We start from the raw sequence: 72,089 nt of genomic DNA, 5'->3' as shown, positions 1-72,089 counted from the left end.
GCCGTCAACGGGTTATGTGGATAAGAAGAAGTGGTGTGAGTATCATAGGATTTCGGGACATAATACTGACGATTGTTTCACGCTGAAGAAAGAGATAGATAAATTGGTGAAGGCTAGATGTGTGAAACAGCTTGAAGGACGAAGCAATTCTGATTAGGCAGGCACTTCAGTAAGGAGAACTGAAGATGGAAAAGAAATTGCGAGCGATGGTCAAGATAGGCAATCGGATGGAAAAGCAAAGGGGCGGATTCATTCTATTTTCGGTGGATTTCGCGGTGGAGGAATGACTAACTCAGCTCGTAAGAGGTACGTCCATTCCATTAATGCTGTTTATTCTAACGATTGGGGAAGTTGGGCAACCAATCAACCCGATATAACGTTTACTGTGCGAGATTTTGAGGGAGTACAACCTCACGAAGACGATCCAATTGTTGTAATGCTGAGGATTGCTGATTATGAAATTGAGAGGGTACTTCTGGATCAAGGAAGCTCGGCGGATTTGATTTATGGTGACGCTTTTGAAAAGTTGGGGCTAAATGAATCTGATTTGTTGCCTTATGATGGTTCTTTGGTGGGTTTTTCTGGAGAAAAAGTATTTGTTCGAGAGTATGTGGAATTGAAGACTGTCTTTGGAGAAGGGAAGAATGCGGAGACATTTGCTATTAAGTTTTTGGTAGTAAAATGTACTTCGCTGTACAATGTACTCATTGGGAGGCCATCACTAAACAGATTGGGAGCGATCATTTCTACAAGACACTTAACAGCGAAGTATCCATTGAGCAAAGGAGGAGTTGGAGTTTTAAAGGCTGATCAAATGGTTGCTCGAAAGTGTTATTCAGAAAGCTTCAAGCAGTATGGGCACATGGGAAAGAAGGCAGTGAAAGAGGGGCATCGAGTTTATGAGGTGGATATAGAACAGTCAGATATTATTTTGGATCCTCGAGAAGGATTCATTGAGCACAAGATGAAATCAGAAGAGGAAACTAAGGCGATCCATATTGGTGAGCGAAATTTGAAAGTTGGTGTCAATTTAACTACAAGTCAGGAAAACAGGTTAGTAAAGTTGTTATCTGAGAATATGGATTTATTTGCATGGAGTGCAAAGGATCTACCAGGAATCGATCCGGAATTTATATGTCACAAATTGGCTTTAAATCCCGGGGCGAAACCTATTGTTCAGTTCAAAAGAAAGATGGGCGAAGAAAAGGAAGAGGCAGTAAAGGTGGAAACAAATAAGTTACTGGAAGTTGGATTCATAAGGGAGGTTAAGTATCCAACATGGTTGGCGAATGTTGTAATGGTGAAGAAGGCTAATGGAAAGTGGCGAATGTGCACGGATTATACAGATTTGAACAAGCATTGTCCTAAGGATTCTTATCCTTTACCGAATATTGATAAGCTTGTTGATAGGGCGTCGGGATTTGGAATGCTTAGCCTCATGGATGCATATTCAGGGTATCATCAGATAAGAATGTACCAGCCCGATGAAGAGAAGACAGCTTTTATGACAAATCAGGCGAACTATTGTTATCAGACTATGCCATTTGGGCTGAAGAATGCGGGAGCAACATACCAAAGGCTGATGGATAAGGTGTTTGACAAGCAGGTGGGGCGGAACATGGAGATTTATGTAGATGACATGGTGGTCAAATCAGAGGAAATGATGGCACACTGTTCTGATCTCGAAGAGGCGTTTGGCGAGCTAAGAAAGCATAACATGAGACTTAATCCAGAAAAGTGTTCGTTTGGAATTCAAAGTGGAAAGTTTTTGGGTTTCATGATCACAAGGAGAGGAATTGAGGCGAATCCTGATAAGTGTAAGGCGATACTTGATATGCAGAGTCCAACCTCAGTTAAAGATGTGCAGAAATTAACAGGAAGGATAGCAGCTTTATCTAGGTTTCTTCCGTGTTCTGGGGAAAAATCAGCACCATTCTTTCAATGCTTAAGGAAGAACAAAACTTTTCAGTGGTCTGAAGAATGTGAAAGGGCGTTCCAAAGTTTGAAGGATCATTTATCCAGGCCACCAATTTTAGCCAAACCAATTCCAGGTATTTCATTATCAATGTTTATTTCCATATCTGATAATGCAGTTAGTTCAGTCTTGTTGCAAGAGAATAAAGATGATATGAGGATCATATATTTTGTGAGTCATGCTCTTCAAGGAGCCGAAGTTAGATACCAGAAAATTGAAAAGGCTGCATTAGCTTTAATTATATCCGCCAGGAAATTAAGACCTTATTTTCAAGGCTTTCCAATTGTGGTAAAAACTGATTTGCCACTTCGCCAAGTTTTGCAAAAGCCTGACCTGGCTGGAAGAATGGTTTCCTGGGCTGTTGAGTTGTCAGAATTTGAAATCACTTTTGACAGGAAAGGTCTGGTTAAAGCACAGGTATTGGTGGATTTTGTCAATGAAATGTCTTCCAGTGAGAAAACTATGGAAGTTGGCGAATGGAGTTTGTCTGTAGATGGTTCATCTAATGTTAAGGGAAGTGGAGCCGGAATAATCCTAGAAGGACCAGGTGGCGTGACAGTTGAGCATTCACTCAAGTTTGACTTCAAAGCAAGCAATAATCAGGCAGAATATGAAGCTATAATTGCAGGTTTGAAGTTGGCGATCGAGATGGGGGTTAAGAGCATGATGATTAAAACAAACTCTCAAATAGTTTCCAGGCAAATTCAGGGTGAATATCAGGCGAGGGATGCACAGCTGGCTAAGTATTTATTGAAAGCTCAGGGATTGATAAAGCAGATAGGCACGGTGCAGGTCAATTATGTTCCGCGGGAGGAAAATACAAGGGCGGATATTCTGTCAAACTTAGCAAGCACCAAGAAGCCGGGAAACAATAAGTCAGTCATCCAGGAAGTTTTAAGCAGCCCGAGTATCGAAGAGGATGAGACAATGATGGTGTTAACTTTAGCAGATTCAGATTGGATGGGGCGTATCAAAAAGTGTTTGGAGGCAGAGGGCTCAGATGTGTTGACATTTTCTAAGGATCAAATTCGCGAGGCAAGTCGTTACACATTGCTGGGAGATCAATTGTACAGAAGAGGGATTGGAGTGCCTTTATTGAGATGTGTCTCTAAAGATGAGGCGGAAAGAATCATGTTTGAGGTTCATGAAGGTGTGTGTGCAAGTCATGTGGGGGGCAGATCTTTGGCGGTGAAAGTGCTCAGAGCAGGGTTCTATTGGCCAACTTTACAAGGGGACTGTATGGAATATGTGAAGAAGTGTGATAAATGTCAAATTTATGCAGATTTACATAAGGCGCCGCCTGAAACTCTTAGCTCAATGAGTTCATCGTGGCCATTTGCAATGTGGGGAGTGGATATTCTGGGACCGTTCACTCCAGCAGGTTCTCAGATCAGATTTATTTTGGTTGCGGTAGACTATTTTACTAAGTGGATTGAGGCGGAATCAATGGCGAAAATAACAGCAGAAAAAGTGAAAAAGTTTTATTGGAGAAAATTGGTTTGCAGATTTGGCGTTCCAGCAACTATCGTCTCAGACAAAGGAACACAGTTCACTAGCAGGAGTGTGAAGGATTTTTGTGCAGAAATGGGAATTGAGATGCGCTTCGCCTCAGTTGAGCATCCTCAGACAAATGGTCAAGTAGAGTCAGCAAATAAAGTCATTCTCAATGGAATTAGAAAGCGTCTAGGCGAAGCTAAAGGATTGTGGGCAGAAGAGTTAATCACGGTCATCTGGGCGTACAATACTACTCCTCAATCAACTACTGGCGAATCGCCTTTTAAGTTGGCTTACGGGGTAGATGCTATGATCCCAGCAGAATTGCAAGATGTAACTTTCAGGGTGGCAACTTATAATGAAGAGCAGAACGACTTGAATAGATTGGTTGATCTCAATTTAGCAGAGGAAACGCAAGCAGAAGTTCGTTTGAGGCAAGCAATGGTAAAACAGAGGTCGGAAAGGCGATACAATTCTAGAGTGGTTCCGAGGCAAATGAAAGTTGGAGATTTGGTTCTGCGTAGGAAGGCGAAGGGGCCTGATGATTCGAAGTTATCACCTAATTGGGAAGGACCTTACAGGATTCTGCGAGAGCTTGGTCAAGGGGCGTATCATTTGGAGGAGTTATCGGGGCGAAGGGTCCCAAGGGCTTGGAATGCACAGCATCTCCGTTACTACTACAGTTGAAGTGCAGGGTGGTTCGTTCAGTTTGTTTTGTGTTGTTCAGTTTGGTTCAGTGTATGTTTCTCCAAGACCATGTTTCGTTGTTTCAGTTTGTGTGTGTTGAAGTCTATGTTTGTTGGTTGTATCGTTTAAGACTATGTTTGTTGTGTAAGACTAAATTTGATGCACTCTTTTCTCTACCCCAAGCGGGAGAGTTTTTAACGAGGCATCAATTATTAATGAATAACAGGTATGCACTCTTTTCTCTACCCCAGGCGGGAGAGTTTTTAACGAGGCATAACCTTTTTTAAAATGATCAAGGGCGTATCATTTTACTTATTTCTTTTACCCATAGCGGAAACTTATCAACTAAGGTCTATCAATTGGGCGACGTCAGACAATTGAGAAAAAAGTAAGTGTCTTAAAACAAGAGCATTCGACCACGAATTCATAAGCACAGTCTTAAATTGGATTTAAGCATGTCCAAACTAAGCACAAGTCTCCACGCGAGCATACTAATGAAATCAAACATTTTGACTTTGATTTCCATGAATAATAACTATGTCAAAAATGAAAATTTGACTAAGTTATGTACACAAAGGCCTTATGATTCCAAAGTAGTTGATTAAGTTTAAATTTTACAACATTTAAAGAGATTCACTCAAGAGTATTTTACTATGTACGGTAAAATGTGAGAGTAACGAATTCAACTAAATGACGAATCTAAATGACGAAGGCGGACCGATTCTGGTGAAAGGTTAGTAAACGTTATTTATGTTAAGTTATATTTTGAAGTTATATGATAACTTGAATAACTAAGTAAAGTTATGCTTATATTTTTAAGTTATATGATAACCTAGATGACTAAGTAAAGATATGCTTAGTTATAGAATTAGTTATTGTGATAGTTGTTTGGGTGAGTAAGGGATAGTGTTATTATAGAAGTTATGACAATTTCAGATTTTAGGCGAAGTAATTTTGATATGTAGGTTTTGGGCGAAACAATTAGATAGAAGGCACTCATGTGAATACTGAAGAAAATTTCATTATGATAAAGGAAATTTGTTACATAAGGCAAGGAACATTGAGTAATTTAAAGCAAAAGAGGCCCGTAGCCTTTTACATTGTCAGTTGAAAGAAAAGGGGCTAACGAACTCAGAGCCTAGATCATTCAGATAGTTTCGCCACCTCCTTCCTTGTTGTTGACATTTCCTTCCTCATCTTCTTTGTTTTCTTCTTCCTCTTTTTCTTCTTCTTCATCAACTCTTTCCTCATCCGCGTTATCCGGGCTGATCAATTTGCCATTAACAATGCGGGCATAAGGGTCTGTTCCCGTCAAGTTGACCGCCAGGTCAGGATTAAGGAAAGTGACTTGAGTAATTGCTTTAGAAAATCCAGCTTCAAACTGATCCATAACAGAAATTTTCAAGTCAGCGATTTCGGTTTTCATCTGGGAATTTTCTTCAAGCACTTGATTATGCACAGTAGTCAATTGAGCGCAGTCAGCCTTAATTTTTTCATTTTCCTCATTCAATGCTTGGATGGTAGCATTGTTTTCGTCAGAGGTTTTCTTCATTTTCTCTAACTCTAAAGCCAAATCCGCGGCTTTCTTTTCATTCGCCTTGTTCGACTTGTCCAGCAACTTGAGTGTAGCTTTCATTTTTCCAATTTCTTTTTCCTTCTCTTCAACAAGCTTGGCTGAAGCAAGACCATCGAATCCGGCCGATTCAAGGTCGATCATCTTGGAGATAGCAGCAATCTCCAAGCCCTTTGCCATCATGGCCTGACAAGCTTCCTTCAAACCTAGTTTCCTCATCTTATCACGGTCCGCCTCGAACACCAGATTTGTTTCCACCAGGGAGTTGAAATCAATCTTGGAGTCCCAAATTGAAGTTACATCATCAGAGGATAATTCCTCAAACTCTTTCAGCAAGTTTTTCCAGCAAACGGGTGGGGTGCTTGATGAACAGCCTTTGTTCGCCAAAGTAGATTCGCCTTTGCTCATGAACTTTTCCAGCGAGGTTTGGTTCGAGGCTTTGCTTTTGTCAGAGGCAGGATCTTCATTCTTCTTTTTCTTTTTTGCGGGGCGGCCTGACTCAGTACCAGAGTGGTTGGTGGCATGTTCGTCCGCCGATTTCGCGGGGTTCCTTTTTTCCCGAGCAGCCTGTTGTTCGTGGCGAAATCGAAGGATGTCTTCTTCAGTTAGGTGGGCCATTGTTCCTGCAAAAGAGTGAACAAGAGTTAGAACTTGGTAAAGTTTTCTTATGCAATTTAAGGAAGGGGCGAAACATGTTAGAATGCCTTACCAACGTATTTATCAACTGCATTTTTAGAGAGAGCAACCATAAAATCTTTAAGGTTTAAGCCTAGGCCAGATAGAAGTTTGCAATCTACTAATTCCTCGGGTGTAAGAGCATCATCGGGAATTTTGATGACGCTCTCGTATTGGTTCGTCCAATAGAAAGGAAATTTTGGGCTTCCATCGGCAAAGTAAAATATGTCTTTGCAAGCATCAGATTCGCGAAGTTTGAAAAATTTACCTTTGAAGTGTTTGTAATGGCTTTTATACAGGGTGAACAATCCTAGACCCCTAACGGTGGCGAGTGAGACATATTCGCCCCTCACATTTCGTCCACATGTTTCAAAGAAGTAAAAAAATTTGTTGCTGGTGGGTATAATGTGTAAGGTTTGACACAGGACTTCAAAAGCTTTTAAGTAAGCCCAGGCGTTGCCATGGAGCTGAGTGGGGGCAACGTTCAAAAGGGTTAGAACGGAGCAGGTAAAGTCAGAGAATGGCAAGTCGTATTTTAGATCGGAGAACAAACTTTCGAATAAGTAGGTGAAGTTTCGCCCTTGACCATCTGTTTTCCCAAAACAACATGGTTCATCAGGGGCGCAGGGAATTATGTCCAGGTGGGCATCTAGGCCATCTTTCCTAAAATTATATTTAGTGACTAAGTCGATGACAGCTTTTGGGGTGCAGATCTTAGAAAATTGTTTTTTGATTTTACTAGAAACCCATAGAGAATCAGCAGGAGATGGAGTGGTGGAGGCAGAAGCTTCCCTACGAGTACGTTTGGTAGTCATTTTCAAAGGATTCCTGAAAGGAAGAGTTTCAAAGTGTGAGAAGAAGAGAAAAAGTAGTTTGAATTTCTGGGTGGAAATGCAAAACTTTGATTTTCTGGGTAGAAAGGTAGAACATTGTGTTGAGTTTCTGGGTTTAGTAGAGTAAGTTGTTCATGTGAGGCTAAAGTTTCAAAAGCAAAATAAGAAATGTAGAAGTTAGAAAAGAAAAGAGGATGAGGTTTACCTGTGAAGGAGAGAAGTTTGAGCGATTTCTGGGATTTTGGTGATGAATGCAGTGGGGAGCGTCGAACGTTAAGCAAACTCGGTGGAGAAAATAGAAACATTTCTACCGTTTTGGCTGATTAGAGAGGATGATGAGAGTAAGAAAAGTGAAAATGAGAGTGTGAGAGAAGGGTAAGAATTTCGGATCTTATATAGAAAAGGGGAGGGAAGATGAAAAGGTGAATTAAATGGTGAGTAAAGGGACGCGTGTCCTCGCGTGTGGGTTGGGTTCGAGGTATGAACTCTGACGTTTGGACCGAAGGGACACGTTGGTCTGAAAATTTTGAATTGGAAGGGGTGTGATTTGGTAAGGGAAAAATGGTAAGGGGTATTACAGTCTAAGAGACGTGACGTTTCGAGGCTAGTCAGGTTGCAGGAGGGGGTATGACTTTACGTTTAACATTTATAGCACTTTATTACATTAATTGCAGCTTTGATAATTATGATAGTGGAATTTTTAAATATATAATAGTATTGTAGCCCCAAGTTCCCAAAAATATGCAGAAGATCCACTTGATGAATTTAAAGCAGGTAAAGCAATAATGATTTCGAAATCTGCCACGGTAAGGGCATATGAAGTGACAGCTGAGTGGATGTGACAAGTTTGATTCAACACACAAAGATGATGTTCATTAGGTGTTTTGTTAAGGTTTATAAGTATTTGAATTTACACGCCTTTATTGACATTTTATGTGGTGTAAATAGCTGAGGGCTTAACAAAGACATTTTCGCCTTATACTAAGCCTTAGTGTCTTGAGGGCTTGTGGTCTGGTATGGGCTGATCAATATTTATAGCAATTAGGCTGACCGAATCATGTATTAAATGGGCCGGATAACCCATGATCCAACCGGATTAAAACCCAAACTATAAATAAAAGAGGACCGCCCAAGCGGCGGGGGGCTATCATTTCACGTATTTTTACTCACTTTGTTTACTTTTGCTTGCTCTCTAAATTGGTTAGCCTTAGTTTGTGGTTCTATACTGGAACAGCTTTCATTTGAACTCTGTAATATAAGTGCAATGAAAATGGATTTTGAGAGGGAGGGAGGGAGGGAAGAAGTAAATTTTAATTTTTTTTTTGATAAAGAAATATAGAGAAAAGAAAAGTGAAATTTCTACATAGTTGCTTACTCATGTCATTTGGGTTTATGAGTATGCCTAACTTTCCAATTCACTATGAATAATTGAAGTCATTATTTGTTCTTGTATTTTTTTATGACATTCTAGTGTATAGTTCTACTAGGAGTCAACATATAGCCCATTTAGCAAATGTTTTGAATCTGATGCAGTTGAACTTTGTTGAGATTTGGCTCATTATATTTTGGGCTAAAATCTTTAGTTTATTAGGATTTGATTTAATGTGGATTGTAAAAGGTTTTAAGGGATTGTTATAGGATTTATTAGGATTTTATTGTAAAATAGAGATCAATAGAATCCACCTCTGATGCATGGGTACGCACTTTTGGGCCGCGTACCCGTACCGGGTACGTACCCGGTACGCATACGCTCCCGGTACGCGTACGGTACGTACCCGTTACAAAAAAAAAGGGTTCCGGGCCAAAACGACGTCGTTTTGGCCTTTTTTTTTCCTGGCTCAAAACGACGTCGTTTTGACCATTAAAAAAAAAGAACCCTAAATCGCGTGAAAACACAGAAAAAAGAACCAGAACCGCTGAGAAGAGGAAGAAGAGGTTCAAGGGTTCACGAACCAGAGGAGGAAACCAGCGCCGCGCGTCCTCTCCTCCGCCGTCCTCTCCACCGCCGGCCACCACCGCAGGTACCCGCGCTCCTCCACATCATTTTTATGTTGCTTTTTTCCTTTCATTTGTTCTTCCTCTGCTTTGTTGAATTTGGTTGAATGGTTGATGCCCTGGTCAATTTTGATTCTGTGTATTGCTTGCATAGTGGTTGAAGCTTGTCAATTTTTTGGTGGGTCTTGCATACAAGCATTTTTCTGTTTAGAAAGTTCCATTTTGTGCAAGTTTTTAAAGCTTGATTGGATAAATTGGATTCCCTTGTTCTTTGTTAGGTTGATAATTTGATAAATGTCTTCTCAAAGTTCAAGCGGCAATGCTTCAACTGCGTCTAGTAAATTTTGCGGTGGAGTTGTTCCGAGTAAAAACCCCCTTTGGGGTTATGTCACTGTAAAATCAAGTAAGGCTGGTGGACGTGGGAATACATCTTGGACTTGCCACTACTGTGATACTACATTTAATGGTTCCTATTCTAGAGTGAGGGGTCACTTAATTAGGGTACCACAGCAAGGGGTTAGCTTTTGTAAGAAAGTCTCAGATGATTGCTTTGAAGAGATGAAACAAATTGAAAGGGAGGCCGTTGAGAAAGCAAAACTTGTTCAAGTTCCTTTACCGACGGGAACTACAAGTTTGAGACCACCCTTGGATGATGGGAGCAAGAAACGGAAAGGAGGAGCATTAGAAAAGGCATGGAACAATGAGGCTAGAGATCAATTGACTAGTGAAATTGCTAGATTCTTCTACTCAGCTGGTTTGCCCTTCAATGTTGCTAGAAATCCATATTTTGTGAAAATGCTCAACTTTGCTGCAAACAATACTATATCGGGCTTTGTTCCACCTGGATACAATTCTATTAGGACTACATTGTTGCAAAAAGAGAAGGCCAACATAATGAAACTACTTCAGCCTATCAAAGATACTTGGCCAGAGAAAGGGGTGAGCATAGTGATCGATGGATGGACAGATGTGCAGAGAAGACCTTTGATAAATTTTATGGCAGTTTGTGATTCAGGACCTATGTTCTTGAAGTCTGTTGATGGATCTGGTGAATTTAAGGACAAACATTATATTGCACGGAAGATTTTGGAGACCATTCGTGATGTTGGGCCACTAGATGTGGTCCAAGTAATTACTGATAATGCGCCGGTGTGTAAGGCTGCTGGTTCTATTGTTGAAAGTGAGTATCCGCATATCTTTTGGACTCCATGTGTTGTTCACACATTGAACCTTGCACTCAAAAGTATTTGTGCTCCAAAAAATACTTATGCTAATCAAGTTGCCTACAAAGAGTGTAGCTGGATATTTGAAATTGCTGATGCTGCTCGTTTAATTAAGAACTTCATCATGAATCATTCTAAGCGGCTATTTATGTTTAATCAATTTGTGCGCTTGAGGTTGCTTGCAGTTGCTAATACTAGGTTTGCTTCAACCCTCATCATGCTTAAAAGGTTGAGAGATGTTAAGCATGGTTTGCAATCTATGGTTAATGATGAACAATGGTCTAGCTACCAAGAGGATGATCCTGTGAGGGCTACATTTGTGAAAGAAACAATTCTAAAGGATAGTTGGTGGAAGGAGGTTGATTATATTCTAAGCTTTACTAATCCCATATATGACATGCTTCGTGCTTGTGATACCGATGAATCAACACTTCATTTGGTTTATGAAAAATGGGATTGCATGATTGAGCAAGTGAAGGTTGCAATATTTAAGCATGAGGGAAAGGGGCTAGATGAGTATTCGGGTTTTTATGAAGTGGTGCATGGCATCCTAGTTGATAGATGGACTAAAACTAGCACACCACTTCATTGCTTAGCTCATTCACTTAATCCAAGGTAAATTTAACTCAATTTTTACTTACATTTTGCATTCTACTCTTTCTTTGATGAACCAACTAACTTTGACTTGTTCATCATACTTTCTATCATAGGTATTATTGTAGGCAATTGTAACACCCCGATTTCGGTGGCGTCACTTTAGTAACCAAAAAGAAACTTAAAGCGGAAAAACGTGAATATTTTTTTTTGATAATACAATCAAAGACTGAAAGAAATGAAACTCAACAACAAAAGATAACATAACTAATATACAATAATATTTACAGCCCCCGCTGTAAGTAACAAACTACGTCACGAGTATCCTCCAGTGACAAGAAGTAGTAGAAAGTGGCGCCCGTAGGCAATATGTACAATCCAAAGGAAAAGTTAGGTGTCCGCAACACCATCCCTCAAAATGAGAATAAGTTAGCCCAAACGGCCTAAAACAAGACCCCCTAGTCCAACCAACTCTCTGTGATTTCCGTAGAGAAACCACACAAAAAGCTATCGGCAGGAAGCTACCCTGTCCCCAACTAGAAACATGACGGTCAGAGCTAAGACTCTACTCCTACACTAATCCTATCTCGAGGAGCTCACACCAGCACTTACTCAATCCTACATGCTAGCGTGATCGTCGTCCGAATCTGAATCCAGAACGACCAAGTCTATGTACACCATCCTACCTCCTCTCGCTACCCCGATGCGCTCCGGTGCTAGCCTCACGGGCTTAGGGCCCGAGCCAAAATCATCGATGACAGCGATAGTGGGTGAGCTAGACTCCGCAGAAGTCCCTCCCACAGGCTCCTCCTCTGAGGGGTCCTCTTCATCAGAAGATGACGGTGGTGGTGGTGCTCCCACTCCTGGTCTGTAGTGCACGCCAGGTGGCAAGTTGAAGCTCACAGTGTACCTCCTTAGCACTCCCTCTGTCAGGTGTCCCAGTCGGTCGACGCGGTCCTCCATAATCCTCCCCGAATAGGTCGCACGGTGGCCAGCGGGGTCGACCACCCACGAACCGAGGTCATCCTGGTCCAGCATCTCAAACCGCCCCCCCCCCCGAAGGGTGGACCATCGTAAACCAGTCCGCCATAGACATCTGACAATGGGCGTAGTCCGCCAAAGCACACACAAAAGACTCGAGGGTCAACTCCAAAGAATTATGTAAATAATAAAACCAATAGGTAAAGATAAGGAGTAGCCACTTAGGCTTATAAGTTAGAGATAACATCCTAGGGTTGAATATTTCACAATGAATATAAAAGACGATAATAACAATTAGCATGCATCAAATAGGTTTAACAAGTATCAATCACACTCAGCAACTAAGTTAGTATGCATGTTGCGTGAAATGCAATGCTGGTTGACAAGATGCATTCCGGAAAGATGGGCATCAATGAGTTAGCCCTAACACCAGCCACGGTGGGACCATTTCTGCTCGCGTGTCTCTTATACCACACAAAGCGTAGTCAGATCAGCAGTGAACCCGAAGGTCTGCCATTTCCGTCTGCTACTAAGAATCACCGCAGTGTTCTTATATGGAAATCCGGGTCTTATGACCATTTTGGAATCCACCGAGGTCCGGTATCCCGCCGTGTATTAACCTCAAAATGAGTGCATGAATGCAAAATGATTAGCCAAACAACGTCTCCGACCTCACTCGACACGTCGCCACGTGTTCTAACTAACTTACTGTCTCTATAAGGAATACCCTAAGGTAAATGTCGATTCTGCGACAAAATACAGTTAATCATAAAAAGAGTGCAATCACTCATGATAACTCTTCGAGTCATTGATGCTTTCACGAAGTCTCACGCTTCAGCGAAGTCTTATACAATCACGAAGTCTCACGCTCCAGTGAAGTTTTATGCTTTCACGAGGTCTCACGCCTCAGTGAATTTACACACTTGCACGAAGTCTCACGCTTCAGTGAAGTTTCATGCCGTTCACGAGGTCTCACGCCTCAGTGAAGATCCATGCTTTTCACGAGGTCTCACGCCTCAGTGAAGCTTCTCGGCTCATCCCTTGGATGGCTAAACAAACTACTCCAAGAGCGAAGGAGTATCAACATACTCAGAACTTAAAATTTCCCTAAAACTTGGATTCGACGACACTTCTCATTTTTCAAAACTAATATTTCAGTCCTAAGCTTGCATCCGAGATTGTTATCATTATTTAAAGGTTTAGAGGTTGTTTAATATCTTATGAGTTTTCCTTGTAAAAATAGTTTCCATTTAGTCTTATCGTAATTCCTATGAGTTTCAAAGATCCCATAATCCCAAGTAATTCCCAGATGATGTCTCGATCCACTAAAACCATAACAAGGCCCGAACTCCGTTCGTCCCGTCAAACTTTCTCAAAATCTCATAAAAATTTGGCATGACCTGCCCGTTATCCTCACTCTCCAGTACCACAGATATACGTGTAATAGCATAGTTAAATTAGCACAGTCCAACAATCATGGCACAGATATCAACACATCCTAGATTAACCACGTAGCACTTAGCATATAGGGCAGATATCACACATCCTAGATTAACCATTTAGCACATAGCATGTGATCCAAACTCAAAACAGTCAATAGATGAATAATCATCATTGTCAGTCGAAGCCTCAGAAAACATTTTCCCAGTCAAACACAAACAAGTGCATAAATAGTAAATCAAGTCGAATTCGTCGACACCTAAAGCATTAGCTAGTATTCAGTGAGTAGCCCTCACCTGTAGCTCCTCCAGGGTTCTCCTCAAACACTCCTTCACAATCCACGCCTTGTTCTTCGAGAATTTCCTCAAAAGAACCTTAAAGCAAAAACCACAGAATTCCATCATAATCAGTCAGAAACTCAGCAATCAATACTCACTAGGGTTACACGAAGTAGCATATACTCCGAGGTACGATAATCTAACGAAAACGGACAAGTTTTCGAAAAAGAAATTTTTCCTCCTTCCCTAGGGTAGCTCACGACCACACACAACAATTGTGTGCGCCGACTTTTCTTCGATCAAACGTGGTTCCTAGGTTATTATTAGTCGTAACTAAGGTGAATCTAAACTCGGAAAAATTATCGGATCGAAAACTGTCGCAGGGGTATTTTGGTCAATATTTTTAGCTCAGAATTTCAAAATTGGACAATCGAAAAACAAATTGGATGGGGACGTCACCAACGACGTTTATGACGACTAATCCTACTAGCACTAAGCTAAGTCGATAGTTTCCAGCCCAAAGGACGAAACTTTGTCTAAAAATGGGTATTTGGAGCAGAATTCAAACTCGACGGTAGTTTTGCGAGAATCGGCGTAATATTATTCGCTAAACATGCTCTTGGGCACGTAGGGAAGATGTTTAGATAGAAAGATGAAGTTATCTGGATAGTTTTGCAAAAACCTCAAAACTAAGAGTACAGAAAGACAGAGTAAAAAGCTACGGAAACGACGATCAGAGGTAAGGATTAGCGACTATACCTCGATACCTTCAAGTAGCAATTGTTGAATCAACGATCAAGCAAGAAATGGCGAAAATCTTCTTCTCCTCCTCCTCTAATGAAGCTCGCGGGTTTTGAGAGAGAAATGGGTAAGTTTTGCCAAAATTTCTCATTTTCTTGCTATATATAGAGGATGGGAAAACGCGGAAAAATGAAAGTTTCGCGATTCCGATTTTTCCGGCTTCATTCTCCGTGAATTCTAAGATAGGTTTTGGCGACAGAATTCCAAAACTCAAAAGAGGTTTCTTGGAATTAAGGTGAATAATTCAAAGTCGGTGTAAATCTATTTTACCTGATAAGTTACTTTTTGCAGTGGATGTCGGAAGAGAAAACTTCCTTCTGAAGAAAGATTGAAAACATCAAGAGAAATTGGTGTACGCGTGTGGAATCTTCATTAGAAGCTCCAAATAGAAAAAATCTTCATCGACCGTTCATTCTAGGTTTCTTGAACTATCAGGGTTTTAGTTTCGGCAAACCTCCGAGGATTGGAATCGGACGTTCGTACCTTCTAGGGTTTCGTATCGAAACGCTTGTTATAGACGGATTAAGAGAAGTTCTAACATTTCTATGAAGATTTTTGGAATTAGTTTCCATCGTGTCTTTAAGTGCAAATTAGCTATTTGCTAGCGCTCTTGCCCTAGGTTTAAGCGTATACTAATCGTGTTATAACTTTTATCGACTTTGATAAAATCCTTAGACTTTTCCTGAACTTTCTCCTTCATAAATTTATTCCATTCGATAAACACTTGTTCAGGTTTTTCCTTCACGATACATCAAACCTAATCGTGAATATGAATTTTATTCACTTATTCTAAATTAAAAAAAACTTGGGTCTCACAGCAATGGCTTGCGGAAGTTCCAAATAGGGTACCACCACATAAAGACAATGAGATATGCATTGGAAGAATGCAATGCCTAAGAAGATACTTCCAAGATGCAAGGGAAAGAAGTGAGGCATTTCAAGAGTTTTTCAACTTCTCAACTGGAGCTGAAGGTCTCGACCGATATGATTGCTTACAAGATAGATGGGATCTCAAGCCAAAGGTTTGGTGGGTCACATATGGTGCTGCACTCCCTAAGCTTCAAACCATTGCCTTGAAACTTTTTTCTCAACCATCATCATCTTCTTCTGCTAAGAGAAATTGGAGTACTTATTCCTTCATCCATTCATTGAAAAGGAATAAACTCCATTTTACAAGAGCTCAAGATCTAGTTTTCATACATACAAATCTTCGTCTTCTCTCAAGAAAAAGCCAAAGTTATAAGGAAGGTGAGACTAAAATGTGGGACATTGGTGGAGATGAATGGGATCTTGAAGGCTCTAGTATTCTTGAAGTTGCTTCCCTTTCCCTTGATGAGCCAGAGTTGGAGGCTGTTCTTTTCACTGAAAATGAGAATGACACCGATGGAGTTTCAGAAGTTTAAATTTGTAATTTTGGTGGTTGAAGTTGCTTCTCTTTGGTGAACATATAGCTTTTATGTTGTTGTGGTGTTTGAACAATTATTTGGTTTTATGTTGTTGTGGTGTGGTGTTGAACAATTATTTGGTTTTATGTTGTTGTGATGTTGAACAATTATTTGGTTTTATGTTGTTTTGTTGAACAATTTAATATTATGTCTTGGATGTTATTTTAATTAGTTATATTTTTTTTTGCATAATTTATTTATATTTAAATATTATGTATAAAAAAATATATATATATATATATCTAACGTACCCGTACCCCTATTTTTTCAAAAATCGCGTACCGCATACCCAATACCGTACCCGTACCCGTGCAACACAGGAATCCACTATAAATAGGATAACAATGTAACCCTAAAAATTGTACTTGGTACCACATACTTCATGCCACAAGTAATACTAAGGAGCTATAGCTACTTTATAGCCGCAGAGGTAGGCAATTTGGCCGAACTGTGTGACCAAAGATGATGTGTGCTTTATCTGTGATTTATCGCTCTACTACTTCGTGCAATCGAGGTGCTTGAATCCCCTACAAGTGGTATCAGAGCCGATGGTTCGTGGGACCATGGTAACGACTGGACAACTTCCGCAGAGGGGCCGATGGTTAGTAACCATGGTAACAGCCGGATAACTTCTGCGGAGGGGCCGATGGTTAGTAACCATAGTGACGGCTGATATCTTCCGCTGCGAAGGGAGGTCAACAAGGATTGCAGAAGACGTTGTGAGAGGAGAAACCGACGTATCTGAAAGACACGGAACAAGGTGGAGATCTGTCTACTTTCAAGAGGCGATGGCCACGCCAGGAAGGAGAAGTGGATGGATGCCAAGGTGGAGGAGTGAAGCAACAGGGTGTTGAGCATGGTGGAGTTCGGTTGCAAGGTAGTGCGACTATTGACCATGCCAGTCACCAGTGACAGGTTCGAGCCGGGCTTGGACTTGTTACAAAGTTCTCGGTGTTAAGCATGAGGAGGAGTACAATCCCAAGGAATCGAAGTTCTGAAGACTGAGGCAGATATCTTCACAGGGTTCGAGAATTCGCCAAGGTGGAGATTGTTGGGATTTTGGCTCATTAGAAAGAGAAAAAATCAGAAAGATTTGCTTCAGATTTGTTTCTGTTTTATTTTGGGTTAAATCTATTCAGTTTATTAGGATTTGATTTAAGGGGATTGTATATGGGTTTAAGAAGATTTTATGATGTTTTACTAGGGTTAGTAGTATCCTATAAATATGTAAACTCTGTAACCCTAAAAGTTGTACTTGGTACCACATGCTTCATGCCACAAGTAATACTAAGGAGCAATAGCCACTCTATAGCCGCAGAGGTAGGCAATTTGGCCGAACTACGTGACCAAAGATGATGTGTGCTTTATCTGTGATTTCTCGCTCTACTACTTCGTGCAATTGAGATGCTTGAATCCCTTACAAGTGGTATCAGAGCCGATGGTTCGTGGGACCATGGTAACGGCTGGACAACTTCCGCAGAGGGGCCGATGGTAAGTAACCATGGTAACGGTCGGGTAACTTATGCGGAGGGGCCGATGGTTAGTAACCACAATGACGGCTGATATCTTCCGCTGCGAAGGGAGGTCAACAAGGATTGCAGAAGTCGTTGTGAGAGGAGAAACCGACGGATCAGAAAGACACGGAACAAGGTGGAGATCTGTCTACTTTCAAAAGGCGATGGCCACGCCAGGGAAGGAGAAGTGGATGGATGCCAAGGTCGAGGAGTGAAGCAACAGGGCGTTGAGCAAGGTGGAGTTCAATCCCAGAAATCAGAATCAGGAAACTAAAGCAGCATATCTTCATAGGGGGAGTCCGGAATTCGCCAAGGTGGAGATTGTTGAGATTTGGCTCATTATATTTTGGGCTAAAATCTTTAGTTTATTAGGATTTGATTTAATGTGGATTGTAAAAGGTTTTAAGGGATTGTTATAGGATTTATTAGGATTTTATTGTAAAATAGAGATCAATAGAATCCACTTTAAATATGATAACAATGTAACCCTAAAAATTGTACTTGGTACCACATGCTTCATGCCACAAGTAATACTAAGGAGCTATAGCTACTTTATAGCCGCAGAGGTAGGCAATTTGGCCGAATTGCGTGACCAAAGATGATGTGTGCTTTATCTGTGATTTCTCGCTCTACTACTTCGTGCAATCGAGGTGCTTGAATCCCCTACAAGCCATCGGCCCCTTCGGTTTCTCCTCTCACAACGTCTTCTGCAATCCTTGTTGACCTCCCTTCGCAGCGGAAGATATCAGCCGTCACTATGGTTACTAACCATCGGCCCCTCCGCAAAAGTTATCCGGCCGTTACCATGGTTACTAACCATCGGCCCCTCTGCGGAAGTTGTCCAGCCGTTACCATGGTCCCACGAACCATCGGCTCTGATACCACTTGTAGGGGATTCAAGCACCTCGATTGCACGAAGTAGTAGAGCGAGAAATCACAGATAAAGCACACATCATCTTTGGTCACGCAGTTCGGCCAAATTGCCTACCTCTGCGGCTATAAAGTAGCTATAGCTCCTTAGTATTACTTGTGGCATGAAGCATGTGGTACCAAGTACAACTTTTAGGGTTTCAGAGTTTACATATTTATAGGATACTACTAACCCTAGTAAAACATCATAAAATCTTCTTAAACCCATATACAATCCCCTTAAATCAAATCCTAATAAACTGAATAGATTTAACCCAAAATAAAACAGAAACAAATCTGAAACAAATATTGTTGGGATTTTGGCTCATTAGAAAGAGAAAAAATCAGAAAGATTTGTTTCAGATTTGTTTCTGTTTTATTTTGGGTTAAATCTATTCAGTTTATTAGGATTTGATTTAAAGGGATTGTATATGGGTTTAAGAAGATTTTATGATGTTTTACTAGAGTTAGTAGTATCCTATAAATATGTAAACTCTATAACCCTAAAAGTTGTACTTGGTACCACATGCTTCATGCCACAAGTAATACTAAGGAGCTATAGCTACTCTATAGCCGCAGAGGTAGGCAATTTGGCCGAACTGCGTGACCAAAGATGATGTGTGCTTTATCTGTGATTTCTCGCTCTACTACTTCGTGCAATCGAGGTGATTGAATCCCCTACAAGTGGTATCAGAGCCGATGGTTCGTGGGACAATGGTAACGGCTGGACAACTTCCGCAGAGGGGCCGATGGTTAGTAACCATGGTAACGGCCGGATAACTTCTGCGGAGGGGCCGATGGTTAGTAACCATAGTGACGGCTGATATCTTCCGCTGCGAAGGGAGGTCAACAAGGATTGCAGAAGACGTTGTGAGAGGAGAAACCGACGGATCTGAAAGACACGAAACAAGGTGGAGATCTGTCTACTTTCAAGAGGCGATGGCCACGCTAGGAAGGAGAAGTGGATGGATGCCAAGGTGGAGGAGTGAAGCAACAGGGTGTTGAGCATGGTGGAGTTCGGTTGCAAGGTAGTGCGACTATTGACCATGCCAGTCACCAGTGACAGGTTCGAGCCGGGCTTGGACTTGTTACAAAGTTCTCGGTGTTAAGCATGGGGAGGAGTACAATCCCAAGGAATCGAAGTTCTGATGACTGAGGCAGATATCTTCACAGGGTTCGAGAATTCGCCAAGGTGGAGATTGTTGGGATTTTGGCTCATTAGAAAGAGAAAAAATCAGAAAGATTTGTTTCAGATTTGTTTCTGTTTTATTTTGGGTTAAATCTATTCAGTTTATTAGGATTTGATTTAAGGGGATTGTATATGGGTTTAAGAAGATTTTATGATGTTTTACTAGGGTTAGTAGTATCCTATAAATATGTAAACTCTGTAACCCTAAAAGTTGTACTTGGTACCACATGCTTCATGCCACAAGTAATACTAAGGAGCTATACCTACTTTATAGCCGCAGAGGTAGGCAATTTGGCCGAACTGCGTGACCAAAGATGATGTGTGCTTTATCTGTGATTTCTCGCTCTACTACTTCGTGTAATCGAGGTGCTTGAATCCCCTACAAACTTGAATCAATTCTTAGCTAACAAGAAGTGTTTATTTGGCCATACCTCAATTGAATATTTAGGACATGTGATTTATGCAAAAAGGGCAGAATGGATCCCTCTAAAGTTAAATGTGTAGTTAATTAGCCAGATTTCTTTAGGGTCACCGACTGTTATAGGCCGTGCTTTATTAGGATTACAGTAAGGTAGCTTAGCCACTCACTGAACTCACCACGAAAGAGGGATTCTTATGGTCTTTATACATTGAAGACTATGCTTACTGCATCTCCAATCCTGGCCTTGCTTGTTTTCTCGAAGGAACTTGCAAATGAATTTCATGCATGAAGGCACAATATAGAGAGCAGTGTTGATGCAAGATCATAAACTTGTTGCTTACATTATTAAGGCTTTGGGAGACTCTAACCTGGCCTATCAAAATTAGTTTATTAGAAGGAAGTTATGGCGCTCGATTTGGTTGTTCGACATTGATGTCATTATTTTTTAGGAATGTCCTTTAATTTAAGGTGTTTACAGATCACCAGAGCCTTAAGCGCTTGCTCAAACAGTGAATTTCTTCAACTGATCAACATTGCTGGTTGCCAAAGCTAATGAAGTATCACTTCGAAGTTATGTATAAGCCAGGTCTTGAGAACAAGGCCGCATATGCTTTTTTGTGAATATATGACTTACAAATGGCCTTGGGTGTTGTTTTATGTACCTAAGATCGAGGAAGATTTACCTCATGATCCATATTTTAGCTAAACTGATTAGTACCTTAAAAGTTAAAACATAATCTATTAGCTAAGACTAGGCTTGTTTTGCAGGGAGGTCTATTTTCTAAGGATAGCCTGATGTTGTCTCGTCAATAATCTCTTTTTCCATCTTTACTGGAAGAATTTCATTCCACACCCTCTGGGGAGCATTCAAGGTTTACTAGAACCTACAAAATGTTAGCAAGGAGTTTTTATTCGAAAGGAATGAAGGGACAAATTATGCACTATATACAAGGTTGTGATGTTGGTCATTGATATAAGTATCAAAGTTTGGCCTAGCTGGCTTGCTTCAGCCACTACATACTTATACTGGATCGTACATAGGATACAGTCTCCATAGATCATTACGAGTTTACCAAAACCTCAGGGATTTGAGGTGATCATTGTTGTAGTTGATCGCTTGTCCAAGTATGTCTAACTTATCTCCCTTAAACATTGTTTCACCTTTAAAACATTGTTATAGACTTCATGGCTTTCCAAAGGCCACAGTGAGTGATATGGATTCTATCTTCCTATAGCAATTTCTAGAAGGAACTCTTCGGTCTCTGAAGAAAAGTTTTGAAAATGAATGCATCTTACCACCTTCAAACTGATGCCAAGATGAAGGTGGTCAAGCATTCTTTTGGAGACTTATCTCTTCTATTTCACTGCTAACCATCTTCATCCTAAAGGATAGCTCAAGTGGTAAGAGCTGTAAGACATATAGATTAGGGAAGAGATGGTCCATAAATTAAATCATCTTCTAACCATCTTCGTTACGGTATTATGGCTGCTATGTGCTAAAATCTTTTTTTTTTTTTTCTTTTTTTGAAGGCTAAAAAACATTTTTGGTCCCTGATGTTTCAGGATTATGCAAATTCTGCCCCTACTCTATTTTTGTCGACGTTTCTACCCCTCATGTTTTCAAACAGTGCACTGTCTACCCCTTCGTCATCCAGACTTTCTCATGAGATGTTCCTGAGTGGATTGGAGAGATGAAGAGGAGTATATGAAGTTGATTATGATCAAGGAAATGATATAAATTAAATTTGCTTGATGTATATATCAATTATGTATGTAACTGAGCTTGTTAAATGCATGTTTTGCTACTTACAAGTCTTGAGTTTGAATTTCCCATGCCCCCTTTTTTCCAGTTTCACTTGTAATTTCCACGTGGCAGGTCCAAAAAATAAAAATAAAAAAGTCAAATCAGCTCATTCCGTTAGTTTTTTAACGTCTGACTGACGGAGGGGTAGACGGTGCACTGTTTGAAAACATGAGGGGTAGAAACATCGACAAAAATAGAGTAGGGGCAGAATTTGCACAAACTTGAAACATCAGGGGCCTAAAGTGCTTTTTAGCCTTTTTTGAATTTGCTATGTACTAAAATCCTAAAATGGCAGATATATAGAAACATATGGAGTACCTGTTACTGTTATCACATATTGAGGGATGTGATGTCTCATTTATGACATTGCATGCAATTGTTTAATTGAAAAGATCAAACATATTGTTGGAAAAAAAGGTCGAACAACTCTAGATTCAAGATCATATAAATAAATAAAGGTGAAAGCTACAAACACCTAAAACAGAGAAGCCTTTACAGGTCCTCCATATAAAATAAGATTATAAACCCTGAATTCTCAATCATTCCAGTCTTAGTGGATTTGAACCTAACCAAAGCCATAATGATGGTGACCTGCATGTGATTGGTGAGCTAGAGAAATAAGTTAAGCATATTTATAAAAAAGCGAGCAAGAAGTTCAATTTTTTTTGGGGTTCACTGATACCGGTGGGCATGTGATTTACAAGTAGAGAGACTAATAAAATGATTATTATTAAAAAAAAAAGCTAGTGAAGAATTTCACTGTTTCTGTTTAGATAGTTAATCATGGCAACACCGTCACGGGTTCATAATATATTTCACTAATGAGAAAATATGAAATTATAACGGAGTTGTCTAAATAACTTATGTAAAGTTTGAGTCAAATTACGGTAGGAAAAACTATTGCTCACACTTTAGCTTCTTTGGCTTGTAATTTTCCAGCTAATATGTGGTGGGATGACTCTCGTTGTAGACTCAGCTTATATAGGTTAAAATAAGATGCATTTTGATTATTAAAAGTGTTTCCCCTCAAGGAGTCAAATCCGTTTCTCCATTAAGTTGAATATATAGGTTATTTAAAATTCTTTGAAACATCAATTTCAAGCAGAAGTAAATAACTGATGGGTGCTAGAATTGATTTTGAGAAAAAGAAAACCGATCCAATCATCCAAATATGATATATGTAGCCTAACGTTAGCTATAATGATGGACATGATTAGGGGAAAAAAAGATTGCATTGTGTTTTAACAATTGGAGCTATACCAGAAACATGTAGAATTTACTTGATGTCGCTTTATGCCAAACACCAATCCACAAGGCTAGCTATAGTGATGTATATGATGAATTAAAATGATTAACATTGCCTTGCTACATAAGGGAACATGGACATTCACAATAATGTACCTATATAGAGATATCAAACCAGAAAAGATAGGGATAATATTGCTGATGGCTACCCTTCACACAAATTAACTACACAAGTGTTTTCATTAATGATGCGGCAAGGTGTGGTTGGAGGGTAGTTCTTTTGGAGGGCATTGGTAGCACTTGGCAAATAGTCCAAATGTATCAACCTGCTTGATGAAGTTTGTCATGCTGGCCCACCCTCCAAACCCAAAGCCCACCACCAGAACCCAAATCACCACAAATGCATTCACCACGTACATGAAAGTCCAGTTAGGGATGAAGAAGGGCAATTTCTCTGCAGCATTCTGTTCACAACACCACCAAAAGAAAAAGTAAAAATTTGGTTAGTACCCAAAATATCATGAACCTTTGTTAGGACTGTGAATAGGACTAATAACGTGAGTACTTTCTAGAGGCACTTAAAAGCATTAGTTTGGTCATGGCAAAGCTCATTGATAATATTTGATCAGCACAACATTGGTGGAAGTATGACTCTAGTCTAGCATATACCTAATAGCATGTTTTGATTAGCTTCTCTTTTATCAAAGTCAATTCTGAAACTCAGAAGCCAAGCACATAAGGTTCTCCGCAGAATTGATTCTGCCTTCAGAATCAATAGTAAAAAGATTTCTAGATGAATTAGTTGGACTTTGACGAATTTTGAGAATTCCTTTAATTGCTTATAGATGTGGACAACAGTCTGGACTCTGGATTGCCAATGTAGCCCCTTCTTTGCAAGCTTTTTGTTTTAAAGGTTTTAGCTTTTGTGTATGGCAGACAACACAACCTAAATTTCTGATACTATAATTAGGTCTTAAAGGTCCATGATATTAAATGTGTGGGTAACATTGTTGGAAATTGAAAACCAACATAACATGCCTAAATGGTGACAAAAAAGAATGTGTTAGAAGAGAAGTTCATTGTGGACAGTGGACATAGCATGTGAACGTATGGAAACACGATATGCGATTGCGGTTAAAATCGAAATTAATCTTGATAAAAACTCTTGCTTGTGGGGTGAGGTTTACACATGAAAATTGATTCTGATGCAGACATGTTGTAGAAACTAGAAACAAAAAAAATACTAAGATAAGATGCAGAAAGATTGGATGATTTACCTGTCTTGCAGAGGCAGACTTAAAGGTGAGCATATGAGCAGATGCAGGGATGATGTAAACTGTGAAACTGACCAAAAGGGCTCCCACAGCTGAGTTAATGGGACCAAAGAAAGGGAAAATAATAGCCAAAAACCATATGGGTATAACCACAGGTAACCGGGCTATAGCCCTCAAAAAAATGCTCCTTGTGTCATGCATTCCTATCACTTTCTCCCACACAAAATACAATGGCGTACAAGCAAACCCGAAGGTGATGAACTATCAATTAAATAAAAAAAACATCAGTTAGTAACAACCTTATAAGATACATATGTACACTTCTCTACCAAAACCTTCATTGTTTGTGTCATTTGATCAGGTATATAGGCTTTAGTTAAAACGAACGTTAGCATTCACTTCAAGAAAAAAAGTGAACGAAACTCTTATTAGAGTATATAGGTGATATGAAAATATTGGTTATGCTTAGTGTGTGTGTGCCAGCTGGAATGCCAGCTGGACACAGTTGTTAATTCTGTTTTGAACAGCTGTCAATTCTGTTAGAGGAACAGCTGTCAATTCTGTTAGAGGTTGTTACCATTCTGTTAGAGTTAGCTTAGCTGTTAGTTTAGCTTGTAGAGCAAGCTTCTTCAATCCTATATAAGGATTCAATCCTCATTGTATCGGTTAACAATTCATAGTGAATATTTCATATGCAAATCTTTTTCTCTTTCTCTGGTTTTCCTATTAACTCTTATTTTAAATTGGACAAAAGTTTCTCATTGTCCACTCAATTGGCATCTAAACACCCATAATTGTTTATTTCTTAGTATAATAGTAACTTTCAAGCATGTGAGGAGAGGAAAACCATGTATGGACCTGGTGGATGAGCATTAGGATGACAGCAGAGTCACGCCAGCCGTTGCGGGGGAGGAGAGAGAAGGCATTGGAGTGATCCAGAAGTTGGTCACCAAAGGCCCAGTAAACGGAAATAGCTGACGGTAGGGTGAGGGTGAACACATAAAGAGTAGCATAGAAATATATGTATTTGAATTTCTGAGGCTTCCACATTGCATGCATGATTTCCCTGCAATGGTCATATTACATGATCCATCTTAGTGTAATTGCAACTTAACTCTAAAAATGACCTGTATGTAACACACTCTACACTAATCAGACCCCTTCATTAAATAAATAAATAAATTAGGCTATGAGTGCTGCTAGCTGAATTTCAGGCTTTCAGCTCACTTTTTACTCTTTGTTTAGACAAAATGAATAAAATTATACTGAAAAGATAGAAGCTGCACATTGGGGTCAAGAATGGTGCATTTTAATGATAAATAGTAAACACACGCTTTTTGACAGCATTAATCTAGTTGGAAAATCAAATAATTAACGGACTTGAGTTTCCTGTGGTCGGGGTGATCCTATGTTCACGCCATCAAGGAATCTCAACCGTTCAATCAAGATCAATTGGTTCATATATTTCATGAAGATCAGATGGCAGAGATAAGCTAAAAATTTGAGCCATCAGATCTTAATCGAGTGGATCAGATTACTTGAGCGCGTGAATTTAAGAATTACGTGGCTATAGAGAATTCAAACAATTAACAGTAGATAATGCTAGGGAGAGACAAACAAGCACAATTGATGTGTTTTGATAATAGAACTTTTGAATGTGCAGCATTACCTTTACTTTTACTTGAGAGAGAGACAGAGAAATAAGTAACTAGGACATGTGTGGTAAAATGTCCCTACATTATTATTATATGGATAAAAAAAACTGAGCATATTGACAGAACTAAAGTGGAAAATTAACCAACTGGGATTAGAATTTTTTATTGCTAATGACAGAGTATAACTGTAAGCCAAGGCAGCATAATGGTGGTTCATAAAAAGTGCCAGATATCATGTTTGTCTTACTTCCAAGTGCCATTAGAATTCAATGCAGAATAAAGCTGCAATAGAAAAAAGGAAGCCGTGCAATGAAACTCTCCAGTTCTCTTTAATCAGTTTGATGCAATAAAGAACATGAACATGATTGTGTTTTCCAACTTAATAAGCAAAATAATAAAAAGAGCTTACACTGTGACAGCATGCCCGCCGAAAGTGTATAAGATGTTTGTGGCACCTGTGAAATACAAAACCAACTTGTTTGGGCCCGAGTGAGTGACATTTTCAACCTGCAAGGAAAAAAGAAAGAATTTTAAGACCAAACTAAAATGAAACAATTTCAAAGGAAAGACACCCCATTGGAGAATTAATTAATAGCATGTTAGGATTTTCAAACATACACTAAGACACACTAAAACTGTTGGTGTTGTTTACCTGGCCATGAACAAGGGCTGCAATGGTCATGTACCAAGCAGTGTAGGTGGTCATGCCTAGGCCAAGGAAGGACCAAATCCTGTAGTTGTGGAATGAGGGTATGAACACTGTGGTGGCACAGCAAGCTCCAAAAATGTAGGTCCAAGTTCTCTTGTCCAAGTTGTCATTAATGTAGTAAATGTTACTGCATAATAATGGATAAGTAAATACACAAACCCACTCTTCAAATTGAGTAATGATTCATGAACCACTACACAGTAAAACACCCCTAAACACCCCTTTTTCATAAGAGGAAAATGAAACCTTGCACAAGCTATGAGCTGAATTACAGAACCAAAGAGGAGAAAAGTGCAATTGAAGGCCAATCCAACAGCTTTCCAGTATGGTCCCAATAACCCTTCCAACACTTCAAACCACTGCATAGATTGAAATCAAAACATTAAACTAGTTCCATATAGAATGGCACTATGCATGGTATGGGAGGAAAACAAAAATTAGAAAGAAAAAAAAAACTTTGGAAATCTAACCTGAATGACATGGTTTTTGAAATTGACATTCTCTTTCTCTTTCCGGCTTCTGAACTCAATGTACAGAATGCTAATTAAATAAGCAGTCCAACTTCCAAGCAAGCCATAGAAGACTTGGAATATGATCCCTGAAAGCATTCCCAGCTGAGAGAAAGAGTAAGGCAGAGTTAACAGAACCTGAGCAACCTGCACAAAAACAAGAAACACAAAAAAGAATCAAACCTAGTTTTTTCAAATTTCTTATGCTCAAATGAAACCATATCCATGTAACCCAGAAAAAGTTCAATCACCTGATTTGAGGCACAGCTGAACCAGGCATCATAGGCAGAGCCACCATGCCAGAGAAAGTTTTTGAAGCTGAAACGTGATTTCTCCTCCTTCACATCCTCCCCCTCCTCACGCTCCACCATTTGGTTGAGGCTTGGCATGATTGCCTCTTCACCTTGCTTCAGGGAAAACATCTTGTTGAACCTGGAAACCATTTACACACACAACACAATCAAACACAAACTCACCAAACCCAGATAAAACTTTAAGAAAGAAACTGTGATCATTGTTGAAATATAACACCAAATTGTGAAGGAAAACAACAAACCAAGAAAAGTTGCTTGTTTGATCCTGAAAACTGGTGCTTTTTGTGATGGGGGGGTTTGTTTGTATAACTCAGAAGGAGGAGAAAACAGAGAGCTTTTAACAAGGGTAAGCTTTATCAGAGTGTGTGATTATTATCTGGTTTTTCCTTTTCTGAAACAGTGCCACCTTATGAGGCAGCTCTTGCGGCTTTGGTCAGAGAAGCTTCATAAATGCAGTGCTAGCTGCTGCTGCATTTGACAGAGCCTTTATATAAATGCTTTATACTACTTTTAAGCACTTTTTCCGGGTACCCTTTTATCAGTTTTGAGCCTCTTCAATGCAGGGTTTATGTGTGCAAGGAATTAGCAGAAGCTAGAGCAAGAAACAGTTACTATACTAGTTGCTGCTGCTATTGAATGAAGTAGAAAAAAGGGTGTGAAAATGAAGAAATTGGAGTGGTTTGAGGAAGGGTTTTGAGCTATGATTCTTGGGGTTGGAAAATCGAGATCTGACAAAATGTACAGATACACCTGAGAGGAAGGTGAGGTTGCAGTGCTGCAACTCTTTTCTTGGAGTGAGTCTCGATAAAGTAACGAATGGCAATTGGGTAAAGAAGGACTCTGTTTCAAGTTTCAACTCTCTGTCTCTCTGATTTTATATTGGTGTTGTTGATTTTATAGTGTGTTGTTGTGTAGTGCACTTGTCCTCTTAACTTTCCCTCGTTACTTGTTTGGGTTATATGTGTTTGCTGTAAATGGTAACACTTGTAAATTTTTTAAGAATGCTGCTTTTGTTGGTTAAAATTCATTTGGGAAATACGTTTTTCGGAATATGGAGGTAGGGAATCATCCTTCCGTGTTTGTTAGTATAAGGTTGGAAATTAGATATCCAGGCATAAAACATTTCCAGGAATGAATATAACTTTCATAATTCTCATCTTTTGATTCTCATGAAATGGGTTGAGAATCTTGCATTCTCATGGAAAAAGTAAATGTAACTTCTCACTACTCATAAATTTCATAAATTTTTTTTTCCATTTTGAATTTTTAAATTAAATAAAATTTAAAAATATCCTCAGAAATCTTAAATCCTGACCAAACACACTTATACACTTACCTAAGAATGATATTCCCAGTGTTTCTCAACCTTCTAATAAACGCCACCTAGAAGATTGAGATGCCCATTTGCTGTAAATGGTAACACTTGCAAATTTTTCACTAGTCGTAAAGATTTGTGCTTTATCTTAATGCATCTTATCTTGTACTATATATTATTTCCGAAACAAAAAAGTGACAATTTCGATAATTGTCACCCCCTCATTCTATATCTTTCTTCATAAGTTTTCTCTCCCATACTATAGTTAGTAAATAGATGATGTCATATTTATATTTTTTAATTCTTTTAGTAATATAAATAATAAATAACACCACATTTTTTAAAATAATTAATGTATTAATATTACATTTAATAATTATTAATGACATTAGAATAATTAACAAAAGTTAATTGTGATTTCTTTTAAAAAATAACTACTGTATTAATTTGACATTTGATGGTTTTTAATGACATTAGAATAATTGTGACTTTTCTATCATTAATATGATGCTGACAAAATATTTTTTTAATTTTTATGGTTATTTTTTATAATAAAAAAATTGAATGTAATATCTTATGTTCAAAATGATATCAAATATGTCATCAAAAAAATTGGTATCAAATAGTTTTAAAGGATTGATTTGAAAATTAACTTAAAAAAATTATATTTTATGTTTTCGTACATCTGGAAGATTAAAATGATTATGGTATATTAATTCAAAGCATAAAAATTAGAAAAAAAAAGAGGAATTAAAATGCAACTAGGATTAGAAAAAAAAAACTTAAGTAAGTGATATACGTATTTAAAAAAGAAAAATAAGATAGGAAATATGAAAAAAAAATTATGTATGCCGACAAAATTCTCTTATTCATTTCATTCGTACATGGCGCGAGAGATCAATACTAATTTAAAACTATTCTGATAGTATTTTTCATATTTTCATCACTGTAGACAATATAGTATTTTTCATATTTTCATCAATTTGTAGACAATTTTGTTAAGTTTTCAATTCATCGATGTTAGTGTGTTACATTATATTGTGTGGTTATTTTATTTTTAAAATGCTTAATTACATTTGTTGTCCATAATGCATCATGATTGTGCGATTTAGATCCCTAATATTCAAAATGAGCAATTGGAGTCCTTGAAATTTTTTGTTGTGCCAATTAAGTCCATCCGTTAGTTGGTTGTCCAACTGATAATGGACGTTGCAGCAACAACTTCCGAGAAATATTTGAATGTTGAAGCCATATTTTTTAATAACTCCATAAAAAAACGCCGACAATTTTCTCCCTGCTTCATCTTCCAAAGAACAACAACAATTTTCTTACAGAAATCCAGAAAGAGGGGAAGGGTGAAAATCTAGCAACCTAAAAATTGAGAAATACTTATACAAAGCTCAAAACCCTTAGCTTCCGTTGAGGCCATCACTGCGCCCATCTTCTGCAGTGAATATGTGGTTGTGAACCTCGTCAGCGTCACTCCTCTCAACTCCCAGCATACCCATCTTCTGCAATTATGTATGGGGGTGGCCACAGATATGTGGTTATGGACTTGAGTTTGGATGGCACTAGTTACGAAGAGGGCAAACACGCGGTGGTAAATGTTGAAGTATCAATTGTGAATAAAATAGTTCCACATTGGATATGTAAGCAAGAGTTAAAGAGTTTATAAGTGGAAGCACTCACTCACCTATTGCCTTAATGTTTTGTGGTTAATGTATGTGGATGATGTCCAAGACCACTTATGCTCTAAGACTCTTACCCCAATGTGTGGATGGCAAACTCTCAACCTCCTCATGAGCTGTAAGACTCTAAAGAGTCTAGAGTTCCACTGCGCCACTCCAATAGTAACAAGCGGAGATCGTGAGGACAACGCGGTGATTTCCTGGGTTGCGTGGGTTTACGATCACAAAGGGGGTTTCTTTCAATATTGGATGAATGGAGCTTCTATCTTTAAAAGAGGGAGCTGAAAATCAAATTTGAGGGACGAATGTTGAAATGAAGCAGGTGCAGAGGGTGGGGATGAAGGGATTTCCTTTAGGCTTCAATCTTGAATGACTTGATTCACCTTTCATCTCCAACCCTCAAAACCACAGTATCTCACCCACACTCATATCCAAATCGCGAGACCCATAAAAAAATCCATGAAGCACCCAAATCAGATAACCTTATGCTAGCACCATGGTTGGGTCATGTGGGTTCATAGTGAAGGGTGAAGGACTAAGGGATTCACAGTACTTGAATGGAGGAGAGAAGGATACTACACGTGATGGTTCGAGCTCCTGTGAGGGTGTCGCAGATCTGTGAAGGTGGCTCTATTTACGCCGCGGTAGAGGATGAAGACATAGGATCTGGTGTTTGCTTGGTGAGGAGGAAATAGGAGAAGGATATTGAAGGTTGGGTGACATTTTGGAAAGTCGAGATTTACGGCATGGAGATTGATGGCTGGGTGGGTGGAGTGTGGTGGTGTATGTTGCAAGTTTGTCGGTACCTTCGGTAATTAGAAGTGTGGGTAAGGGACGACGGTAGCGTGGTGCTATTGTGGTTTGGGATAATGGGGTGAAATAGACTTAATATTGGACGGAAGGTAACAAATGGACATGATTGGCTAAAAAAAAAATTCAAGGATTCAAATCGCATGTTTGGAACATTAAGGACTCAAATCGCACAATTATAATACTTCAAGGACAAAAAGTGAAATTAAACATAAATTATAAAGTTATGAAATTATTAATCAATTCTTTTCTACTTGTTCATGGAGTAAAAAGAGTTGCCTTTGTTCCTTAATAGCTTCTTTCAAAGACCTTTTTTCTATCCAAATGAATGTCTTGGTAGAAGATATGATTTCGTTTAATTAAGGTTTATTTGTTCTTTTGTAAGCACGTAACTCAATGAGAAATTTCTGTACCAGTCTTATTTCTAATGAATTAAGATAACCATTAGTTCTGGTATAAATAGTTATTATATGTTCTTTCATAGTGAGAGGGCCCGCTTGCCTCAAGCCCTTCTTTGTAGCAAAAATCTCGTTTGGAGAACCATTAACAAGCACCGCCAAAGTTGTCGTCGATATACAATAAGAATTCCAGGAGATCCACCGAGCCCCAAAACCCCACTCCTCCATCATGCTAAAAAAGATCTCCCACTCTACATTGTCATATGCATTTGCAAAGTCCAGCTTCAAAACCAAACCACTCGTACTTTTCTTAAGCATAGAGTCCACAACTTCATTGGCAATGAAGATGCAATCCAGAATCTGACGTCACATTGTGAAGGAAAACTTATTTTGTTAGATTACATAAGGCATGACTCGTTGAAAGCTTCTCGCTAATAACTTGGAAATTAGCTTGTAAACACTTCCAATAAGACTAATGGGCTGATAGTAAAAAAACACCTCTGGATTAGTCTTCTTTGGTATCCACGCTATGAAGTCCGCATTCAACCCTTTCACAAGCTTCTCTTGCACATAAGAACTCTTGAAACATTTTCATAATATCATCCCTAATCATCGCCAGAACTCTCTGAAGAAAGTAAAATTGAACCCACGCCCGATTACCATCACAAGCGAGTAATGCTTCCCAGTCAAATCTGTGGCCTGAAGTTGTAACGCCATTTCCTGATTTTTTCCTCCAACTATTGTAACTCAGATTCCTGATTCTCTCCCAACTTCTATAACGTTTGTCCCTGAGCATACTGGTTAGGATGATCTCCACCAAAAACCTCATCTAGGCCCGTTATCATATGAAGTTGGGGGTCAAACTTCTGCTCGTCGCCGCAATCGACGTCGGCATCACCCTCGCTATCAACGTTACACACGAGCACCTTGGTGTGGTTACCAACCTCTCCCATACGCAAAATGTGTAAATCTAGCACCAAGAACACCTTGCTCAAAGCATTCTCCACCTGGATCCAAACTTCCTTGCATGCAAGCCAAGTTTTTTGGACTTCTAAGAGGACCCTCGCGACATCAAACTATCTTCCATCTCACATTGCATTGTCTCGACTCATCAACCGTCCTAAAGACTCCATCAAGGCCTCGTAGCTCCATACTATTACCGGGATATTGTAAACCTTCATCCATAACTAGTGACTTGCTGAGCATGTTCTCGGCACACAAGGCTCAACCGTCAAGAACATTTGGAGTAGTAAGTCCTTCCCTTCATTCAAAATATCCTGCATGTCAACACCAAACTAGAATTCAATGATGATATCCTTTGTGTCCAAAGGTTTTACCCAAATCACCCCACACCAGAGGTCGATAGAAAGTCTCGAATCACCTCTAAGGTACCTCCCTAAGCGTCGCCTCTACGAAACACTCCAGATTATCACGCTCTTCCTCCGACGACTGATACACCACAGGTCCTATGCATCATGATGAATTCCCCTGACCCACCTTCGCCACTGACTTAACTCTCCACACCTACTTCTCCACTTGGCATGACTCCTTCATGGACTCTAACTCCACCGGCACCTCATCCTTTCGTCTTGCCCCTCACCTTTCTTTTCAAACTTAGCCCTATGGACCACCAATAGAGATTGTTGCACCATTGCTCGATTCAATCCCTGGAAAACCCTTTTTGCATCTTGCCAATACTTGAAACAAACAAATATGAATCTGAATTGCTTGCCCTATCTTCTTTGTCTCTGCAAAAACACCCTGACACGCTCTCGAACCGATCCCCTCTTGTTTAAGCCTCAAATATGTTATCTGGCCATCCACCCCATCAACAAAAATAGTGTAATCCTCGTTCTACACTCTAGCCAACACCGAATACCCTTTACACCATGATCGTTGGCCACATGTAACGGCTGTGCCACGTTGGAGCGCTTCCCCTTCAGAAAAAATCAACATCCCCTTTGAAGGAAAATAATAATAATAATAATAAATTAAATTACGCTAAACACATTTGGTGATGTTTTATATAACTAAATAGAATAAAATATCATATAAGTAAATTTGACATTCAAAAAACATCTATATAAATATTTTTAAAAATATAATAAAAATAATAAGTAGCAGAGTAACTCGAAAAAGTATTAAGTATACTTAATATCCTAAAATTTGAATATTTTAAAGAAAACGAATAATATATATATATATATATATATCTAAGATATACTCGAACTTTTGTATTAAATAAAATAAGAAATAAAGCATTTCCTTTGCATTAAATACATTAAATAAAAAAATAAAAAACTAAAAAAAACTACATCACTTTATTATTTATTATATAAATTACTAATAGTTAAAATTTTCAATTTCTCATATTTAAAACTAAATGTTAATATTATTTAAATTGCGGACCAGATTTATACGCGCAACTCGTCTTAGTGGTGGAAGTTGGTGACGTGTTGATTTTTGGTCGGAGGCTGTTATTGAATCCTTTGGTGTTGTTTTTGCGGATTTCACTTTGGCCTTTGAGTTCTTTTAGTTTCTAGCTTTAGTCATTTAGCTCTTTGGTTGGTTTTTGTGTGGTTGGACTCTCTTTGTTTGGGATGGTAAAGGGTTCCTAGGTGTTGTATAGTTTATCGAGTGATTTTTTTATGGGGACTGAATTTCGTTGTGGGGCGTTAGATTTTTGTTGCTACTAATCACATATGTCTGCTTTGTATCCTTTTGAGCTTTTTTATCAAAGCTGTGATTAATACATCATTTTATTTTCGCAATAAAAATAACTACGAAGCAATTTTGTGTTATCTTAGGAGAAACCTATATGAGAGCAGCTCTCTTAACATATAAGAGAGTTGTTCTCATATAGGTTTCCCTTTCAATAATATTTTAGCTTCCTTAAAGAAACTTAAAATAATTCAAAATTTTAAATTATTTCATTGTTGATAAAAATATTATAAAGAACCGGGTATTATAACTTATATTGAAAGCTTAGTATTTAATTTAAAATACTTTAAATTGACTTAATGATTTTTTATATTTATTAAATAAATCATTATTTTTTTAAAGGATAAGATATGATCAAATAATAAAACCAAATCCAATCTTGGGGACAATACTCTCCTAAGTGAGTATACAACCACCAGATTTATGATAAATAACATCCTTCCACAACCGAAACCATAATAATAGACCCCAGGACCGAGAATACAAATCAACATAACAAGTTTCAACCGAAGTTGTTAAAATTACTTCAATGTTAATTATTAAATTTAAGTAATATTCATTAATTATGTACACAAAGAGAACTCTAATACGATCAATTTCATACACAAAAAAGAACTCTATTACTATTTACTTAGTTGTCTCAACAAAATTATTTTTACATTATATTTCTAATGAAAAACTACTTTTTTATTTATTTAATTGCACTATAATAATTTTATAAAATATTGTAAATAAACTCATGCAACACATAGGTGGTTATATCTAGTGTATAAGGGACATTCACTTGAACAAGCATTAAAGTTAATGCACTAATAAATAATTTTTTTTATATAAATAGAATAAAATATTGTCCATAATTAGTGTTTTATCTTTTCCATTTAAATCTATTATGATTGAATTAACAATTTAAAAAAATAAAACTATTTTTCTATGTATTAAATCAAAAAGTTTCTATACAATTATATTGTTTAGAAATTTTAACAACTATTTTAAAATACTATAATAACCAATATTAAGTAAACTTGGACTCATATTAAATTATATTTTTTACTGAAAAAATATAATAGAAATTAGATCAACAATTAAATAATCTTTGTACTAAGACATCGCTTTTATTTTTTTTAGCGTTTCGCACCGGCTTCCAGCCTTGTTGCTAGATGGAATAGTTGAACCGACTAACCATTTATAAAAACCATGATAACAAAATATCATTATAAATTTAAGCGTTTTAAAACTAGTTGTAAATGTTTAATTTTTGAATATTTAGATTTTATTTATCATTTTATCTTTTACTAGAGCTAATTTTTTTGAACCTAACTAGAGCTAATTTTACTCAAATAAGATAACACTATTATAGGTGTCACATATTTTATGTTAATTTTTAATTAAACTAACCGATTAATGAAATTAAGTACTCAAAATTTACACTAGATTGATTCCTTCTAGTGACATTTTTTATTAAGGATTTGATCGAGGAGTAACAAATTTAAATACTTAAATAATAGACATTAAATTTGGTTTATATGTAATCGAAGATTTCACTAAAAATGTAATGATATTTAGCTGTGAAAAAATATAAAATAAAATGAGCCAGTAATATGAAAGAGAAAGAAACAGAAAAATCAAACTAGTATTTAATTATAGTTGAATTTATTTAGAGTTTAATGGATATGCACTGACAGTGTAAAATAGTTTTACACAGTCATCCAATCAAAGCATGCCACATATGAGAGATAATTACATTTGACTTTAATTTTAATTAAAAGAATAATATATTTTCTGATTTAGCGGAATTCAATTGGATGTCTGTGTAAAACTATTTTACACTGTCAGTGCATATCCATTAAACTCATTTATTTAAAAGTCAAATCATGCCATAATACACTAAAGGAAGAAAAACACATAAATAAAGACTGATGCCATGTATACATATGTATGGGTATGGCTTAATTTTTTATATAGGTGAATATTTATGTCATAGAATTTCCATGCGCCTTGGATTATGCCATTAGAGGAGGAGGTGATGGTGGAACCGTATAACCTAAATAAGACAGGTCATTGTTAGTATTAGAGACTTCAATATTAAAATTATATATACGAAAAATAAAAATAAGAAAAAATTCAATGATCTACCACACATGTGTTATTACTCTGAGAGGAACTATATTCACATAAATACAAGTTACCAAACAATAGGAGTTGAAATCTTACTTCCACACTTGGTTCCAGGAGGGATTATGCCTCCACAAGTTTTGACCACATAGATAGCTTTCTCGATGCTAATCTGGCTTTGAATAACCGGGGTAATATATTTGCAGAGGCAAGGGATATCAGCAGCCTTTAAGGTCTCACAGCAGGCGTCTGATGGAGGAATTTGTGGCCCCTCTTTTTTAACAAAGGCTTGACATTGAGACACTATGTCACTTAAGCTGCCCTTGCATTCAAGTTGAGCTGAGATGCCTGGCACCTTTTCAAAAACTAAGATGGTTGAACTAAGCACCAACATTGCAAAAGCTAGGTGTCTAATTGTCATCATAATGACAATATGTATTCCAATATGAATCTTGATAAGAAATATGATGGAGAAAGTTGTGAAAGCAAAGTAGAATGGAGGAACTATTATATAGAAGAACGATGGGAGGGGAAAATATTATTAAAAATAAAATCATTAATGACGTTTGCTTATTAATCAAAGTTTATGTATAAATATTAATGATTAATTACTTAGTTGACATTTTTCCATAAATGTTAGCCCAGAAAATACATTAGCAACAATACTAATAAATTATTAATAAATTGATATTAATTATTATATTAATTAATAATTTTAAAAAATATATTTAAATTTAATATTTATTAATTATTAATGACAACTTAACAAAAAAATAAATACAATAATGATAATAATAAGTAAAAATAAAATTGACTTGACTTTCACATTGATAACAATATTAATTTGATATTAATAAATTTTTATATTATTCATTCTATTAAGTACTAATTGTAAGAATATTGATTAATTTCTCATTATTAATGATAAACATGTGAAAAAAATAAATAAATAATAAAAATAATATGTAACTCTAAAGTTGACTTTGGCTATGTTTGGCATGTTTAGCTGATAAGCTAGCTGAAAGCTGAAAAGCTAGCTGAAAGCTTATAAGCTAGTTGATAGCTGAAAGTTGATAAGCTAGCTGAAAGGTGATAGCTGAAAGCTGAAAAGCTACGTGATTGAAACAAAAGTGTTTGGTAGAACTAGCTGTTAAACAAGCTGAAATTGTAAAATGACATAAAATGACATACTTGTATAATTATTTTTATATTTAACATTACTTTATTTTCACATTAATACCAATATGATATTAATATTAAAATTATTATCACTTTAAATATTTTTATTAGCTACAGTTATATATCATCTTAAAAATATAATATTTATTTTTATTAATATAATATTTATAATACTTGTGGTGCGCAGCGGTGTGGCGGGAATGGTGGCGGAAACTGCATACGTAAGTGTGAGAGGAAAATAAGTTTAGTGTTTTTATAAATATATAAGGGTAATGGTTGAATTTTAATAAAATAATAAGGATAAAAATGAGAATAAATTCAATAAGCTATAAGCTACCTGAGATAGCTTATAGCTTAAAGCTTTAAGCTACTAAAATAAGCTCCTTCACCAAACACTTTTGAAGAGCTTTTAAGCTAGTCAAATAAGCTTTAAGCTAGTCAAATAAGCTATAAGCTAGCTGAAAAGGCATGCCAAACATAACATTTACCTTCACATTCATCATAATATTAAATAGTTATTAACCATTTATATTAATTATTATATTAATTACTAACTGTACAACTTTTCAATTCTCATTATTTTTTTAGAAAATGAGATATTTCTCATTATTAACAACAACTTGAGAAAAAAATTAATAATTTTTTTATAAAATAGCAGAAGAAACTTTATTAAAAGAAAAGAGCGCGAGAACAACCCTCTCATGAACTAGAGAAGCTTGAAACGTACAAAATCAACCCGTGGAGGAACACCTTAGAGATCATGCCTCATTAAAATCTTCCTAGGAAAAACCCATTTAAAATTAAAACCTAGTGAAGTTAATAATAATAATAATAATAATAATAATAATAATAATATGTAAAATTAAAATTGACTTGTCATTCAGATTAACAACAATACTGAGCCCCAGCCTTTCAAATACCTTCTTTGTAATGTAGTTATTGACCCTAATCGTCACCACAATAGGGTCATTGTCATGGGGCGTGACGTGTGCGAAGTCTTGCGGAATAAAAGCAATGGACCATGATTCACCCAACATTCCTTTGAATAATTTGTGTGCACGGAATTGACTGCCGCTATATACCATTTTTCTGACCTTGCCAGATAATCGTCCACCTCCAAATCCACCCGAAATGGACAAGCAATGGTCATATGGCTCTCCCAATTCATCCACAATTTCCTTGCCCGTTAGTGCTGCAGTTGTTTGAGTCGCCTGCGTTTGGGCCGCCAGGGCTGGCTTAGTGATAACAAAGTTGGGTAATTGACCCGCCTTTATCAAATGTTTTATTCTTTTCGCAAAGTCCAACAATTATCAGCGGTATGACCAATATCTTTGTGGAAGTCACACCACTTATTTGTGTTCACATTCGCTGGAGGTCGCCGAGGAGGCCTTGGGTAATGTACAACATTTGTTTGTCCAACGACGCACAAAATAGTACTTAATGGAGCGTTCAATTATTATTGTTGTAACGCAGTGGGTGCTCTTAGTGCTTGAGAAACTTGTGGCGGCGGTACAGCTGGGGAGTTTATGTGCCACATTCAACTTTGTGGTCCCTGCCTTTGTTGTTAAGGTGCGAACTTTAGTTGGCGCGGCGTTTGAACCGGTCTGGAATCTTTGGGCGCACATTGTTGTTCACTTGGGATGGCAGAATTTGTACTTGACTAAAAATCCTTATGCCATTCCTCCCTTTCCTTTTTTAACTGATCATCTTGATCCACCAAGATGAACTCCTGAACTCTGGCACGTAGCTCAGACATATCCTGTGCCGGTCTTCGTGTTAAATCGTTATTCAAAGATCCCGCCGCAGACCATGTTTGAACGCTGTCACACAGACCAGCAGGTTGGCGTCCTCCAACTTGACTGAAATTTTACTGAAGCGCACCATGTTTGTTTTTATCCTTTCACCATGTTGCTGGCGAACATTAAACAAGTCTGCAATGGTTACCTTTTGGGGTTGGTCGGCAGAAAATTGAATCAGATACTTAGTAGACAAGTCCGTAAAGTTACGAACAACATAAGGCGGTTGCTTGATAAACCATGTCATAGTTGTGCCTTTGAATGTTGAAGGTAATAAGCGACACTTGACAGAGTCCGTGGCCCCGCCTATAACCATTTTTGTATTGAAATGCCTCAAATAGTCCACCAGGTTTGAGTCACCCGAATACATATCTAAAGTTAAAGTCTGCAAATGCTCCGGAATCTCCACCGACGTTACCGCTGGTGCAAATGGTTGGAATTCCACAACATTCTCCTCTTCAACGTGTCGCCCATGGCGAAAATCACGCATCTGGTTCAAATGCTCCACCTGAGCCTGCAAATTCTCATTTTGGCGCTGGACCGCATATATAGTGTCCAGTACCTGTTTTAGATCTGCCGGAGTAACACCTCGTGTTGGATCTAAATCTCCATGTGGTACCTTTTTCTTGCTACCGACCTAGATTCGCTCCTTTCGGTGTCAGAATTCCTTCCCCAAGGCCCAGTTCTAGAATAACTAGTTGATCTGGGTTGATTATTGAGGTTGGATCTGACATCGGACTTGCCTGATACCGTGCCACATGCGACAGAACCGCCTCAGAGGAAGCCTCATACTCCATCTGAGGGTTAGACTAAAAAGCTTGACCTGAGATCTGATGGCATTCCGACCGCCGCCTCTCCGGCGCGGTGCACGACGACTGAGTCCAAATCTAGTCTCCATCAACTGCAACCCTAACCTCTTAGCGTCATTCGTAAAACACCCGAGTCAGAGTCACAGACGACGCCAATGTTCCGTACTAGAGGTCTACAAGGTATGTGAGAATATTCTAGTAAACCTTAGCATAGCACAAATAAGGAAAGATGATATATTAAGAGTACTATTTCATTTAGTGAGTAAAAAAGCTACTAGTACAATGGAGGAGCCCCTTTTATAGTGGGTGGATCCCCTTCTAGAAGACTTAGGGGAATTGGGCCTTACAACCAAGGCCCAATTCCCAATACAAATAAGTAAACTACGCCTTGATCCAATTGCTGAGGGAACCCTACTGACGCTTGACTTGCCTGCCGGGTCATGTGATGGGCGCTCTTCTGATGATGGATCCTCAGTTTCGCGTCTTGTTGTCATCTGTGGCGGGTCCCATGGCTTGTGAAGTGCCCACCCAGCCCAAGCACCTTGTGTAAGGTTCACATGTGTTCTCCCTTTAAGAAGAACATACAATTCGATATGTTTTACTGATCACAAAGACAATGGGAACAATGACACAAAGCTATGAAGATCATGGAAATACTGCGGAGTCCAAGAGAATCAAACGAAAACAAGAAGACTAAAGCAAAGAAACAAAGGAAGTTGAAAAAACGTCAATTCAAGGTCAAAGAGAAGATCTACATGAAGATTATGAAGATCAAGACAAGTCCAAGTCAAGACAAACTAAACTATAACAAGACAAGGTCAACACAAAACAAAGAGGAATTAGACCAGGTAGACCAGATCAAGACAAAGTTAAAGAAACGCAAAGAGGATCAAGACCAAGAGCTCCTTGAAGAATGGTGAAGACAAGCTCGAAGAAGAAACATCAAAATACTTGATGACGGAGGACAAAGCATTGAGAAATAGTGAAAACATGCATTCAAAGACAAAATGGACAAAGTCCATGGTACAACATCGTCTGCATGTCCAACCAGTCTAAGTCTGCTAGCTTCGTTTGAAGATACAAAGCCATCGTCTGAAGACTTCAAACGCCCACCAGCAAAGCACAGCGTCTAGGAAAAAGAAGCTATAGATAAGAAGAGCTAAAGATAACCAGGAGATAGTCATGTGCTTCCCTAGAATAGCACAAGACTTGCATCAATATAAAAGCAACAGTTCAATACAATAAGACACCATCAGTCAAAGAAATCAAAGCATTTGCTTCACGAAGATAAACAAGGATTGCTGATAAGAGAGATTAATAGTGGAAAAGGAATGGCTATGAGCTTATGCCATCCCCATAAGCAGTAAAATATGGCAAGGTCCATGCATTCATAGTCTGATCATTTAAAGCGCTAAAAGCCAAGAGTGTGTGTGAAGGAGTTTCACAAGTCTCCACCAACATCTGATTTCCTAAGTCTAGGAAGACAATGCTCAGATCGCCCAAAGCTCAATGTTTCACAAAACCACAAAACGCTATTTGACATCCACTTCTGCGCAAAGAAATGTTGTTCAAAGAGAAATCAAAGTCATGATGACTCAAGCTTTCAGAGGAGGAACAAGTCTCCTGAGGAAGCAACTAGAATTAGGCTTAGCTCCTTAGGAAGTAACTGGAAACAAGCAACCATAAATAAAGTACTATGTGAAATTCCGGCACAAGTATGGACAGATGTTTTACACGATGTCTAGGACATCTTGTATAACATATTACAATCAAAAAAACAAATTTGACAGAATGTAATTTAACTGTAAAAGAACACACAGGATTGTTAACCCAGTTCGGTGCAAAATCACCTACGTCTGGAGGGTTTTCACCCGAGAAAGATAATCCACTATATCATATAATCAAGTACACAAGGTCTTAGATGAATAGCCCCTATTCATAGCCCCTTTCCCTATTTCTATAGTGTCTTATTACTTAGTCCTCCCCCTAAGTATGAGAGCCCCTCTCACTTTATCACACAATCACTGCCACAGTGATTGATCCCTTACAATCAGAGTAAAGACAGATCACACGATCAAACAAATCACACAAGCTACTCTTAGCTTAACCAGATTCAGTAAAAGCTGCTAAGAGAGTTACACAATAAGAACACAGTATGAACTCACAAGAAAACCCTAATATTTTATCTGCTTGAATTCGTAACCTATTAGCTAGGTCTTGGTCTTCATATATAGCAGTTCCTCAGGCCTTGTCTTCGATGGGCTTGGGCAACAAAGAGTCCATTGTTGGGTCCAGGTGGGCTAGCATCCTGCCTGCTAGGTAGCGTTCAAAACGGGGCGCTGTCTGCTACGCTATAAGGAAATAACGTTGCGCCCTCACTAACACCAATTAGTTTTGGCGTAGTGGTAAGCGCGTGATCCTTCAATTGGTATTAGAGCCTGGTTCCGTGTTCGAATCCCACGGAAGGCATGCTGTGCAGCTAGTTTGGCTGGCAGGTGCTGGGGGGGGGGGATTGTTGGGTCCAGGTGGGCCAGCATCCTGCCTGCTAGGTAGCGTTCGAAACGGGGCGTTGTCTGCTACGCTATAAGGAAATAACGTTGCGCCCTCACTAACACCAATTGGTTTTGGTGTAGTGGTAAGCGCGTGATCCTTCATCCATAACACAAACATGAAGTCTATCTTTTTAAAGCAGCAACAAATCTCTAATTGCTAAGATTTGAACAAAAGATAAACCTTCCACAGACAACCGTTAGATCAAACCTGCTGGAATCAATTTGATCACACTTAGCATATTCATTATACAGCACGCAGAAGCCTTATAACAACCCTAGCTTGTTGACCACTTGATCAATCCAACGCTTCTGAGATAAAACACTTAACCACACACAGCAGGCCCACAAGGACAAATGTTACAACCAAGATGCTACAACATCATGTCCCACATCTTGCCACAGAAACACTTAGCTAAAATGTAGACAATCCAAGACAAATGAACAACACTATGCTTGCTCACATGTGACTAGTTAGGCCTAGTGCAAAAGTACTAATTAAGGCTATGTAGCAAGAAGAAGAAGAAGATTTGAGCCAATCAATCATGAGCCATGGAGCAAGAAGAAGAAGAAGAAGCTCGCTGATGTTGATGGTCCAACTCTACACTCCCACCTTCACAAGACCTCAAATGCAGAAGTAACAGCGAGATGAAGAATAGCAAGGCAGAGCCGACTTAACGAAGACATTCAAGCCTATGCTAAATGGAAGACTGATCCTGATCAAGAGCGCCCAACTCAACAAGGTGATCAAGTTAATTCCAGGAAAAGATTGAGAACAACTCATTGTTTACTAGCTCTATCCTACACAACTAGAGATGGATTGATTTTATTGTAGTCTGTATATTGTAATACCTAGGTTTTAGAATTAGAATAGTTAATTAAATTCTGACTCACGCCAAGGATGTTGTGTAAGCGTGAAAGGAACCTGAACAAGTGTTCGATGATTTTTCGAGTGAAACTGTATAGACTACTCAATATATGTTTAATTATGACACTATAGTTAGTTTGAATGATAACACGAGTCGTATTCGCACCCGACTAAGGTTCGGAGTGTCCGAAAAAGGCAAATTCTGCTACTAGAGAACTATCTAAGCTATATTTCAAATTGGTAGGAAAATAAGACCCATAGGGTATTTTTCTGAGAACATGTGTTCCATTACAGAACTTTTGACTGTAAGCTCGATAGGTTTCGCTTTTCGGAAACCCGATAAAGATACTTTATCTCCACAGGGACTTAAGTGAGACCCTAAACCAAAGATTTTTGTGTTCGAAATTTCTTCCGAAGTTTCCGTCTACGTTGTCTTAATTCTTTCACTGCTAGGAATCTTTCTTGTGAAGGAAATTTTCTCATCCGATGTTGTTGGGTAATCCGCAAGTCTACACATTTTGCTCGATTTTAATTATTGACCCACAAGGATTGTGAGTGAAAATCTCATTTTAAGTCTTAAGTTTGAATGTTGAAAAGCAAATGAAATTACGGATTTTGAGTTTGTCATTTGTTGTGACAATTATATGTCTAGTAGCAATGATTAAATATAAGAAAACAGAGATTGAAATGCTTTGGGTTCTTGTTCAACTAAGTTTAAGAAAACCAAACCTAAACATATGAATCGTGAATTTCTCCTTGATGCTCTAATATGAACAACTACCTATCGATGTCTCACATAGGTAATAATCTCAAATCAAAGGATAAGTCAATTCCTTGCGCAAAAAACTCGTTTGGAGAACCATTAACAAGCACCGCCAAAGTTATCGTCGATATACAATAAGAAATCAAGCCACCGAGCCCCAAAACCCCACTCCTCCATCATGCTAAAAAAGATCTCCCACTCTACGTTGCCACATGCCTTTGCAAAGTCCAACTTCAAAACCAAACCACTCGTACTGTTCTTAAGCATAGAGTCCACAACTTCATTGGCAATGAAGATGCAATCCAGAATCTGACGTCACATTGTGAAGGAAAACTTATTTTGTTAGATTACATAAGGCATGACCCGTTGAAAGCTTCCCGCTAATAACTTGGAAATTAGCTTGTAAACACATCCAATAAGACTAATGGGCTGATAGTAAAAAAACACCTCAGGATTAGTCTTCTTTGGTATCCACGCTATGAAGTCCGCATTCAACCCTTTCACAAGCTTCCCATGCACATAAGAACTCTTGAAACATTTTCATAATATCATCCCTAATCATCGCCAGAACTCTCTGAAGAAAGTAAAATTGAACCCATCTGGCCTCGACGCCCGATTACCATCACAAGCGAGTAATGCTTCCCAGTCAAATCTGTGGCCTGAAGTTGTAACGTCATTTCGTGATTTTTCCTCCAACTACCAACTTCTATAACGTTTGTCCCTGAGCATACTGGTTAGGCTGATCTCCACCAAAAACCTCATCTAGGCCCGTTATCATATGAAGTTGGGGGTTAAAATCCTGCTCGTCACCGCAATCGACGTCGGCATCACCCTCGCTATCAACGCTACACACGAGCACCTTGGTGCGGTTACCAACCTCTCCCACATTCGAAATGTGTAAATCTAGCACCAAGAACACCATGCTCAAAGCATTGTCCACCTGGATCCAAACTTCCTTGCCTGCAAGCCAAGTTTTTTGGACTTCTAAGAGGACCCTCGCGACATCAAACTATCTTCCATCTCATATTGCATTGTCTCGACTGGTCAGCCGTCCTAAAGATTCCATCAAGGCCTTATAAAATTGTAGTTCCATACCATTACCGGGACATTGTAAACCTTCATCCATAACTAGTGACTTGCTGAGCATGTTCTCGACACACAAGGCTCAACCGTCAAGAACATTTGGAGTAGTAAGTCCTTCCCTTCATTCAAATATCCTGCATGTCAACACCAAACTAGAATTCAAGGACTATATCCTTTGTTTCTAAAGGTTTTACCCAAATCACCCCACACCAGAGGTCGATAGAAAGTCTCGAATCACCTCTAAGGTACCTCCATAAGCGTCGCCTCTACGAAATACTCCAGATTATCACGCTCTTCCTCCGATGACTGATACACCACAGGTCCTATGCATCATGATGAATTCCCCTGACCCACCTTCGCCACCGACTTAACTCTCCACACCTACTTCTCCACTTGGCATGACTCCTTCATAGACTCTGACTCCACCGACACCTCACCCTTTCGTCTTGCCCCTCACCTTTCTTTTCAAACTTATACCTATGGACCACCAATAGAGATTGTTGCACCATTGCTCGATTCAATCCCTGGAATGCCTTTTTTTGCATCTGGCCAATACTTGAAACAAACAAATCTGAATCTGAATTGCTTGCCCTATCGTCTTTGTCTCTGCAAAAACACCCCAACACGCTCCCGAACCGATCGCCTCTTGTTTAAGCCTCAAATATGTTATCTAGGCGTCCACCCCATCAACAAAAAAACAGTGTGATCCTCTTTCTACACTCTGGCCAACACCGAATACCCTTTACACCATGATCGTTGGCCACATGTGACGGCTCCGCGATGTTGGAGCGCTTCCCCTTCCGAAAAAATCAGCATCCCCTTCGAAGTAAAATAATAATAAAAAATTAAATTACGCTAAACACATTTGGTGATGTTTTATAATTTAAAATCTATAAATTATCATATTTTTATATGCATATATATATATATAAATAAATAAATAAGTGAAATTGATTGAAACAACTATTAGATTCTATATCTAGTATAATAATATATAAATCTTAAACATAAATAGAATAAAATATCATATAAGTATTTTTGACTTGCAAAGATATTAAATGTTACATTCAAAAAACATCTATATAAATATTTTAAAAAATATAATAAAAATAATAAGTAGCAGAGTAACTCGAAAAAGTATTAAGTATACTTGCTTGGGGTTTTCTTTTTCTTCTTAAGAGCTCAGCAGGGTTGGTAGATGATTGTTTTTTGGGTTGGATTGGGTGTTTTTTGGTGGTCTTTTGCACCCTCTTGAGGCGGGTTGTATATCTCAGACTTTTTCCTCATTAATTCTAATAATTTTTGCTTTCGAAAAAAAAGTATACTTAATATACTAAAATTTAAATATTTCAAAGAAAGAGAATAATATATATATACATATATCTAAAATATACTCGAACTTTTGCATTAAATAAAATAAGAAATAAAACAATTCCATTGCATTAAATACATTAAATAATAAAAATAAAAAATAAAAAGTCTACATCCACTTTATTATTTAATATATTAATTAGTAATAGTTAAAATTTTCAATTTCTCATATTTAAAACAAAATATTAATATTATTTAAATTAAAATTATTAATTACTTCTTGAGGAGAAATTTTAAATAATATTAATAATTTAAATTGTCTGCCTTAACATTAGTAACAAATTTTACATTTATAGTTGATTATAAAATTTTCAATTTCTTATATATTAAAACTAAAATTATTTTATTTTCAATTATTATTATTAAATTGGGTAATATTAAAAAATAAATAATAAAATATTATTATTTTTACGTCAAAAAAGTATATTAAGTTTTAAAAGTAAATTTTATGTCAATAAGTTAAGTATATTATATTATATATATATAAGTAAAGTTTACTTGAATTTTACATTGAAAAGATTAATTAATTATTTATTATCCTTTTGATTAGTATATAAATATTAATTTTAAACCACTTATATATTTAACTAAAACTTAGTAAATATTAATCGTCGACTTGAAGTTGTGATAAAGTTAAAATATATAAAAATTATATAAAGTAATATCTTTGATATTAAAACTTAAAAGTAAGATTTTTTGTGAAAGTAAAGTAAGATATATATTGATGCTTCTGTCGTTGGAGTTATCAAATTCCCATGGTGTTCTGACTAGGGCGAGGAGTGTTTTGTTGATGGGAAAATACTTGGACATGATGTATTAATGTATGATTATACGAATGAGGTTGCTTTGAACCAAATTGCGGACCAGATTTATACCCGCAACTCGTCTTAGTGGTGGTAGTTGGTGACATGTTGGTTTTTGGTCGGAGGCTGTTGTTGTATCCTTTAGTGTTGTTTTGTTGCTACTAATCACATATGTCTACTTTGTATCCTTTTGAGCTGTTTTCTGAAAGCTGTGATTAATACATCATTTTATTTTCGAAATAAAAATAACTACAAAGCAATTTCGTGTTATCTTAGGAGAAACCTATATGAGAACAACCCTCTTAACATGTAAGAGGGTTGTTCTCATATAGGTTTCCTTTCAATAATATTTTAGCTTCCTTAAAAACACTTAAAATAATTCAAAAATTTAAATTATTTCATTGTTGATAAAATATTATAAAGAACATGATATTATAACTTATATTGAAAGCTTAGTATTTGGTTTAAAACTTAAAATACTTTAAATTGACTTAATGATTTTTTTTGTATTTATTAAATAAATCATTATTTTTTTAAAGGATAAGATATGATTAAATAATAAAACTAAATCAAATCTTGGGGGCAATACTCTCCTAAGTGAGTATCAATTTTTACAACCACAAGATTTATGATAAATAACATCCTTCCACAACCGAAACCATAACAATAAACCCCAATACAGAGAATACAAATCAACATAACAAGTTCCAACCATAGTTGTTAAAATTACTTCAATGTTAATTATTAAATTTAAGTAATATTCATTAATTATGTAGACAAAGAGAACTCTAATACGAGCAATTTCATACACAAAAAATAACTCTATTACTATTTACTTAGTTGTCTCAACAAAATTATTTTTACATTATATTTCTAATGAAAAACTACTTTTTTATTTATTTAATTGCACTATAATAATTTCATAAAATATTGTAAATAAACTCGTGCAACACATAGGTGGTTATATCTAGTGTATAAGTGACATTGACTTGAACAAGCATTAAAATTAATGCACTAATAAATAATTTTTTTATATAAATAGAATAAAATATTGTCCATAATTAGTGTTTTATCTTTTCCATTTAAATCTATTATGATTGAATTAACAATTTAAAAAAGATAAAACTATTTTTCTACGTAATAAATCAAAAAGTTTCTATACAATTATATTGTTTAGAAATTTTAACAACTATTTTAAAATACTATAATAACCAATATTAAGTAAACTTGGACTCATATTAAATTATATTTTTTACTGAAAAAATATAATAGAAATTAGATCAACAATTAAATAATCTTTGTACTAAGACATCGCTTTTATTTTTTTTAGCGTTTCGCACCGGCTTCCAGCCTTGTTGCTAGATGGAATAGTTGAACCGACTAACCATTTATAAAAACCATGATAACAAAATATCATTATAAATTTAAGCGTTTTAAAACTAGTTGTAAATGTTTAATTTTTGAATATTTAGAGTTTAGTTATCATTTTATCTTTTACTAGAGCTAATTTTTTTGAACGTTACTTGAGCTAATTTTACTCAAATAAGATAACACTATTATAGGTGTCACATATTTTATGTTAATTTTTAATTAAACTAACCGATTAATGAAATTAAGTACCCAAAATTTACACTAGATTGATTCCTTCTAGTGCATTTTTTATTAAGTACTTGATCGAGGAGTAACAAATTTAAATACTTAAATAATAGACATTAAATTTGGTTTATATGTAAACGAAGATTTCATTAAAAATGGAATGATATTTTGCTGTTAAAAAATATAAAATAAAATGAGCCAATAATATGAAAGAGAAAGAAACAGAAAAATCAAACTAGTATTTAATTATAGTTGAATTTATTTAAAAGTCAAATCATGCCATAATACACTAAAGGAAGAAAAACACATATATAAAGACCGATGCCATGTATTTATATGTATGAGTATGGCTTAATTTTTGATATAGGTGGATATTTATGTCATAGAAGTTCCATGCGCCTTGGATTATGCCATTAGAGGAGGAGGTGATGGTGGAACCGTATAACCTAAATAAGACAGGTCATTATTAGTAGTAGAGACTTCAATATTGAAAATATATATACGAAAAAAAAAAATTCAATGATCAACCACACATGTGTTATTACTCTGAGATGAACAATATTCACATAAATACAAGTTACCGAACAATAGGAGTTGAAATCTTACTTCCACACTTGGTTCCAGGAGGGACTGTGCCTCCACAAGTTTTGACCACATAGATAGCTTTCTCGATGCTAATCTGGCTCTGAATCACCGGGGTAATATATTTGCAGAGGCAAGGGATATCAGCAGCTTTTAAGGTCTCACAGCAGGCGTCTGATGGAAGAATTTGTGGCCCCTCTTTTTTAACAAAGGCTTGACATTGAGACACTATGCCACTTAAGCTGCCCTTGCATTCAAGTTGAGCTGAGATGCCTGACACCTTTTCAAAAACTAAGATGGTTGAACTAAGCACCAACATTGCAAAAGCTAGGTGTCTAATTGTCATCATATTGACAATATGTACTCCAATATGAATCTTGATAAGAAATATGATGGAGAAAGTTGTGAAAGCAAGGTAGAATGGAGGAACTATTATATAGAAGAACGATGGGAGGGGAAAATTTTATTAAAAATAAAATCATTAATCACGTTTGCTTATTAATCAAAGTTTATGTATAAATATTAATATAATTAATTACTTAGTTGACATTTTTCCATAAATGTTAGCCCAAAAAATACATTAGTAACAATACTAATAAATTATTAATAAATTGATATTAATTATTATATTAATTAATAATTGTAAAAAATCATATTTTTCATATTTAAATTTAATATTTATTAATTATTAATGAAAACTTAAGAAAAAAATAATAATAATGATAATAATAAGTAAAAATAAAATTGACTTGACTATCACATTAATAACAATATTAATTTGATATTAATAAATTTTTATATTATTCATTCTATTAAGTACTAATTGTAAAAATATTGATTAATTTCCATTATTAATGATAAACATGTGAAAAAATAAATAAATAATAAAAATAATATGTAACAGTAAAGTTGACTTTACCTTCACACTAGAAATTATACCCGTGCGTTGCACGGGTTTATTTATAATATTTTAAAAATTATATATGATTATTATAGTTTTAAGAAATATATAAATATGTTTAATTATAAAATATAATATTTAAATAATAATGGAGGTGAGGCATTTCATTGAGTAGAATTAGAGTTGTCTAAATCTAAATAATTAATATTACTCAAATTTGATAATTGACCTTTTTTAAAAAAGAAACCTTATTGAAACGCAATAAAAATGAGAAAAACTTTCTCATTTATATAATTACATTGGATCACAACAAACTCATATCTGTTGTTCCCTACCACACCCTTGATTTGCCAAAAAGTTTGTCATAGTGTTTTCCTGACTCAATACATGCACCACACCAACACACTGAATTATAGACATCAGATGATCTATATGATTAAATACATGTTCCAATTTCCATGACCTCCTATCTACCATAGACGTACTCACCCAACCACTGAGGAAGAATCACTCTCAACTACCACATTTGAAAATTTAAATTGTTGGAAAAATAACAAAGCATGTAACACTGCTTGAACCTTCGTCAAAAGCCCACAACATTTCAGTTCCTTTTGCAAAGTAACCTAACAAATCTCCTCCTTGATCCCTCAAAATCCCGCCAATACCACTCACCACTGGGTTCCCTTTCAACGCCTCATCTACATTAAACTTCAAAACAGTTTCTAGTTGTGGCTCCCAAAACACTCTTTGTGGCATCTTTTGTTTTCGTGACCATTTAATACGCTCAAAGCCTCTAGCTAGCAAACTGTTCCAAATCATATGAACAATCATTCCACTTCCCCTTGACCCACCAAAACACACAAACCAAGCAATAGTCTCATATATGTTCAAGAGAAACAATATTGTTATTAAACACGCATGCATTTCTCTCTAGTAATTGATATTAAATAATTAGCACTGAAGTAGTCTTAATATTTTATTCATTTAAAAATATAGAAATCATTATGTGAATTTGAAATATATTAAATCAAGTAATAAGTTTTTAATATCATAAATAAGTTATAATGACATATTTTTTTACACTTTATATCCACAATAAAGTAATTTTAACTTTTAAAATTACAACAAGAAATGATTTTATCAGTGTAAAGAATTATTTATTAAATTTAAATTTATTCAACTCTGGTTATAGTTATTTTACTCTGTTATTATTTCTCAAGTCATTTCTACTAATATATAATAAATAAAAAATTATATTTGAAGAATTTTTTCAACGAATACACACATATTATAGTTAATGGTAAATACTCATAGAGCGACTTTTTATTTAAAGACTACTTTTTCTTAATTATTTTTAATAAATATTATTTTATTATAATTAATTTTAACTCTCAGTATTTTTTGTATAAAAAATATTACTTGGTTCTATTTTAATTTTCTTCCCTTCAATTTATGATTGATAATTAATATTCTAACATTTTTTAATTAATATTGAATAAACCATTTTTTTATAAGCAACTGCAATTTATAATTAATAGTTAATACAACTAATACAAACATGAGTATCTTATTATCTAATGTATTTTATATTTTTACTATTTAATATATAATACTTTCATATATATGATTTAATGTAGTTTTTTTTTATAGTTGATGAATTATTTTCTGAAATGAAGAAATAATAAATGAGTAATGTAAAAAACAAATTCAAAATTTAGTTTATAATTTTATTATTTAGTATAGGTAGCTAAATAGTCTCTAGTTAATTTCTTTCAGTTTTCAATATTTATATTTAATGTATTTAATAAAAATATTATTACATAATTTAATCAAAGGTTACATCATATTGGCATGTGTAAAGTCAAAAATCATAAAAATTGAAATATTTCAAAAGTTACATTATATTGAAAGTTGAATAGAAATTTAATTTGTTTAACTTCATTGTTTAATGCTTTTATTACATATAGCTCAAGTGAGCTTTACATATATATATAGATTCATCACAATATTAAATAGTTATTAACCATTTATATTAATTATTATATTAATTACTAATTGTACAACTTTTTTCAATTCTCATTATTTTTTTAGAAAATGATATATTTCTCATTATTAACAACAACTTGAGAAAAAAATTAATAATTTTTTTATAAAATAGCAGAAGAAACTTTATTAAAAGAAAAGATGCATGAGAACAACCCTCTCATGTACTAGGGAAACTTAAAACATACAAAATCAACCCCGTGAGGATCACCTTAGAGATCATACCTCATTAAAATCTTCCTAAGAAAAACCCATTTAGGATAAAAACCTAGTGAAGTTAATAATAATAATAATATGTAAAATTAAAATTGACTTGTCATTCAGATTAACAACAATATCGAGCCCTAGCCTTTCAAATACCTTCTTTGTAATGTTGTTATTGACCCTAATCGTCACCACAATAAGGTCATTGTCATGGGGCGTGACGTGTGCGAAGTCTTGCGGAATAAAAGCAATGGGCCATGATTCACCCAACATTCCCTTGAATAATTTGTGTGCACGGAATTGATTGCCGCTATATACCTTTTTCTGGCCTTGCTAGATAATCGTCCACCTCCAAATCCACCTGAAATGGACCCTTGCCCGTTAGTGCTGCAGTTGTTTGAGCCGCCTGCGTTTGGGCCGCCAGGGCTGGCTTAGTAATAACAAAGTTGGGTAAGTGACCCGCCTTTATCAAATGTTTTATCCCTTTTCGCAAAGTCCAACAATTATCAGCGGTATGACCAATAGCTGTTTGGAAGTCACACCACTTATTTGTGTTGAGATTCGCTGGAGGCCGCCGAGGAGGCCTTGGGTATTGTACAACATTTGTTTGTCCAACGGCGCGCAAAATAGTACTTAATGGAGCGTTCAATTATTATTGTTGTAACGTAGTGGGCGCTCTTGGTGCTTGAGAAACTTGTGGCGGCGGTGCAGCTGGGGCGTTTATGTGCCACATTCAACTTTGTGGTCCCTGCCTTTGTTGTTAAGGTGCGACCCTTGGTTGGCGCGACTTTTGAACTGGTCTGGAATCTTTGGGCGCACATTGTTGTTCACTTGGGGTGGCAGAATTTGTACTTGACTCAAAATCCTTACGCCATTCCTCCCTTTCTTTTTTTAACTGATCATCTTGATCCACCAAGATAAACTCATGAACTCTGGCACGTAGCTCGGACATATCCTGTGCCAGTCTTCGTGTTAAATCGCTATTCAAAGATCTCGCATGCATACCATGTTTGAACGCTGTCACATAGACCAGCAGATTGGCGTCCTCCAACTAGACTGAAATTTTACTGAAGCGCACCATGTATGTTTTTATCCTTTCACCTTGTTGCTGGCGAACATTAAACACGTCTGCAATGGTCGCCTTTTGTGGTTGGTAGGCAGAAAATTGAGTCTGATACTTAGTAGACAAGTCCGTAAAGTTACGAACAACATAAGGCGGTTGTTTGATGAACCATGTCATATTTGTGCCTTTGAATGTTGAAGGAAATAAGCGACACTTGACAGAGTCAGTGGCCCCGCCTTTAACCATTTTTGTATTGAAATACCTCAAATAGTCACCGGGTCTGAGTCACATGAATACATATCTAAAGTTAAAGTCTGCAAATGCTCTGGAATCTCCACCGCTGGTGCAAATGGTTGGAATTCCACAACATTCTCCGCTTCAACGTGTCGCCCATGGCGAAAATCACGCATCTGGTTCAAATGCTCCACCTGGGCCTTCAAATGCTTGTTTTGGCGCTGGACCGCATATATAGAGTTCAGTACCTGTTTCAGATCTGCCGGAGTAACACCTCGCATTGGATCTGAAACTCCATGTGGTACCTTCGCTTGTTACCGGCCTAGATTCGGTCCTTTCGGTGTCAGAATTCCTGCCCCAAGACCCAGTTCTAGACTAACTGGCTGATCTGGGTTGATTATTGAGGTTGGATCTAACACCGGGGTTGCCTGAGACCGTGCCACATGCGACAGAACCGCCTCAGAGGAAGCCTCCTACTCCATCTGAGGGTTAGACTGAAAAGCCTGAACTGAGATCTGATCGGCATTCCGACCGCCGCCTCTCCGGCGCGGTGCACGACGACTGAGTCCAAATCTGGTCTCCATCAATTGTAACCCTAACCTCTTAGTGTCATTGGTAAAACACCTGATTCAGAGTCACAAACGACGTCAATGTTCCGTACTAGAGGTCTACAAGGTATGTGAGAATATTCTAGTAAAGCCTAGCAGAGCACAAAAGTACTATTTCATTAAGTGAGTAAAAAAGCTACTAGTAAAATGGAGGAGCCACTTTTATAGTGGGTGGATCCCCTTCTAGAAGACTAGAGGAGTCACGAAGTGTGGTTAGCACTCTTGCTTGTTGAAGCTTTTGTCGATGGATCAACGTTCACCTTAGGGAAACGATAGAGACATTGAACATTAGTTAGACACATATCCTGATGAGGACGAATCGTTGTTTGGCTAACCATATTGCATCATGCATTCATGCTTTAAGTTTGAGACAGTCGAAAGGTCGGGCTTCACGAAGGTCGAGACGGTCGAAAGAACAAGCCTTCACTGAAGAATACAGAGAGTGGTTCTTCAGCATAGTAGGCAGAATTGTTAAACCAGGAGGGTTAAGACCGATCTGACTGTGCCTAGGTGGTAAGCGGCACCTGAGTAGAATGGTTAAACCATGAGGGTTAGGATCGATCTGACTATGCCTAGGTGGTAAGCGACACCCTAGAAGAATAGTTAAACACTGGACTGATGTTAGGACAGACTCGATGGTGCCCAACCTATTTTTCGGAGTATTTTTTTAGCATATAGTTGAATCGTAGGGCAATTGCATATCATCATACCATGCACCTAACTATATATGATGATGTGTTGCTATTGAGATTATGACCTATGAACTGATAACATGATATGAATTTATGAATTTGCTTATGATGCAACATGCTATATATATACCTACATCTCTTCATCTCTTGATGTGCTATTTGTATTATACTATATTCTATGAGTTGACCCTCGCACTGCCTTGTTTGTGTTTGGGCGGTCGACAAACTGCCAGATGGTTGACAACCGGTTCGTGATGGTTCGCCGTTTGGGTAGATCCGGAGCGGAATGATTACTACTAAGCCTTCCGACAAGGACCCGGACTCCATGAGTGAGGTGGATGAGGGTCGATGAGATTGGATTAGGGTATGGTGGATAGAGCCTCATGTTATGAGGTGTTTGATATTCTAGCCAGTTGTGACTGTATTTTGGGACAAGGTAGGTCCCCAACACATTACGTTTTGTGTAGTTCTCCGTAGTTGGGAATTATATGGAGTAGTCGAACGTAGAGGTCTAGAGGAGGCCATTTTGGGGGCTATTTCCTTCCTTCACTTGTAAAATATTTGAAACTAATAAGTGTTTTCTGAAATCTTGTAAACTATTGCCTTCGGGCTTATATTTCAGGTACCCGGGGTTGTAAATATTATGTTAAGTCTTAAATTGCATATGTTGAAAAATTTTATCATGAAAAGGAAAAGAAAATGAAAAAATTTACTTGCATATTCCACATTTACTTTAAATTGGGTTACTATTGTGACCCCTGAAAGTCTGGGTGTTACATCTGTATGAACAACACTCATGATTGTCATCAATTCATATCAATATGCTTGAAGATGCATGAAAAATAATACTAGTTATGCCTAGAAAGAGGCAGAGATAAAAGAATACTCGTTGAGCCTAAAGAGATTTGTTTTTTTTTCCTGGAAAGACATGACAAAGAATATTTGTTTTTTTTTTGAAACATGACAAAGAATATTTGTTATGCCTCAAGAATCTGTGTTAAACAATATATTTTATGAACAAGTAAAGATAACTTTATGTCTGTCTAGTCCTTTTCGGTGCTCACTAGGGTAGACAACTTTAAAATTGGTCCACGGTGGACCAAAGGGCAATGTTGACCTTTCCTATTCCCTTTACCTTTCCCTGAACACAAGGAGCAATTGTTGTACATCCAAACTTCTCCATTTCCACCGTAAACCCAGTTCCCTCTGTCGCTCGACCCTCATTCCGCCGCCGCCTTCAGATTCTCTGATTTCAACTCCGACGACTGGATGGACACTGTAATGGCCAGCACCGACTCAACAACCGACCCACCACCTCCTGATTTCGCTCTTAGCCTGTTTTCCTCTTGCCCGATCCGCCTCTCACCTCCCTCAGATCTCAACCGGGTCACCTTTTCCCCATTGTTTTATTTAAAAACGTTTATCAGAGTTTAAAAACATATCAAGGGAGTATTACACTTCTTCACGAAAACTCATTAAAATTAACACTGATTGTGTTTGAAAATTTATAAGTTCATATGTTTTCCAAAGAATGAATTATTTCTGCCAATAAAATTTCTAAACCAGCCAGATATCCTAAGATGCATAAAATCACTTATTTAAATAGGTTTATCTTCCTTGATATTCCAATAAAATTCATCATACTCAAAACTGAATTTCATAGGCACTTCGGCCATCAACGGTACGACATCGCCATAATTTAGAAAATTATTCAACAACTTCCATAAAGAGAGGTTATAAAATCCTCTCAACAGAAGTGTAAAAGTAACGTAAAATATCTACCAAGTGTTACATTACAGAGCAAGACACTTATTTTATAATAATAATAATATTATTAACATAAGCTAAGACTCTCCGAAGCTACTCCTCATGAGCCACATCTCTACCTCCAGTACCTGAGCGATGTCGCATAGAACATCATTCCAACAGAAGGGTAAGAACTTACATGGTATAAAATATAGCATAACAAAGAGCAAGTAAACAATTCAGATTTTGCTTTATAAACTCTTCGCCTTTTCTTTAAAATCTGAGTGATTATAATATTTGCTCTCAAGACAGTTTCATAATTCTTATTGTTGTTTCAGAAAATTATAAGTTTTAAGAAGAATAATAATTCGACTTTACCACAACAGCAAAATAATTCACTAACAATTCACCAAACACATAAAACCACTGAAAACGTGAAACTTACATTTGTGCCATTCAACAATTCAACTCTGAAACCCTTATTTTTCTAATTGCTAATAATTACATTTGTGCCATTAATGAGAGAACACAAAACAAGTTGTTCTCCGTGTTTTCTCCCTTAAAAAACAGAAATTAGAAAATAAAAAAACAAAAACAACTTTTTTCTGTTCTGATTTTTCTGTTTTAAAAACAAAAAAATAGGAAACAGTTTTTAAATTAATTTTCAAAAAACAGTTTAATCAAACATGTTTTTTTGCTTTTTAATTTTATAAAACAGAAAACTGTTTTTAAAAACAGAAATCAAACATGCCCTTAGCGGTATCACCGCGTCCACTCCAGACAGTTAACCACCAATGAAGTCCACTCCAGACTTCCAGAACCACTCCAGTTCTGGGACAAACCTCAGTTTTCCGATGAAAACCGACACGTTGCCTCTTGACTAAATGAAGTGTATTTCGTGCAAAAACTCATAAATTAAAACATGCAAATTGAGACTACTTCAGCCCCTAATATATAACATATTTTCTCACCAAATTTCATAACGGAAATCACACCAAAATTGCACAAAATAACACTTCAATATAATTATTAAATCATTCACTATTCCACCAACATACAGGAAACACAAAATCATCAAATGTCTCACATCAATTACCAGAATCAGTTTCAGAATCAATCCCAGAAATAAGCAGAAACATAACAAACTTGCATATAATTCTGGTACTAAATGAGCAGTCCAAAAATTATGAAAATTTTACCAAACATAGCCTTATACGTTAGCTTTCATATAAAATTGGTTTCACCCAATTTGGAATTCTGTAGAGAGAGCTATGCTCTCTACAGCACAGACTGTTAGGGTGTCTGCAAGCAGAAATAGAGTTAACTTGCAGATAATTCTGGTATTCAACCAGCAACCCAAAAATTACGAAAATATTACCCAATATAACCCTATTAGTTAGTTTTCATACAAAATTGGTTTCACTCAATTCGGAATTCTGTAGAGAGAGTTATGCTCTCTATAGCACAGGCTGCTAGGGTGTCTGCGGGCAGAAACAGAGTGAACTTGCAGATAATTATGGTACTGAACCAGCAACCCAAAAATTATGACAATTTTACCCAACATAACGTTATGAGTTAGCTTTCATACAAAATTGGTTTCACTCAATTCGGAATTCTGTAGAGAGAGTTATGCTCTCTACAACACAGACTGTTAGGGCATCTGCGGGCAGAACCCAAATTTTCCCAGAACCTCAATTTCGCCCAAAATCAATTTTGCCCACCACAATTTAACACTCAACACAGTATCTCAGTTCTGAATTTTCAAAGAAGTTGGGGGTTCCTTCATGTTAAACTCAACCTCTGTTATACTACAATTATACAAGGTAAATTCAAACTCTTACCTTATATGACACCGGTACAAAGCCTCCTAGACTCTTTTCTTCTTGGAGATCAAATTCTAGATTTTCTTCTCTTTTCTCCTCTCCTTGCTTTTCACGTGTTCTCTGCTAACTTCTCCAATTCTCTAATTCGGATGTGATTTCTTCACTCACAAATATTGTTGAAATCTCTCTCTTTTGGTGCCTAAAAGTCAGTAATATTCCACCATTGGAGCGTCTCCCATTCCTTAAGTCGCTCAAATTAGATTCAGTTGATGGACTGGAACACATATATTTGGAAGAGGGTTTTCCTGGTGGAACATTCTTCCCGTCTTTGGAGAGACTCACTCTTAGCAGATGTCGCCAACTCAAGGGATGGTGCAAGATGGGAGGTGATTTTGATAATGTTAACTATTCACATCAACTCTCCTTGACCTCATTTCCCCGTCTTTCTCATTTATCAATTGAGTACTGTTGGAAGTTGATTTGCATGCCTACTTTTCCATACCTTGACAAGAGGTTGATATTAAGGAAATGTACTGGGGAGCCACTAGAAGCAACACCAAACATGGCAGCAGCAGCATCAAGATTTTCAATTGACTTCACCCCGCTTTCCAACCTCAAATTCTTGCGCATTGAAGCAGGAGACCTTCTGACAGAACTCTTGAAAAATTTTACTTCTCTCCAGCATCTTGAAGTTCATGGTGTTTCAAGTCAAGCATGGCAATTGGCAGGAAATAGAAATTTGCTTTAAGGATGACCTCTACCATTTTCCTTCTCTCAAAAATATTGTCATATATGATTCTCCAGGCCTCGAGGCCTTACCTGATTGGATATGCAACCTCTCATCACTCCAGCACATCAATCTTGAAGATTGTAGTAGTTTGAGATCTCTGCCTGAAGAAATGCCTCATCTTACCAACTTACAAACCCCGGAAATCATTCATCCTGACAACAGATTAATTGAAGAATGTGAGAATGAAGCAAGCACAACAAGACACAAAATTGCTCATATCCCAAAGATAATCTTGCAAGAATCGTACCCGTATCCTCTAAGAACACCTGCTCATTTTCTTTAGGTTTTTATTCTTTGATTTTTCAAATGGCTTTGAATATTTCTAACTTCCAAAATGCTTTTCTTCCTGCTGTTCATTTCATTGTGTGCCTTCTACTTCCTGGTCCGGCTCCTCCCACTCACTTTTGAGAGGGTAAAGTAAGTATTACAACTCTTGATTGAGTTATTTTATTGACTTTATTAGAGTAGGTAATTTCTATTGATAGTCATGATGCTTACTTTACTCACTTTAGAGGAGCCAAATCCCTACTTCTTGTATCTAAAATTACCTTTATTTTTTTTTTCCATGCTTTCTTGTATGAAATTTTAATTTGAATATATTTAATTTGTAAACGTTTAATTTGTATTGCTTCATGTACTTGTGGCCTGTAGGTTTTGTTTTATAACTGAGCATTTGACATTGGATTTTGATCAGCTAGCCAGCAATGTGGGGGCCTGCTACTGACATGCCCAAAAAATTTGAATTTTTTGTTAATAAATATTATTATACACTATCATATTTATGACATACAAAGTTTTTTCTGTAGTACTGAGGTAACACACATATATATAATTCGATGTTTGGACCTTTAACACAAACTTCTAGCTCTACCACTATCCTTAGCGATAGTGATGATGAATTGCGTTGGTACTAGAGAATCTGTAAGGAGTTATTGCAAAGCAAGAAATTGCAGGTGTGGTGCGAGATTTGATCATGATTCCCCATCCAAAGAACAAGGCACAGCAGTGTTATGCATTCTCAGCTTCAACAGCTTCTGGAGATGCAGGGCACAGAATTGAAGCAGGCCAATCATCTCATTCCAGTTCTAAAGTGGCAGGTTACTTTTCTCACTGGTTAGCATACACCCTTGCTTGTATAGCAGAAATTATGAATTCATTGTCATTTGTGAGGCTAAGGCATACTTCTGAGATGAACATATCGCAATACACATATGATTATGCATTTCCCTTGTAACTATCAGAAACTGAAACTTCAGGAAATATATTATTATTATCATTACATATTAGGATCTATATCTATTGTTTATTCATTTATTTATATTTCATTTGGTTGATAGGTCAAGGCTCATTCAGCAAAAGCAGGCTTCCAAGAAAACAATCGGAAGTACTTCTCTATGAACACCAGTACATATGCCCAGGAAGATGTTACAAACTATTGGGTAAGCTTGCAATTAGAAAATAATTGAAAATTGTAATTATATAGAGGATTTCGGATCATGGAAACCAATCCAAATCTCTAATGAAGAACCATGGAAAATGTCCACGAGTTATTTTTAAGTGATTGTATGATTTTAGAACCTGATAAATATTTTGGTCAATCTGCTCAGCAAGTCATGCAGGAATTCAGCTCTGAGCTCAAAGATCTAAATACCTGCTTAACACTCCCTGCAATGCCAAGTCAAAATCCAGGGTAACTTTTTAGTACAGATTTGGACATTGTTTTCCTCATACTGTTGCTTCTAATTGTCATATTGCCAGTATCATTATGCAATATGTGGAAATTTTTTATCTTTTATTTTTGCGTATGACTGGATAACGTTCTGACACTAGAATTTCTCATGTATTATAAATTAGAAATTTTGCTTTAGACATATATTTCAATGTTTTGGTTGTTATAATACCTCATACTATTCTTGTCCTCACACATGAACAGATTTCTCAGAGAGATGAATGGACAATATTTAGTGATACACTGATACACCTGTCGCAAAACTTATGGGGTTGGCAATTGGCAATACAGTATAGCTGAAACCCTTTGCTATATATGTGTTGAAAATATTGATATAGCTGTTGAAATTTGGTCAAGGAGCCTGTCAAATAAGCATGAGGACTGAGGGGAAATCATATGCTTACCTTCTTCAGATAAGAGTAAGATTGATACATCTGTGACAGAAGATACAAGTCTTGAACTATTACATTGCATTTTGCTGTTAGTCATTTATCCAATTTCCTTTTGGTTTTAAGTTTTGTTAATTTGATTATGCCAGTGCACCAAAGGCCTATTGCCACAACATGACTAGGCTTTTCAACGAGACATCAGAAGCAGAGGTAGAATGTTTGGGTTGTTTGCGAAGTTGAATTGCGGAGACATCCAAAAATGCTGCTCATAATCTCCTTTAGCTTTGCCAGGTGCTAGACATGGTGATTTTGGCCCTCCCTACAAATTCAGGTAAGCATTGAGATTGCATATTCTAGTATTTAACTAATTGTGTCAATAACACATCAAACTGACCAATGTAACTGCTTCACTTGTATCACAGGTTCTTCTTGCCACTACTGAATGGGATGTATGGTAGTCCTGGTTAAGTTCACCAAAGCAAATGGTCAAATTTTGAAGGGCTACTATAGCAATGAAGACTCAGTATATCCCCATTCTTGTGTAGTATGTACTAGTTAATAAGAGGGATAATACATATCAGGTGTCTTGATTAAAAGTGTGAAAGTATGTATTAAGAGTGTTAGAATAATTTCACAAGAAAAAGGCAGAGTGTGAGATCTTCTTTTGGGAAATTTCCATGTGATTAGCATTTTGAAGTGGTAATTGCTAAATGCTAATCCTCTCATATATAGTCATCAATGTACACAAGACTAGTGTCATCTCTGGATTGCAGATGTTGTGTCTTGACTTCATGCGCTCCTACAATTTCTTGCACTGTCTGAAGCTTTCATATCTAGTGTTATTAAGAGCAGTTAATGAAGGGAGTTTTCAGAAACAATAAGAAATTAAGTGAATGTAAACCCTACTGAATAAGATAAAGTGCGGCTTGTGATTCCCCTCTTTAATTTTTGTGTGGTGTATTTCCTAATCGATTTTCATTATTGTTTCATTATGAAAAAGGTTCTATTCCTGTAATAATAATGAATTCGGGGTACGTGATTGAGTATGATGGAGGTCTTAATTATGTGATGAAGATAATTTCATGATTTATATGTGAAAAAAATTCTTTCATGGAATTGCATAACTTAGTCACCTAGTTTATCACTAAGTCAAAAGTTATACTCCCTCCGTTCCTATTTAACTGTCTACTTTAAAGAAAATATTGTGTTCTTATATATCTGTCCACTTATACTTTCAAGAGAGCATTAATTGATGTTTTTCCAAAGAATACCTTTGTGGAAACAATAAATGAAGAAAGATAAAATGCAATCTAAAGGGTAAAAATGAAAAACAAATACTCCATCTGCTCCTATTTAACTGTCCAGGAAGAGAAGAAACACACATATTAAGGAATGTAATTAATTTTGTTGGTTTTCATAAAATTAGTATTTGTTTTTCATTTTTACCCTTTAGATTGCATTTTATCTTTCTTCATTTATTGTTTCCACAAGGGTATTCTTTGGAAAAACATCAATTAATGCTCTCTTGAAAGTATAAGTGGACAGATATATAGGAACACAATATTTTCTTCAAAGTGGACAGTTAAATAGGAACGAAGGGAGTACTAATTTTATGAAAACCAACAAAATTAATTGCATTCCTTAATATGTGTGTTTCTTCTCTTCCCGGACAGTTAAATAGGAACGGAGGGAGTACACATTATAAAGCTTCTATTTTCATGATGTGTGTTTTTCTTTTTGCTTCTATTTTTCTCCAACTGCACCTGTTGTTCAACTGTAGAGGGTCCTGATTTGGTTTGGCACTAGAAGTTTTATCTGCGTAAGTGGAATTTGAATTTGATTGAAGCTAGCTTGTCTTTTATTTGGTGTTGGCAGTGGTTTACCTTAAGCTTAAAAATAATGATTCCTAAACATAACTACAGAAAATTGAAGAAAATTGAAGGTTTATTCGTTTTCTTTTCCCAAAAGGGTTTCTTGAGTTGACTTTCTTCAATTTTAAGTCTACAGCAAAAGATTTCACTTGTTGAACCAATGGTAATATATATGGTCTGATACAATGTAATTACTTTGGCGAAGCAACAAACTTCAGCCTCACCTCTGTTACTCAACAGGGTAGAAGAAAAGGATTGAAAATGAGAGACGCAATGCTTTAATTTGTTCTTTTTGCTCTAAAAAAGTCAGTGCATAAGTTGTTGCTGTAATTGGCTACCGTTGAATTCTGAAGCGGTGAAGCCGCATGGAGTTATAGATGGGGCATGCATGAATCACACAGTCAAAGGACATCACCTTACCAGTTACCACCGTTCAATACCAAAAAAATATCATCTAGAAGACTAGATAGTAGATATAGTGCAAATGCATGCCTTTATCTTCATTTCTTATCTTCCAAGTTTCTCTTCTTGTTTGGTGTGACTTATATGGATCATTTACATAAGGCAATTCATCATGTTATCCAAAAGGGGAAATTTATATTTTCATTTACATTCTAATAGCTAGGTCAACTCTTTTGCACTATGTATGGTTTAGAGAAGAGTTTGAGAAGGGAAGAAGACCAGAGAAATAGATATAAGAAATATATCGTTTTTTTTTGCTTAATTGCACTTTTAGTCCCCCAACTTTGGCATTTCTGCAAAAATCGTCCCTGAACTTCAAAATTAGCAAAAAACATCCTCAACGTTTACATGCGGTTGCAAAATTGGTCTGCCGTTAGACTTCCATCCAAAACTTAACAGATTCTGGGTTAAAAAATGAATGAAAAGTAAAAAAAAAATGAAACCCAACAACCTTCATTCATTATTCATCTTCTTCAAACATCTTCTTCTTCATTTTCATCCCTATCATTTGAATGAAATCAACAAAACTACAGAAGACAAGTTTAAATGCTACAAGAATTCCAACAGAACTATTTCAATTTCAATGCCAAAATTACAGCCACCTTATAGCACCTGATGTCATATACTTCAACAAAGCCACCTACCCCTGCAAAAGAAGATCCCCTCGAGAGCATGAGATTGCAGATCAAATCCCAGAGGACAAACGATACAAGCCACTACTATTATTCACAAGCAAACAACAGCCACATCACCCCACCACTCTCAACCCCAACCCAGAATTCAAGAACCCCACCCCACCCCAACCCCAACAACACAAACACTGCAAAAAAAAATGACAGCAACATCAATATCAACGGCAGATCGAGCGATGGGTTCAATCGATTCAGGGCTTCAATAGACTCTGGGTTGCACATGAAGATCGACCCACTTCTCTGAGTCTCTCGTCGTTGACGTCCTGTGAATCCCTCACTGCTGACGTTCGATCTCCTTTCTTGGTTGGCCAAGCTCTGACCACCGCCGCGACGATCTTTCGCTTACATCTGAAGATTTGAAAGGAGGATAAGGAAGATGAGGAGTTGAGGGAGTGCTGGGGTGGATTTCGTTCTCGGTCTGGGGTTGTGAGAGGGAGTGGTGGGGTGGGTTTCGCTGGATTTGGATTTCTCGATCTCTCCCTCAAACGTCCCTATCTTCTGATTTCTTTGATGGTGATGGAAGAGGGAGATGAAAAGCTAGAACTGGTGGAAGAAGCGAAAGTTGATGATGAAAGAAAATTGGATTTCCAATGTTGTACAGGAGCAAAATCTACTAGAAGGTGAAAGAGATAGAGGTTCTAGAAGTAATTTTTTAGTGGGTTTCTTTTGCTTAATGGAAAGTTTAGGATGAATATGATGAATCTATGGATTTTTCTTGGCTTTTCATAAGAACATGATGTGAAGATGATGAAGAATTGAAATATTTCCTATGTGTATTGAGGGAGAGCTTCAAATTTCTAGGTTTCTTGTTTGATTGAGGTTCAGGAAAAAAAAAGTTGAAGAAGATGATGAAGAACGTCATGAATTTCCTGGGTTTCATTTTTTTTTAATTTTTAATTCATTTTTTAACCCAGAATCCGTTAAGTTTTGGATGGAAGTCTAACGGAAGACCAATTTTGTAACAGCATGTAAATGTTAATGATGTTTTTTGCTAATTTTGAAGTTTGGGGATGATTTTCACAGGAAGGCCAAATTTGGGGGACCAAAAGTGCAATTAAGCCTTTTTTTTTGAATGCCAAATTATATTATATAAATAAATCATATTTTATAAATTGTTTGGTATTAGAGAAATAGAAAAGAAAGAAATACGTTGTGTCAGCTTTCTTCTTTCATTTAATTGAGTAAATATATATATATATATATATATATATTATTTATATATATAAAAAGAAAGATTATCTTTCATTAAAAAGCTTTTCTTACTTTAAAAAAAAAAAAAAACATTTCTTGTTCATCACCTCATAGTGACATTTGTGGGCTAGCAAATAGTCATCGGCAACTAAAAAGAAGGGTTTAAAAAAAACATAAATTGGCCTTCTTTCGATCTATCTATTTATTAAAAAGGGAGAGCCAAAAAAAAGTGTATGGAACCACATATTATTAAAATTTCTATCTACTATGTGACACACAAAAAATGGTTTATTTCTGTCTTCAATATCTCTCTTGCCTCGCCGGTAAATTAGCTATACCAAATAATACTAGTGTATTTTACCCACGCGTTGCACGAAGAATTTGTTTATTGTATATGATACATCGATTAATATTTTAAATTATAAAATATTTAAGATGCTAAGAATGGAAGAACAATCATAGTAAAGATGTAGAGCATAAATTCAGACACTCAATTTTAGTGTTTTGTAAGCATACACTCCATTAACTAATATAAAGATTTTGAAAAACACAGAAGTTAATAAGCCAAAAGCTTTAAGTTTTGCATATGTGAGGTATAACTGAATTTTGTTTGTGAAGATGTATACTTGTGTTGCATAAAGGGTAATGCTTTTGTGTTTTAGATATGTAACAATACATAAATATATAATTATTGTTCAAATTATTTAAAATACACTTAAGTTATAGAAAAAATGAATTATTATTTTTTTTAACTCCTACAAATTTTCAATTTACATATAAAATGTTCCTCCCCGTGAGATCTCGTAACTCTAATTTGTTAGCACTACTAAATTTATGTCATAATTTTATAGTACATATGTATTAATATTTTTTATTCCTCATACTTTTCTTACTATCCAATTATTATAGTTATAAACATATATAAATATACACTCTTAAAATTTTGAAAACAATACTAAAATTAATTATATTAATTTTTATTAATTTTTAATATTAAAATAATATCAATCAATTAGTTTAGAATATAATAATTGTATAAAAAAAGTATAATTATACTTTTTATATAAAATAAATCTCACGTAGGTAGCATTATTAAAATTAAAACATATCAATTGAAAATTATACGCAAATACAAACAACAGCCGCTTTTAGGTTTCAGAAAGGTAAGCTGTAGAAAATTGTGTGCATCTCCAGAACAAATATTTCTAGTGTTTTTACGGTGAAATTTGCTCTTGTGTTTGAGGCATGAATCAATACCTTGGTTTATTTCTAGCTTTTTGCCCCGTAGGAGCTTTTTCTGATAATTTTACATGAATTTTCATGTAAAATGTTCATCCCCGTGGGAACTCTTAACCCTATAGTTTAACTTAAACAAAAATACACTGTATATGTATTAATGTTTTCTAATCTCCGCACGATACATTTTAATCATCAAATTATCATGCCTTTATATTTATTTCTTTTTAAAACTTTCAAAAAGTTATGAAAAAAGTAATAACATCATATTGATTTTTTTTAACACTCATAGGAATTAGATTTCGACCTATAAGTTCAAACAATCACTTTTTATCTATGTGTTGCATGAAGAACTTTCTCTTGTGATTAAGACATGTTCAATACCATACTTCAGCAATATTTTCAGATACTAAAGGACATACTTAATGAGAGATATATAATGCTACGTAATGTGTTCCTCTCATTTGATTTCCCTCTATTTATAACTCATCTAACTAACTTAGCAGTCCCTGATTAATTTCCCCTTCTGTTACATCCTTACATGAGTTTGAAAATTTAATTAAACACACTTCTCTTAGGTGATAAATGGAAACAATATAGAAACAACCGCAGTCCGCAGCTAATGAGAAACTCTGCCAAATTCACCTAGCAACCATCAAATCTGTGCGTGTCCATATGGTAGCTCTGTGGACCCTCAGCACCAGATCAGCTCCCTTTTCCTAGAATTAATATTTAATAAAATAAGACATATTAAGAAAAAATCAAGAAATAAACAACCTAAATCCTAATCAAATCTAAAATTAAAAAAGGTACTAATTAAAGATAGATAAAAACTATCAAAATCTAGCAAATCACAATAAAAATTTATAAAATCATAAATTAAATAAAAATCCGAAAATTCAATAAAGACACCATAAAAATTAATTAATAACCTCAAAATAAATCAAAAATAAAATAAAAGATCCAAGATATAATCAAGAAATAAACAACCTAAATCCTAATCAAATCTAAAATTTAAAAAGATACTAACTAAAGATAGATAAAAACTACCAAAATCTAGCAAATCACAATAAAAACTTATAAAATCCTGAATTAAATAAAAAAATGAAAATTCAATAAAAACACGATAAAAACTAATTAATACTCTCAAAATAAAATAAAATACCCAAGAAAAAATCAAAAAATAAAAAACTTAAATCCTAATCAAATCTAAAATTTAAAAAGGTCAAACATGTGCTTGGATAACTTGTTGTATTTTTCTTCATATTTTTTGTCAACATGTGATTTTTTTAATAAATGCCTTAAATTTAAATTCAGTTATCTATTCAAAAAATTAATTCAAACGACTGTTTGTGTTTTCCAATATATAATTTTTTTAAAAAAAAATATACACTAACTATTTAGAATTATTCAATTTGTATATATTTTATTAAAAAAAATTCAATATGATGTACTACAAAAAAAAAGACATTTTGCGGCGCTTCTGGAATCATATTGCGGCGGTTAAAACCGCCGCAAAATGTATAATGAGGCGTTTCCTTGAGCGCCGCAGTTACGAGCGTCAGGGGCCATTCTGCGGCGCTTATATCCAAGCGTTGGAATAACCGCCGCAAAATATAGAGGCGGTTAAAAGCGCCGCAAAGTCTGTAATTCATTCCGCCAGTATTCTGCGGCGGTTAGAAACCGCCGCCAAACTGAACAAGTTATAATCATTAAATCTGGGGGTTAAAGTGCTGCAGATTCCTCCTCAAAATTCATTACCCCAAAGGAAATCTAAAACACAATTTTCCACAGATCACAAGTGAAATCTGAACAAGTTATAATCTAGGAAGTTAAAATCAGCCCTATCATTAGATATTTGATCAGTATATAAAGTCTCGTTCATAAAAAGATAAGCATATATAATTATATATGAAGTCCAATATGCCACGAGTGTTAATTTCAAATAGAATTTCAACACCTCTGCAATCAATTTAACTTGCATTCAATAAAGATCAGTATAGCTACAGAAGCAATCACCCAGTTCAGAATCAAACACAAAAGTTGTTTCATGAGTAATAAATAACAGTTTGGTGTGATAGTAAGACCGAAAAAAAAAGCAAATGAACTTTTCAAATATTAAAATGAACTCCTTCTATGGACTTAAATTCACATGAACCAATAGAATTATGTATATCACTCAATGAGGTCTATGGTAAGAACTTTAGCAGAAAGAATTTCAAAATAAAACATACCTTGTCTATGAGAATTCTAAGCAATCCCAAGGCTCCAGCAAGATGAAAATCAGTCTACTGAACCATAAAAAGGGAAAACTGAGCAACGGGGCTATAAGACAATATCATCTGTAAAAAGTTTAAAGTGACAACAATGATAAACACATCATAACACATCCTATACTATGATTATGTTTCTTAATACTTTCATGCACATCAAGTGAAAGAACAAGTTTAGAGGACTTTTCAAGTAAATCATCATCACATTATCATGTCTAAACACACTGGATTCTCAACAAGTTCACGTTGGATTTGTGATATGTATCACCCACAAGTCATAGCAGAAAACTACACTTTGAGCTGTGTATTAAGGTTTCTTATTAGCATTAGAAACACTATTTTGACAATTGAAGGCATATATATATACTTGATTGCACAAATATAATCCTAAATCCTTTCTACTCTTCTACAAAACACCTCTAGCTACTCTTTTATATCCCTTATCCAAATCCACAAGTCTGTATCACCCACAAGTCTCATTGACAATGTCATTCCAAATCAAACAAGTTTAATTCTATTAAAATCACTTTTGAAAAAAAAAATATCCAAACATAAATTACATTGCTATAATCCCACATTTGACCAAAATCATGTTCAAAAATTAAGTTTCCAAACTCTAATTGGGTTCACTCAAAATCTGTTCAGTTTGTCTTCGCACATTTTTTTTTATCATTTTCTCCTACATACAAATAAAGCATTAATAAAAGATTCTAACACTCCATAATAGCATATCTCCAACAAACAGGGCAAAGGCAAACACTTTAAGGAGTCCAGCAGTATAAGACACTGGCACACGGCTACACAAGTAATGAGAAAATGGACTAATTGATAGCATTCCCTTATCATCTGAGTGCAGTGTGCCACAAATATGAAGACGAACAACTTATATCTTTTAAAAATTATAGCAGAAAATAGCATTCACCTTCCAACAGCTAGTTGAGATCTAATGGGTTTTCAGAAGCAAACACATTCTTTTACAAACATGCTTAACTGAAAGGGAAAAGAAAAACAGATAAGAGAGAATGGAAACAGCAAGAGAAAAGAGGTGACAAGTCTTGCTGGTTTCATCTATAGATTGCAAACTATCAGTTGGGGCCTGCAAAATTTCTACATTATAAAAAGCTGAAATGGATTTATTGGCATCCACACAGTAAAATTTGACTCGGAAATATGCAGTCAACCAAAAGGTCTCATAAGCTGACAAAAACATGTAATAATATCGATTCTTGTCTCATCTCAGAAACAGACACACAAGGATGGAATACATAACTTTCAACTAATTAAACAGTTACTCCAATGAAAAGTAATTGATGTTTGTTAGAAGCACACACCTGTACACAGTACACACAACAAGGAATTGTAAAATGTGAATTTAGCTCCAAGTGCCTGAGCCCTGAAATGTAAAATGACCAAAAACTATCATAAACTGAAACCTCAATTTGTACATCAACAATACATGTCAGAAACCACATGAAGCATCAACTAAGGCAATTATTCTCAGAACTTGAAAGCTGAACAAGATTTCACAAAAAAATACCTTAAAATACGAAGTTTTGAGCTGTAAATCTTTCAAAACAGGAACAAACAAGATTCAATGACCATTCCATCACGGAGATATCTACTTATATCATAAATTGAAACTGAGAACTAGGTGCTTACCTTCAATCAAAGCTACCAGGAGAAGAAACTGAAACCCAATACGAGAATCTGAGTGAGAACCGAGGGCACAGCAGGTTCAAGAGAGAGAGAGATGAGAATGTGAATCTGAAATCTAAAAGCCCTAATTCCTAACCAAAACAAACAAATCCAAATCAGAAACCTGAAATCTAAAACCTAAAATCCCTAATTCCTGATCAAATCGCGAGATGAAACGAAGTGCTTACCTTCAATCCATGACTGAGGTTCAATCTGGAACGCGATTTGCGTGAGCTTTGCTTCTGAGAATGGAGTTCGCCATCGCTGAGAGAGGTTTCAATCCATCAAATCGCGATCTGAGAGAGGCTGAGAAGCAGTGAAGCAAAATCGAGATCTGAGAGAGGTTCAACGTGAAGTGAGGTAGAGGAGAGGAGAAAACTGAAAAACGCGATCTGAAAAACGCGAGATGAGGTGAGGTGGGTTTAATTTCCGGTTTAATCATTCTGCGGCGCCTGGTTCAACCGCCT

At 36.4% G+C, this 72,089-nt stretch overlaps 4 protein-coding genes and 2 long non-coding RNA genes across 7 annotated transcripts; 2 read left to right on the top strand and 4 right to left on the bottom strand.

Moving 5' to 3' along the window:
• Nucleotides 1–9,526: 9,526 nt before the first annotated feature.
• Nucleotides 9,527–11,074, top strand: LOC130724938 (uncharacterized). The gene has a single exon (XM_057576205.1). It carries the CDS (start codon nucleotides 9,527–9,529, stop codon nucleotides 11,072–11,074), a length of 1,548 nt encoding a protein of 515 aa, XP_057432188.1.
• A 12,012-nt stretch (nucleotides 11,075–23,086) lies between these two features.
• LOC130723018 (auxin transporter-like protein 1) lies at nucleotides 23,087–28,412 on the bottom strand. The gene is made up of 9 exons (XM_057573927.1): nucleotides 27,780–28,412; nucleotides 27,475–27,655; nucleotides 27,185–27,370; nucleotides 26,961–27,073; nucleotides 26,658–26,841; nucleotides 26,415–26,512; nucleotides 25,209–25,416; nucleotides 24,354–24,611; nucleotides 23,087–23,540 (listed from the first exon to the last, which is right to left on the bottom strand). The coding sequence occupies exons 2-9, from the start codon at nucleotides 27,643–27,645 to the stop codon at nucleotides 23,319–23,321; spliced, it is 1,440 nt and encodes a 479-aa protein (XP_057429910.1). The 5' UTR covers nucleotides 27,646–27,655; nucleotides 27,780–28,412; the 3' UTR covers nucleotides 23,087–23,318.
• A 7,660-nt stretch (nucleotides 28,413–36,072) lies between these two features.
• LOC130726719 (putative lipid-transfer protein DIR1) lies at nucleotides 36,073–37,032 on the bottom strand. Its single transcript, XM_057578017.1, has 2 exons — nucleotides 36,681–37,032; nucleotides 36,073–36,510 (listed from the first exon to the last, which is right to left on the bottom strand). The coding sequence occupies exons 1-2, from the start codon at nucleotides 37,003–37,005 to the stop codon at nucleotides 36,470–36,472; spliced, it is 366 nt and encodes a 121-aa protein (XP_057434000.1). The 5' UTR covers nucleotides 37,006–37,032; the 3' UTR covers nucleotides 36,073–36,469.
• Nucleotides 37,033–49,682: 12,650 nt separating this feature from the next.
• On the bottom strand, nucleotides 49,683–50,344 carry LOC130722046 (putative lipid-transfer protein DIR1). The gene is made up of 2 exons (XM_057572636.1): nucleotides 50,005–50,344; nucleotides 49,683–49,844 (listed from the first exon to the last, which is right to left on the bottom strand). The coding sequence occupies exons 1-2, from the start codon at nucleotides 50,327–50,329 to the stop codon at nucleotides 49,804–49,806; spliced, it is 366 nt and encodes a 121-aa protein (XP_057428619.1). The 5' UTR covers nucleotides 50,330–50,344; the 3' UTR covers nucleotides 49,683–49,803.
• An 8,898-nt stretch (nucleotides 50,345–59,242) lies between these two features.
• LOC130723817 (uncharacterized) lies at nucleotides 59,243–62,950 on the top strand. Of its 2 annotated transcripts, none has more exons than XR_009014357.1 (7): nucleotides 59,243–60,333; nucleotides 60,950–61,197; nucleotides 61,422–61,523; nucleotides 61,692–61,774; nucleotides 62,018–62,232; nucleotides 62,352–62,533; nucleotides 62,625–62,950. It is a non-coding gene; the product is annotated as an uncharacterized LOC130723817 (long non-coding RNA). The 2 variants fall into 2 exon arrangements; XR_009014356.1 differs by having other exon boundaries at nucleotides 59,245–60,333; nucleotides 60,950–61,181.
• Nucleotides 62,951–68,001: 5,051 nt separating this feature from the next.
• LOC130724374 (uncharacterized) lies at nucleotides 68,002–72,027 on the bottom strand. The gene is made up of 5 exons (XR_009014487.1): nucleotides 71,811–72,027; nucleotides 71,587–71,714; nucleotides 71,259–71,320; nucleotides 69,889–69,945; nucleotides 68,002–68,373 (listed from the first exon to the last, which is right to left on the bottom strand). It is a non-coding gene; the product is annotated as an uncharacterized LOC130724374 (long non-coding RNA).
• Nucleotides 72,028–72,089: the final 62 nt, after the last annotated feature.

The sequence above is a fragment of the Lotus japonicus genome, chromosome 6 (assembly GCF_012489685.1).
Source record: "Lotus japonicus ecotype B-129 chromosome 6, LjGifu_v1.2".
Taxonomy (NCBI): Eukaryota; Viridiplantae; Streptophyta; class Magnoliopsida; order Fabales; family Fabaceae; genus Lotus; species Lotus japonicus.
This window is presented reverse-complemented; position numbering and strand designations above follow the sequence as displayed.

What these genes read in the sequence shown, in the direction of transcription:
- LOC130724938 (XM_057576205.1), top strand. Translation starts at nt 9,527, where the DNA reads ATGTCTTCTCAAAGTTCAAGCGGCAATGCTTCAACTGCGTCTAGTAAA.
- LOC130726719 (XM_057578017.1), bottom strand. Translation starts at nt 37,005, where the DNA reads ATGATGACAATTAGACACCTAGCTTTTGCAATGTTGGTGCTTAGTTCA. An exon ending in TCCTGGAACCAAGTGTGGAA is followed by an intron (nt 36,511 to 36,680) that starts GTAAGATTTCAA and finishes TGTCTTATTTAG; the next exon opens with GTTATACGGTTCCACCATCA.
- LOC130723018 (XM_057573927.1), bottom strand. Translation starts at nt 27,645, where the DNA reads ATGTTTTCCCTGAAGCAAGGTGAAGAGGCAATCATGCCAAGCCTCAAC. An exon ending in TCCTAATGCTCATCCACCAG is followed by an intron (nt 24,612 to 25,208) that starts GTCCATACATGG and finishes TTTAATTGATAG; the next exon opens with TTCATCACCTTCGGGTTTGC. An exon ending in AGTCTGCCTCTGCAAGACAG is followed by an intron (nt 23,541 to 24,353) that starts GTAAATCATCCA and finishes TGTTGTGAACAG; the next exon opens with AATGCTGCAGAGAAATTGCC.
- LOC130722046 (XM_057572636.1), bottom strand. Translation starts at nt 50,329, where the DNA reads ATGATGACAATTAGACACCTAGCTTTTGCAATGTTGGTGCTTAGTTCA. An exon ending in TCCTGGAACCAAGTGTGGAA is followed by an intron (nt 49,845 to 50,004) that starts GTAAGATTTCAA and finishes TGTCTTATTTAG; the next exon opens with GTTATACGGTTCCACCATCA.